At 35.3% G+C, this 62,026-nt stretch overlaps 9 protein-coding genes and 2 pseudogenes across 15 annotated transcripts; 7 read left to right on the top strand and 4 right to left on the bottom strand.

Annotated features, from left to right (window-relative positions):
* The first annotated feature begins 542 nt into the window (after window positions 1-542).
* Window positions 543-12,371, top strand: LOC148178200 (uncharacterized). Its single transcript, XM_088031521.1, has 8 exons — window positions 543-655; window positions 7,508-7,667; window positions 8,041-8,046; window positions 8,340-8,412; window positions 8,464-8,556; window positions 8,873-8,899; window positions 8,952-9,118; window positions 12,049-12,371. The coding sequence occupies exons 1-8, from the start codon at window positions 543-545 to the stop codon at window positions 12,229-12,231; spliced, it is 822 nt and encodes a 273-aa protein (XP_087887647.1). The 3' UTR covers window positions 12,232-12,371.
* A 1,679-nt stretch (window positions 12,372-14,050) lies between these two features.
* LOC148178201 (coiled-coil domain-containing protein 102A) lies at window positions 14,051-17,304 on the bottom strand. 2 transcript variants are annotated; one of them, XM_088029183.1, is made up of 7 exons: window positions 17,034-17,304; window positions 16,283-16,935; window positions 16,010-16,235; window positions 15,631-15,837; window positions 15,309-15,583; window positions 15,178-15,232; window positions 14,970-15,062 (listed from the first exon to the last, which is right to left on the bottom strand). In XM_088029183.1, the coding sequence occupies exons 1-7, from the start codon at window positions 17,148-17,150 to the stop codon at window positions 15,054-15,056; spliced, it is 1,542 nt and encodes a 513-aa protein (XP_087885309.1). In that variant the 5' UTR covers window positions 17,151-17,304; the 3' UTR covers window positions 14,970-15,053. The 2 variants fall into 2 exon arrangements, with proteins under 2 accessions (XP_087885308.1, XP_087885309.1); XM_088029182.1 differs by lacking the exon at window positions 15,178-15,232 and having other exon boundaries at window positions 14,051-15,062.
* A 2,515-nt stretch (window positions 17,305-19,819) lies between these two features.
* Window positions 19,820-25,303, bottom strand: LOC148178202 (uncharacterized). Of its 3 annotated transcripts, none has more exons than XM_088030900.1 (6): window positions 25,130-25,303; window positions 24,923-25,068; window positions 24,448-24,534; window positions 24,247-24,402; window positions 23,927-24,196; window positions 19,820-23,882 (listed from the first exon to the last, which is right to left on the bottom strand). In XM_088030900.1, exons 2-6 carry the CDS (start codon window positions 24,986-24,988, stop codon window positions 19,932-19,934), a joined length of 4,530 nt encoding a protein of 1,509 aa, XP_087887026.1. In that variant the 5' UTR covers window positions 24,989-25,068; window positions 25,130-25,303; the 3' UTR covers window positions 19,820-19,931. The 3 variants fall into 3 exon arrangements, with proteins under 3 accessions (XP_087887026.1, XP_087887025.1, XP_087887027.1); XM_088030899.1 differs by having other exon boundaries at window positions 25,124-25,303; XM_088030901.1 differs by having other exon boundaries at window positions 19,820-23,869; window positions 23,923-24,196; window positions 25,124-25,303.
* Window positions 25,304-28,219: 2,916 nt separating this feature from the next.
* Window positions 28,220-31,478, bottom strand: LOC148178203 (venom carboxylesterase-6-like; annotated as a pseudogene). The gene is made up of 9 exons (XR_015769709.1): window positions 31,419-31,478; window positions 31,237-31,371; window positions 31,057-31,188; window positions 30,853-31,006; window positions 30,405-30,802; window positions 29,026-29,206; window positions 28,805-28,977; window positions 28,487-28,758; window positions 28,220-28,436 (listed from the first exon to the last, which is right to left on the bottom strand). The product of XR_015769709.1 is annotated as a venom carboxylesterase-6-like (transcript).
* Window positions 31,479-31,908: 430 nt separating this feature from the next.
* On the top strand, window positions 31,909-34,350 carry LOC148178204 (carboxylic ester hydrolase-like). Its single transcript, XM_088029985.1, has 7 exons — window positions 31,909-32,022; window positions 32,071-32,205; window positions 32,666-33,346; window positions 33,391-33,568; window positions 33,617-33,789; window positions 33,836-34,098; window positions 34,152-34,350. Exons 1-7 carry the CDS (start codon window positions 31,969-31,971, stop codon window positions 34,342-34,344), a joined length of 1,677 nt encoding a protein of 558 aa, XP_087886111.1. The 5' UTR covers window positions 31,909-31,968; the 3' UTR covers window positions 34,345-34,350.
* Window positions 34,351-35,653: 1,303 nt separating this feature from the next.
* LOC148178205 (esterase FE4-like) lies at window positions 35,654-37,954 on the top strand. The gene is made up of 9 exons (XM_088050290.1): window positions 35,654-35,712; window positions 35,761-35,895; window positions 35,944-36,075; window positions 36,125-36,278; window positions 36,327-36,718; window positions 36,775-36,955; window positions 37,014-37,186; window positions 37,238-37,509; window positions 37,562-37,954. Exons 1-9 carry the CDS (start codon window positions 35,656-35,658, stop codon window positions 37,752-37,754), a joined length of 1,689 nt encoding a protein of 562 aa, XP_087906416.1. The 5' UTR covers window positions 35,654-35,655; the 3' UTR covers window positions 37,755-37,954.
* Window positions 37,955-41,589: 3,635 nt separating this feature from the next.
* Window positions 41,590-43,761, top strand: LOC148178206 (esterase FE4-like). Its single transcript, XM_088050289.1, has 9 exons — window positions 41,590-41,679; window positions 41,729-41,863; window positions 41,913-42,047; window positions 42,101-42,254; window positions 42,306-42,697; window positions 42,751-42,931; window positions 43,000-43,172; window positions 43,222-43,493; window positions 43,543-43,761. The coding sequence occupies exons 1-9, from the start codon at window positions 41,623-41,625 to the stop codon at window positions 43,733-43,735; spliced, it is 1,692 nt and encodes a 563-aa protein (XP_087906415.1). The 5' UTR covers window positions 41,590-41,622; the 3' UTR covers window positions 43,736-43,761.
* Window positions 43,762-43,938: 177 nt separating this feature from the next.
* On the top strand, window positions 43,939-46,950 carry LOC148178207 (venom carboxylesterase-6-like). 2 transcript variants are annotated; one of them, XM_088050288.1, is made up of 9 exons: window positions 43,939-43,991; window positions 44,038-44,172; window positions 44,220-44,351; window positions 44,399-44,552; window positions 44,605-44,996; window positions 45,049-45,229; window positions 45,275-45,447; window positions 45,508-45,779; window positions 45,831-46,948. In XM_088050288.1, exons 1-9 carry the CDS (start codon window positions 43,965-43,967, stop codon window positions 46,021-46,023), a joined length of 1,659 nt encoding a protein of 552 aa, XP_087906414.1. In that variant the 5' UTR covers window positions 43,939-43,964; the 3' UTR covers window positions 46,024-46,948. The 2 variants fall into 2 exon arrangements, with proteins under 2 accessions (XP_087906414.1, XP_087906413.1); XM_088050287.1 differs by having other exon boundaries at window positions 45,049-45,447; window positions 45,831-46,950.
* Window positions 46,951-49,387: 2,437 nt separating this feature from the next.
* On the top strand, window positions 49,388-51,636 carry LOC148178208 (esterase FE4-like; annotated as a pseudogene). The gene is made up of 9 exons (XR_015769710.1): window positions 49,388-49,444; window positions 49,491-49,625; window positions 49,675-49,806; window positions 49,858-50,011; window positions 50,061-50,456; window positions 50,518-50,698; window positions 50,751-50,923; window positions 50,970-51,241; window positions 51,298-51,636. The product of XR_015769710.1 is annotated as an esterase FE4-like (transcript).
* Window positions 51,637-53,183: 1,547 nt separating this feature from the next.
* LOC148178209 (esterase FE4-like) lies at window positions 53,184-55,436 on the top strand. Its single transcript, XM_088029173.1, has 9 exons — window positions 53,184-53,257; window positions 53,309-53,443; window positions 53,491-53,622; window positions 53,670-53,823; window positions 53,867-54,258; window positions 54,305-54,485; window positions 54,531-54,703; window positions 54,756-55,027; window positions 55,080-55,436. Exons 1-9 carry the CDS (start codon window positions 53,195-53,197, stop codon window positions 55,270-55,272), a joined length of 1,695 nt encoding a protein of 564 aa, XP_087885299.1. The 5' UTR covers window positions 53,184-53,194; the 3' UTR covers window positions 55,273-55,436.
* Window positions 55,437-57,919: 2,483 nt separating this feature from the next.
* LOC148178210 (juvenile hormone esterase-like) lies at window positions 57,920-60,397 on the bottom strand. The gene is made up of 9 exons (XM_088031522.1): window positions 60,326-60,397; window positions 60,010-60,276; window positions 59,801-59,954; window positions 59,213-59,398; window positions 58,958-59,163; window positions 58,711-58,885; window positions 58,483-58,655; window positions 58,163-58,434; window positions 57,920-58,112 (listed from the first exon to the last, which is right to left on the bottom strand). Exons 1-9 carry the CDS (start codon window positions 60,377-60,379, stop codon window positions 57,920-57,922), a joined length of 1,680 nt encoding a protein of 559 aa, XP_087887648.1. The 5' UTR covers window positions 60,380-60,397.
* Window positions 60,398-62,026: the final 1,629 nt, after the last annotated feature.

Raw genomic sequence — 62,026 nt, forward strand, 5'->3', positions numbered from 1 at the left:
AACAAAGATTGATTCACTAGTCTTGCGGAAAGATTTTTTCGTTTCACAGCTGTGAATCATGATCCGATTCGCCTCCAATTTAAATTTAATAAGATGCCCGTTCTTAATTACGTTGCACATTGCAAAACTGTTCGCTTAACGTGAACTGAAGCGGAGAAAATTATATGTTGCATTAAGCTTCTTAAAATCTCCAAGATGTGTGTCGAAGTGGAAACCAGCGCATAAAAACTCTCGTCGTCACAAAGTGAAACATTTAAATATATCATTTTTGTTCTTTATCGCGCATTCTTGCTGTACGGACATTGTCACGACAAGACCGATATGAGAAACATATTATGGCTTGTACTAAAATTATTACAAAGGCGCCAAACATCGGACTCCACATTAGCGTTCTGAAAATTTAATTTACATCTTGGAATAAAGTCGCAACGTCCTCGCTTTCTCTCCTTTCGTGTTGTCGCGTGAAAGACAAGGAGAAAGGACACGTCGACGATGATTTCGTGTGGGCTAGGCCGTTCTGCGACTGAATTGAAATTGTCATCATGTGGAGATCTGATAAGGAGAAGCTTTTAGGGGAGTTGGGGCCCCACGGGGGGGCAAGCACGCGACGGGGTGCCCTAAAACAAACAACGTGTCCTCAGCGTTATGAGGTTGGGTAAAGGATTTCCTACTGAGTAGCCACTTGCTGGACGCTTTTTTTTACAACAGATTTACGGAATGGACTTTTTAATCATTGATAATGGCATTAGGCGAATTTCTCTAGGCGATCGTGAGTTTTATCCTAATTATTTTGCATATTAAATCTCATCTGCCTCTGAAATTGTTATTAATAAATGGTAAAATATTGGATACTGTTAACTTAAAATTTCAACAATTATTAGTTCTAATTTTTCAAAATTTAGAGCATCTAGACTCCAAAAAGTCTAAATAGATAAGCTAACGGATTTTAAGAAAACGAAAAATTGAAACTAGAAAAAATATTAAAATTTTGACGAATCTACAACGAGAGTCGGAAGAAAATCGCCTAAAAATTCAAAGAATCTGAAGAATTTGGAATATCTAAAACTTTAGAAAGTATGACACTTTTTGAAAAACTCTAAAAATGCAGATAATGTGAAGAATTTGGAAAGTATAAAAAGAGAATTGAAAGAATCCGACGAAGACAAAAATTTTGAAGCATCTAAATAGAGGATTCAACCAGAGAAATTTGAAAAAATACGGAAAGTTTAAAGAATTGGCAACGAGAGTCGGTAGAAAATCTAAAGAGACGATCAAAAGAATGCGATGAAGTTGAAAAAATTAAATAATCTAAATTCAACTAGAGATACTTAAAAAAATATGGAAAGTTTAAAGAATGCACAGCGAGATTCAGAGGAAAAACTCCAAAAATTCAAAGATTCTGAAGAATTTGGAAAATCTAAAGAGAGAATCGAAAGAATCCGAAGAAGATAAAGAAGCTGAAGCATGAATTTAACGAGAGAAACTCCAAAAATGCAGACGATCTGAAGAATATAGAAAGTTTACGGAGAGAATCGAAAGAATTCGAAGAAGATAAAAATATTTAATCATCTGTCTATCTATTGACGAGAGTCAAAAGAAAATTTTCTAAAAATGCGTAGAATTTGAAGAATTTGGAAAATCTAAAGAGAGAATCGAAATAAATTGAAAAAAATTATAATTTTAAAGCACCTAAATTGAGAATTCAACAAAATGAAACTCCAGAAAATATGAAAATTTTGAAGAATCTGCAGGGAGGTACATAAGAAAAACTCTAAAAATGCAGATAATGTGAAGAATTTGGAAAGTATAAAGAGAGAATCAAAAGAATCCGAGGAAGAAAAAATGTTGAAGCATCTAAATAGAGAATTTAACCAGAGAAATTCGAAAAAATGCGGAAAGTTTAAAGAATTGGCAACGAGAGTCGGTAAAAAATCTAAAGAAAAGGTTCAAAAGAATCCGATGAAGCTGAAAAAAATAAATAATCTAAGTAATCTAAATTCAACTAGAGATACTTCAAAAAATATGGAAACTTTAAAAAATGCACAGTCTCAAAATTTATCTCAATTCTTATTGGACTTTCTCCTAAAATTTGTTTTCAGATTAACTTCAGATTCTCTATAATTTCTGTTTGCATTTTCTAGATTTTTCTTGCATTCTTTTTTTTTCTAAACTGTACATAAATTCTTTTTGAATTTTTCTTAGATTGTCTCGAGTCTGTTTAGATTTTACCTTAGAATTCGTCGTACATTTACTTTTTCCTCTCAATTTTTATTACATTTTCCATAAATTTTCAAGAATCTATATTTTCTTTGAATTTTGTAGATTAGTTTTTGAGCCTGTAGATTTTCTTTCAATTTTTATTCAAATTCTTTGTAGATTTTTCTTTTACATACATATACAAAGTTAGTTTAAAGAATTGGCAACGAGAGTCGGTAGAAAATCTAAAGATAGGATCAAAAGAATCCGATGAAGCTAAAAAAATTAAATAATCTAAATAATCTAAATTCAACTAGAGATGGTAAAAAAATATGGAAAGTTTAAAGAATGCACAGCGAGATTCAGAGGAAAAACTCCAAAAATTCAAAGATTCTGAAGAATTTGGAAAATCTGAAGAGAGAATCGAAAGAATCCGAAGAAGATAAAGAAGCTGAAGCATGAATTCAACGAGAGAAACTCCAAAAATGCAAACAATCTGAAGAATATAGAAAGTTTACGGAGAAAATCGAAAGAATTCGAAACAGATAAAAATATTTAAGCATCTATCTATCTATTGACGAGAGTCAAAAGAAAAACTTCTAAAACCGCGTAGAATTTGAATAATTTGGAAAATCTAAAGAGAGATTCGAAATAAATTGAAAAAAATGAAAATTTTAAAGCACTAAATAGAGAGTTCAACGAAAGAAACTTCAGAAAATATGAATATTTTGATGAATACATTGAGGGAATCTGAAGAGAATCTGAATAATTTGCAGAATACACGAAATTTGAAAATGTTTTATCAAGTTAACCAAAGAAGAGCGTGAAGAATTGGGAGAATCAGAAAACTTTGAAAAAACAAAAAAACTTCAAGAATTCCAAAGAATAGGAATATTATGGAGAAGGAATCTAAAGAATTTGATAGATTTAAAAAGAGAAATTGCAAGAAGAATGAGCAGCTAAACAGAAAGAACAAAAAGAGAAAATCCACATAATCCGAAGAATATGGAAAATGGTAAATTCAAAGAGAATTGCAAAATTCGTAAATGGAGAAAATCATTCAAGAATCTAGAGAAACTGACTAATATGAAAAGAGCCTTCGAGGTTTAAAAAGTTGAACACCTCGAAGAATCTAATGAGGGAATTCAAACAAAGAAACCCAAAAAGTTCCTAAAAAACTGAAGAATTTGAAATTTTTAAACAGAGAATCGAAGGACCCCATAGTATTTGAGGAATTTGGGGAATCTGGAATGTTCATCAAATTAATGAAAATTTGTTCTCTTTTTCTTATCCTTCGGAGCTCCGCCATGGACATTCCAAGCCAATTTTTCCGACTTTAGACAGGTCCTGCTATCAAAAATCCTTCTCCACGCACCTCGCCTCGTTTACTTTGTCACATCCTTCGCCACCATAATTGAGCAGTGTCTCTTCTACTATATCGTGCAAGAAGCGAGCAGGTGGTGTCAAGTTGGCCGGTGGTAAGACGACGGGGGCCCAGGTGAGTCGAGGTGACAGCCCCGGTCGCGATTCATATATATGCCCTACTAATTGAACAAAACGGCCAAGTCGTAACACAACGAAGCCGGTCACCGGCTCTTCCTATCTTAAGATCTGGAGAACGCGCGATACTAATTGCCGCCGGCCGCGCAGCTGAACCTGTTAATATGTTATCATCATTATGCAAATGATTTCGACGCACCCGTCCACCAAAAGAGTCCACGGTAGCGGCCTTCAGGCACCCTCGAAGAACCAGAAGTATTGATGCGAATTCAAAGTACTCGTTTAAATATTCAAAAATGCGGAAACTCGGGGCTGAATGTTATGTTGTTTGTTAACGAGGAAAAGGCGATGGAAATCATTTGGAATTCATATGGGAGGGTTTATGACAGTTGAATTTTCTCTGCTTGTAATGGAATTATGTATTCACGGGTAGTTAAGCAGCTGTTGAACATTTTAATACATTTGTGTTGTGATATTTCCAACAGTTTATAATAATATTAATAACTTTGTGTTTCTTCTTTTTCATGTGCGTCCTCGAACTTGCTGGCTACTTTTAGTATGTAAGTATTTTTTCACCTGTCAGTTATTCATTAAGTACATAAATGTCGGACAAGTTTATAATTATTTAATTTGCATATATATCACTCTTACATAATTTTTATGCAATATTCATAAAAGAATAATTTTTCAAACGATTTAATCAGATTTGATGACACTGTAGAAAAGAAATATGGAGTGATATTATTTTACATACAATTTTATTGCGGAGTAACACATGTTACGCAATGTCAAAACGCAATAAAAACGATGCTTTAGTAGGTAATAATTATCCTTTAATAATTCATAATTAATGTAATAAGAGTAATTTATATAAATTTTTTCCATTTGCCTTGCATACGAATAACTCAACTTCGAAACATTAAATATTTAGGGTAAGTGATAATTTGATAAAAGTTTAATTGGATTTTTTGTTTTTGCATACATTTAATGCCTGCAGTTGTTTCGATTTTTTTTGCTCTTCCCTTTTGATTCCTGTCGAGATTTTTAACATTTCGTAGTGTTCAAATTGCTTTTAGAAACCTTGGGTCCATTGCATTTGTTTAAATTTGGATCTGTTTTATTTAGCACTTAGCATTTAGCAGATCCTTAAACACTTAAAATTCTTTAGATATACAGGGTCCGGCGACACTTGTGTCCACCCCTAAAATCGTCTTTAATTTTAAAGATAAAATTTTGAAACATTGCATACGCTCGTCGCAACGCCTAAGAAGTATAATTTTTACCGATTTTTTTTCAACAGAACTGTGATACAAATATGTGAGTTTTTATTTGAAATCTAATGCAAATTGTGTTTAAAATTTGCGAAAGAAACGCTGTTTTATCAAGTTAGCTTTCAAAATTATGACAGCGCAGTGGCAAACTACGTTTACACCAAGATTTCACAAGTCACTTCATTCACTCTTATAAATGTTAAATAATCTAAATAATCTAAATTCAACTAGAGATACTTCAAAAAATATGGAAAGTTTAAAGAGTGCACAGCGAGATTCACAGGAAAAACTCCAAAAATTCAAAGATTCGGAAGAATTTGGAAAATCTAAAGAGAGAATCGAAAGAATCCAAAGAAGATGAAGAAGCTAAAGCATGAATTCAACGAGAGAAACTCCAAAAATGCAGACAATCTGAAGAATATAGAAATTTAAGCATCTGTCTATCTATTAACGAGAGTCAAAAGAAAAATGTCTAAAAATGCGTACAATTTGAAGAATTTGGAAAATCTAAAGAGATAATCGAAATAAATTGGAGAAAATGAAAATTTTAAAGCATCTAAATAGAGAATTCAACGAAAGAAACTCCAGAAAATATGAAAATTTTGAAGAATGCATTGAGGGAATCTAAGGAGAATCTGCAGAGAATCTGAATAATTTGCGGCATTCACGAAATTTGAAAATATTTTATCAAGTTAACCAGAGAGACCGTGAAGAATTAGGAGAATCTGAAAACTTTGAAAAAACAAAAAAAAATTCAAGGAATGTTAATTTTATGGAGAACTTAAGGAATTCAAAGAATTTGATGAATTTAAAAAGAGAAATTGCAAGAAGAATGAGCAGCTTAACAGAAAGAACAAAAAGAGAAAATATGGAAAATGTGAAGAATTTGAAGATTCTGAGTATAATGGTAAATGTAGAGAGAACTGCAAAAATTAGTAAATAGAGAAGTAAGTTAGTTTTCAAAATTATGACAGCGCAGCGGCAAACTACGTTTACACCAAAATTTCACAAGTCACTTCATTCACTCTTATAAAGGTTCATTTTGATTGATTCATTTTGGGCATGTTGCACTTTATGGACACCAGAAATCATTAATTAACATCGACAAAACGACAATTTCACCAAGTAAGACTTTTGTTACAATCTAAAGCGAGCCAAAGAATAGAGGTCATTTGTGACACAAGATGTTGCCAGATGGGTGTAAACGTAGTTCCCAATTTTGACGTAATAAAATTGGAAACTAACTTGATATAGTGTATCCGGTGAGAGATTGGGACATTTCGACAGTTGACATATAGGTTGGCAGCAAATTATGCTACAAAATACACTAAATTCCTACGCGAATGGGTTGACAGGGTTGTCAGTAACTAGGGTTATTTTGTTATTTTAAATTTCGCGCGTATGGTACACTTTTTATTGCGTAGATTTTGTGACTTTTCTGTCATTCAAACTGTCACTGTATGAACTATAAAACAGCATTTTTTTCTCAAATTTTGAAGACAATTTGCATTGAGTCTAAAATGACAACTGAGATATTTTTAACTCATTTATATAAAAAAAAATAATTAGAGGTTGATATCACAAACCCTCACAATTAACTAAAAGTTACATTTTTAAGGCGTCGCGACGCTAAAACCATTAGTGATAAAAAACAAATCTTTGCGTCAGTTTCTAGAGCTTTGTCAACTGTTGAACGTATGCAAATTTTCAAAGTTTTATCTTTAAAATTGAAGACGATTTTGGGGGTGGACACAAGTGTTGCCGGACCCTGTAGATTGACTTCTTAGATGTTTCAAATTGCGTAATATGCTTTAGATCCCGCAGTTCTTTCAAATGTTTAATGTGTTCCTAAGATCTTGAAAACTCTTTTCTAAACCTTTCAAAACAATCGAATTTTGATATGCTTCCATTTTGCCACATTCCATGAATTCATTTTTGGGATGTATGAAATGTTTCAAAATGTTCTAATTCTTTAACGTTTCATTCTGGGATTTTTAATTCTCAAGAACTCAATCCGCATGTTCTCAAACGTTACGTTGATATCAGGTTCTTGGAAGAGATAAATTACTTTTCAAGAGCCTCAAGATTCTAGCTTTAAAATTTGTCAGATTTTCAGATTTCTTCAATGTTCTTAGATAATTGGTTACAACTTTTAGACTATTAGATCTATTAGAATGTTTTGTAATAAATCAAAGGGCTGCAACACGAAATTCAAACTTCGATCTCGATGGAAAATTTCAAAAAACCGTCAAAATCTCCACGTCTCAATTGACCACGACTTCTCGCCCCAGCACGTCATCCACATAATTATCAATTCAAATGACTCTCCAACTCTTATCCTTTTTCAATCGACAATTTCGAGTGTCAATTCTTCTTCGTCCCACAGAGGAAGTTGTATTTCGAACGCGTTTTTTCTTATCTTGGCAATTTAGAATTATAGGTGTCGTCCTGTTGTTCGTCCTTATCTGATAGGAGACATATCTGCGGCAATCATGTAGCCCACATATTTCGAATTCTCGTTTCTTTTTAAATGTTTGCAGTGGTTTTATGTCTTGGCTTATCTGTTATTTAAATTTGCGAGGAATTACTTTGACAGCTCTTGTGTTACAGACGGTGTTACATTGGGGCGCCAAACATGGAAATGAGCAAATTATAAAGATTTTCGCCGGCAAGTACAAGGTGGACGTCAACGGGAAAACGGTAAGAGTTTTTGCAAGAATTTTCAATATTTGGCACGCTTTCTCTTTGAAAAAATTCGGAGAGATTGATGAGTGTTACTAGCTGCGGTCATAATATTATTATTAATGGCTCGCATCCTCGATAAATTTTTATACATATAAAGACGTGTTATTCGCTATTAATTTAACTAAATGTGTCACGAGGATCAGTTTATATTAATTTTTTGAGATTTCGATTAAATTTCATTTGCATAGTGAATATTTTAGCTCGATTCTACATAAATTATTATGATTAGGATTTCGTTGAATGACAAATGTGTTTTAAAAAGCGACAGGTAATTCAAAACGCATTAACATATTTTTTTCTGTTCTCGGTTTGCTCGTGTGGTTAACAGAACGGGGTAAGTCTTCTTTTTACGAGTAATTACATTTATCTCATGCAACTATCATTTTTCATTCTTATTAAACTCCTGGAATTCCATGCTTGTGGAAACATTCATGCACGTTTCGATTTTCTGGAAGTTTATTTTTATTCCAGTAGCGCTCTTCTTTCGGGTTTTTGATGTGGCTGGTGGTGGCGCATGCCGCGCATTCTTCAGATTAAATTTAATATAGCACAGATAACGTTTGTTTATGATGGTTGCCGCACAACCCTTGAAACAAGCATGGAATTCTTATAATACCGATTTTTTAGGGATACACACCAATGCATTTAGCAGCACAATTTGGCCACAGAGTTGTATACAACATGTTGATGAACGAATACAGTAAGTTGACGTGTTGATTTAACTTCCACGATTAGTTCTTGCCACTTTCAGAAGCCGACGCGAAGATCCGCGATTACAGCGGCCGGCTTCCCGCGTACTATTTTCAAGATAAGGACCAGAAAGGAAGAAAGGACAACGTTCGCAGTGAGTATAATAATGGGACTGTAAAGCATGGGAAGATTCCTTCAAGTAGACCAAGCTTTCGATTCAAACCTAAACCATCATCTGATAAAACATCACTGTATCCACCTAAGGCACTTTACAGTTCTTACAAGTACAAGTAAAAGCAGCTTCAGGATTTTTAGAAAACGATCTCATTCTCTCGTGCTTCCATCACTTTGCATGACTTTTGTATTTTGTAGATTTGTAGTTTGCGCAGCTTTTCAGTATTACTTGCATGTAGCTGTCAATAAAATCTCACGAAACTAATCTCGTTCTTTTATTTTGTACGAAATTACAGAAATTAAGGCGCGCAAAAAGCCTACAGGTACGTCGTAACAGCATCACACCTCTACAGTACTCATCTCATCTTATTTCAGATAAAGACTTGGGATTCTTGCGAATAGGATCCCTCAACGTCCGCGTGAAAAAAACAACAGAAGCTTTTAGTAACTTTTTAGGCGTCGGCAGCGGCTCTGTCACTTCGCTCGAATCCACGAATGAGAAAGTTCACAAAGGCTGGGGCTCCGCCGATAATGTTAACCAAGTAAGTATAGTCCATTTAATAAATTTGACCGCTACCTCTCACGCAGTACTCTATGGCCGAAATTGTCACTTTGACAGATTCGAGTGGTTCTAAAAAGTTCTCCTGTCTTATACATTGGTAATTTTCGGATTTTAGGATAATTGTTTTTCCTCAGCGTATCATCAATCATTGCTCCAACAAATCGTAGTTATTTCTATCGCAAAGACAATAAACCAATAATAATTTTCCACGAATACATTTCACCAAGGTCAGCCCAGGTTTACAGTCGCGGTCAAATTATTTTGTGCGCCTCCGTCATTTTTCACGAGATTTGTGATACTCATTTGCGACAAGAAATAGTACATTATTACACGTAAAGTCCGTTTTTTTTTTTTTTTAAAAACCACCAACACCGCACTCTCCCAGCACTTTACAACCGGCAACGTTGTCGATTGTGACTTTTTGGTGATAAAATCAAATAGGTTAGTTGCCTAATTGACAATTTGATTACACAAAACGGCCTTTCAGGCTGTGCCGAGCCTTTTCACTATTAAATTCTTTGGTTTGCAATCCAAGAGGCTGTAAAAGAAACGTTTTTAACGGAAATACTGCCTAATTTTCAGAAATGTCAAAAATTTGACAATTATTTTCTCACTAAAAATCTCCCTAGGCAACGTTGCCGGCTGTAATGCAGGGGAAGATTGCGGTGTTGGTGATTTTAAAAAAAAAAACGGACTTTATTTCATAAGGCGAGTATTGTACTCCTCATTTATTTTGAATACCGCATTTCAAGGTCAAAATTTGTAAAAATTGTGGAGCTCTACCGCAAATTTGAGAAGATTTATCCATTGAATTGAACATAAACGAGTACTGGAACACCCAAAGTCCTGTTCGTTATTGTTTTCAATACATAAATCCTCTTAAATTTGTCGTAGAGCACCACAACTGTCACAAATTATGACCTTGAAATGCGGTATTCAAAATAAATGAGGAGTAGCACGAATGAGTTTTGACCACGACGAGCGCAGCGAGGAGTGGTCAAATAGAATGAGTGCTACAAGTCGTCTTATGAAATGAGTGTAATATACTATTTTTGCTACTTTGCATTGTTAATAAATTTAAAAATTGCTTTTGAAAGAAATTATTTTCGATTAGGGATTTTTGACAAGTTAGGTTGGTATCAAAAGAGGTAATGACATTTGTCTAACAAAATTTCAATTCAAATAAACGCTATTTATTTTGAACGTGAGGTCCAAAGCCCAACATGTGTTCAAAATTGTGTTTTGGGTTGTACCTCCTAGTGATATTTTTTGGTTTATTAGGTCGCATGCATTGTCTTGTTGACAGTTGACAATTAACCGAAATGACAGAAACAATAGCAATGTTGAAAAATTATTCGATTTTCTTAAAATTTAGAGAAAAATCGTCAATGTTTTTGTTCGTTATGTGTAGAGCTCCTTTTAATTAAAGGATGGATCTCAAAAACTCACAATGAGAATAAACTAAATGACAATATAACCTTTGAGAATCGAAACGTTGATAACTTCATCGTTTCTTGCTCATTGAACTTCAATAGTTTCACTTGCTTTAAGACTAAACCCAGATTTGATGAAAAGAATGCAAAATGTTCGCCGAAAAGTTCAATTCGAAAAAATAGGCAATTTGTTTACAAACATGTTTAGTAGTCAAAAAACATCCACATCACGAAGTAGAAATCTTTTATTATCCACTTTTCATAAAATAAGACTTTGCATTTTCGATAAATTCCTGATTCAACCAAAAGTGTCAATCAAAATGTAAACAAACTTATTATTTTGACACACCCCACGCTAAATTAGTACCAACTTTGGTGAAAACCCCTAACTTGCTAGATACACTCGGCTCTCATATACACCTTCCGCCACTAAAATTGGGACCTTTTATCGGTAATTATAAATGATGTTTAATTACTGACGTTTTCTGTTTAATTTTGCAAAATTAGGTATTACAACATTTGCTTTTCTTCTGGTTCATTATTCCTAAATTCATATTTTCGTGATCATGATGATGATCATCATTGAGATTTTGATTCAACGTTCAAGTGTCGGCATAATAACAGCCAACATAACCAAAAAAAATTACTGTTTTGCGTGCTATAATAAAAACAATTGTTTTTATTGTATGAAAGTATTGTTAACGCAAAGTAGAAAAATCACCTTTTGAATGTCTAGGCAGTCAAACGTGACATTTCGAATAGTTGGTTTTATTTTGCAAGTTGGTAGCGCTGCATAAATGCCAATTGTGCCAATTTGGAGGCCAATGACCTTCGAAAATAATAAAGGTAAATTAATTAAGTGAAGATACCACAAAAATTTGCTGAAACACTTGAATTTAAATTAATATGCAATCGTTTCATTTGAATGGAGTGCTACCAACCTATTTCCCAGCTGATAAATTCCCCTAAATGAGAAAATGACGTTTCAAATTCAAACCAAAGTCAAAATAAATAACTATTAATAATTGTCGGCGCACAAAATTTCTTGTTTGACACGGCTAGAAAATGTTTTGGAAATGGAAATACTTTCCTTGCATTTCCAAATGACCATTTTCTAGCCTAGTGAAACAAATAACTATTGGACGTCAAAATAATTTGATTGTCGTAAAGTGTAAAGCACTCTTTATTTACTTTATTATTACTTATTATTACTGTCACTTTTAACAAAATTGCTTGAGTTTCACATGTCATATTGACAGTAATGCATAGACCACACTCAAATTTCCAAAATGTCAAAAAATGACGTCCAAAATATTTTGACCGCGACTGTACCTACTCTTTTTTTGCCACTTAAATATGTCAAACTGACAATTTTGGTCCATAGCGTACTGTGTTAAAGCTGGCGGCCAAATTTATTCAAATGGACTTTAAGTGTGAAACAACTGAAAGTTACTACGCTGTTTTGCGTTTTTTTCAGGAGAATATTAATCCAGTATCGAAACCCAACTATGTGAAGAAGAAATCAAAGAGGCCGTACTCTTCCGGACTGAACAGTACTCCAGGGACCCCGAAGCAGATGGCGAGAAATGTGAAGACAAGTTTCCAAAATGATTCCGATTCGGACTCGGCAGCTGGGTTTGATTCGCAGTGGAAGAATTGACCGATTTGAGATTAGTACCTAGTAAGCAAGCACATCACAAAAAGTATTTTAAGGTGTGGTGATTTACTCTTACGCTTCTGAATATTTAGTATGAATCTATTTTTGTAACACTTTATCACAATAAAGATTTTGAAACTTGCGCGAGAAATATGAAGAATTCTAATACAGAATTGACAAGACGCAAGTCGATTTTGATTTTAATTACATAGCTTTGAATCTTTTTATTTCGTTAATCAAGATCTCCAGGTGCTTTTGAGCTTCCACTTCCGCAATTTCTCCAAGCGGCGTTTCTTATCTTTTTTAACATGTAGTTCTTAATTATGATAATTTTTCTGGCAGATTTTTACCCGTGCGGTTCTCGTGCTTTTTCTTTTTAATAGTTATTACAAGCGAGCCGAGAATATTATTTTCCGAAAATCGTCATGAAACAAACATTTCCTTGCTGATTTACGGGCAGAGAAATGGACTTTTTCTTAATAGTCCGATAAAGACTTTACAAGACGGTTTTATTTCAATTGCATGGCAACAACTTGTTTGGAAGTAAACAGTAAACAAATTGCCAGACTTCATTTTTGACATTTTTGTCCAAATTAAAACATTGATTTTTATTTTTTATTTCGGGAAAAATCTAATACCAAACAAGTAAGAAAAATGTCTTACTTGATTCAGAGCCTCTAAATACTCGTATGTCAGTGGGGCTTCTCGTCAGTAATGTGTCATTTTCCAGACTCTTATGTAAATAACTATGATTTCAATGTTTTTGCGATAAAGTGCGGATTACAGACATTATACAAGGTGTTTATAAATGTTTCTAGCATCAAGGGTGGCTATGAAATGTCAAATAAATTTGCCGCTCGTTACTAATATGGGTTTAGATTTTTCAACTGACATTTGTAGTTAACCTTAATCATGGAGCAAAGTAACTTTTGAAAAACTGTTCTAGTTGTGGTTTGAAACCTAAAAATCATAAACTTGGATACAAAACCGCAACTGAAACGTCGTTGGCGTAAGGGACATTAAAGTCATTTTCAGGATAGTTATATTCACTATGAAAACAAAGCGGCAAAGTAATGCATGACCGGAACTCCAAGGTCATTTTTGATGCTAGAAACATTTATAAACACCTTGTAGAATCCACATTACAATACATAATGGATGTGTCCGATTGCAGAGGTTTTCCAATTATCCGAGGTGCGAATTATGTATTAAGATTTCTATTCCTGTGAATTCTTTACATTTTGAGACCTTTGAATCTGTTGAAATGTTTAATTTATTTGTTGTCGAAATATGAACAATTGGCTAAATGTCAAAGGCGCGAAATATGAAATTTGAAATTTAAATTTTGTTCTCGTTTGGAAATTTTAAAATATCAATATTGTATTAGGTTTTTCCAATTTGAAAATTTTCTTTGCATTTTTTAATTAATCTAGATTGTTTAACGATTTTGAGAAACTGGAAATTCACAGAAACTTAAAAAAAAGAATTAGAGAGCCCGAGAAGCCTGAAAAACTCACAGAATCCTAACTAGTCTGGACAACAATCTACTCAATTTGAACAGTCTAGAAATCTAAGTAAATGGAGATCCAAGACTCCAGAAACCTGGAAGAATATAGTTTGGTGCCTGAAAAGCATAAATCAGAGAAAACCTAAAGAATTTCTAGATTGTTTTCAAACTTAAAAGTCTCTGGTAATATTTGTGAACAACAATATGGAACACTCAATGGTTTTGGTTCGAATTTGATACTTTCATCCACTCGTTCTTCTGAGCTTTTCAGCGGACTCCGAACTTGGCCTCTGTTCCAAATATAAGATAAATAAATCTTACGTAAATATTTTATTGGCACGAATTACACGTGATACGCCCTGAGCGAAACAGCTAGGTACATTTTGAACAAACTCTTCAGAAGGTATTCTCTTAAAATCAACTAGGTATCTTGCACCAGTCTTACGACACAACGCTTTTCTGTGAATTTAAAGGATGAAGAGCACGCAGAGAAGACAATTGTGATCGGAGGAAAGCGATTTCCCAAGAACACATTTGAGGAAAGTAAAAAATGAACTGGTTTTCGTCAGAAAATACATCGAATTCGTCGAAAACTATTTTTTCGTAGAACTGGTACTGTCTTTTGTAACCGAAAGTTTGTAAATGGCGCATCCTGCAGCCAACTGAAAACGGAACTTATTCAATACACTAAATGCATGATTAAGGCACTAATAAGTGCAACACTGGCTGTGAATTTAACAATCTATGATTCTTATTGCTACAGTATGATTGAACGTGTCTTGTGTTATTGCAATGAACATTAAAAACGCCATTATAAAGCTTAAATTTAGTCAACACAAGACGTACATATCTGGCGCTTTTCTCACTACAAATACGTTTCAGTCGTCACCCTGTTTTCTGAGAAAAGCACCGAGACTTACAATAAAATAATCTAGTGTAACATCAACATGCAATTTTGAAATACAGTGTAAAGAATTTCAGTCTACTCCTTACATATCAGTCAGAAAACAGGACAAACCTAGTTTCTCTCACTAGGCCATTTTTCTTATCTATAAAACCGAACTGTAATAGGAAAGAATCACATTAAAATTGTGCCTGTCATACAAAAATAACTCTATTCTACGCCGGTTACTTGTAAAGTTATATACAGAGAAGCAATAAATTAAAGGCGAATGAACACAGCAGAAGTAAGTACGTCCGACTTAGAATTAAAATGAGATTAGAAGAAAGTAATTAATACTCGGCGACGTCGTCGTCGCTCCCTTCGCCTCCTGTGAGTAAAGTTCCTCGATGGGACAGCAAACTTGAAGTGCTGCAATTACGCAACCTAAACAAAACCAACTTTAAATTAATTACAAGTGATACCACATTATTAAAATTAGAGTTAGTTGGAACACCGAAATGAAGTGTTAAATTCTCAACACCGAAAGCACCGTACTTACACATTCGTTCTCGTCATAAATCGCCATCTCTTCTCCCCCATCTTCCTTTTCCAAACTAAGCACCGAAAGCACAAGAAAGTGAGAATTAAGACCTCGTACCAAAAACCCAAAGCGTGTCAAGCACTACAAACCTTGTATGAAGATGCTGCAGCTGAACCTGAAAATTATCAACTTGTTCTTGGAGTTCATCATTCGACCGTTGGAGTTTTCTTATGTTATTTGAAGCAGTGTCCAACTCGTCCTCGGCGACGGCCAAATCGCGCTTCAATTCCTCCACTCGTCCTCGCAACTTCTTCACTTCCGATTCGTACTGTTCCGCTCTTCGGACGGCGTGAGCTAATTCAGTGATTTTGTCTTGTACTATTTTCTTTAGTTTATTCTGGGAATGTCTCAATTCTGAAATTTCCTGGATACAAAGGTAGTTTAGCGCGTCGTGGAGGCTTGACGGGTTACCTTATTTTTATCACAAAGTTCCTGTTGGAGGTGTCTTACTTCGGCGTCCGAGTTCGACAAGGGTCTTCCTTTCCTCTCGATGCGTTCATGCATGTCTCGTAACTCCGATTTGAGCTTCTTGTTGTCTCTTTCGAGGGCAAGCTTCTCGGTTTCCAGGCGCTCTCTTTTGCCCCATTCCGCGGCGTTCTCGGCCTGCAGGCGCTCCAGCTAGAAAAGATGACAATTTAAATAAAAAAAACAGAAACTAGGACGAACGAATTCACATATAACTTGACCCAGTTTATGTAAATTGCAGTTATTGCTTGTTTACAAAAAATATTAAAATATCTGTTACATAAACACATTCATTTTCACAAGGTTAGCAATGTTTATATTTTACCTCTGCTCTGAGATCATTGAGTCTTTTGTCCATGCCCTCCCTTGAACTGGCCTCATCCTGCAGTTCAGATCTAATTAATCTAACCTCCTCCTGATGCTGATCCTGCAGCGACAACAAGTCCCTCGTTGCCTCCTGTCGTGCCTCCCTCAGCTCATCACATTTGTCTTTCACTTCTTGCAATTCCACAGTTAATTTGTCGATAACGCGGTGCAATTGTGATTTCTCCCTAAATAAAACAGTCAAAATTCCTGAATTTTCGCATTCCAAACTTACTCTCTCTCAATTTGCAGAGTCTTGGTTGCTTCTTCCAGTCTTAACTGCAGCATTGACAGCTTCTGGATGACAAGATCCTCGTCAAATTCTTCTCTACCTTTTCCATCCTTCTGTATACCGTTTGGCACGTCAGATCCATCTTCTTTCTCATCGTCTTTCATATCTTTAGCATGTCTGGGAACAGCTCCTTGCAGAATATAATCTTCAATACACCCATCGCGATCTAGTTCTTGTAAAGCGGTACTATCGCATTCATGGGGGCCCCCGTTTTCGCGTTCGCGTACGGGTGACCCGTTGTTCTGACTAAACACGAAATCTTTCAAAGGATCTTCACCCAGCGCTTCAAATATCTGACTGTCAAACTGTCCTGCATGTTTCAACAACAGTAGATGGATTTTCTCGATCTCCTTCTTGAGCTGATCGTTTTGAATTTCGAGTTCGTCTTTCTCGCGTTTGTAACTGGAGTTTTCCTTACTGGCAGTGTCTAGTTTTGTACGCAACTGCTTGCACTCTTCCCTCGCCTTGTTTCTTTCGTTTCTCACTTTGCTCCATTTTTCTCTCCAATTCGCCGTACAGTCGGACCACCATCGCATGGTTTTTTCCATTTGGGCGGCACGGCCCCGTGCCTCCTCCAATTCACGCTGGCGTAGCGCCTGTAAAGTTTCCAAAAATTCAGTTTCTTCCAAATCATCGTGGAACTTGGGCTTGTACATTTCTAACACAAAATGGGGTCGTAATAAATGTGGTTTACCTCATTTGCTTCCCACTCAGTGATATCTGCAATTCTAGAAGACGTAATTGAGGTTGTATCGTGATCTCGCGCATGGTGACGCCTTGAGGAAGTCCCGCTGTTCGTGCTCTGAGACATTTTGGGGAACACGTATCACATATTTTACCGTTTGGGGCTGTTTCGAGGTTTACGTAGTTAAATTGAACAGTTATAAGTTTGAAAAAGTGGAAACATTTTTATTACTGCCAAAATGACATTAGTGACAAGTGACAGATAATTAACCTCACTTTTCGAGTCCGCCGAACAAAAGAGGTTAATAACAGCATAGAGGAAACACGACACGTTGTGATGGCACGCTGAGATAGACATTAACAGCGAACTAGAACTTTAGTGCACGTGACGTCACGTGACTTAATAATAATAATAGGGTGCAATAGTGTGATGTCACAGAAAGTACTAACTTTTAAATCATTTTTCTAATGCAAGGTTCCGTGAAAAAAGTCGACCTTATTGTATCTTGTCAGAAGGATCAGAATTATAGTTTATCCGGTGAGAGATTGGGATATTTCGACAGTTGACATATAGGTTGGTAGCAAATTATGCTACAAAATACACTAAAAACACTAAATTCCTACGCGAAATGGGTTGACAGGGTTGTCAGTAACTAGGGTTATTTTGTTATTTTAAATTTCGCGCGTTTGGTCATCGCCGACTCCATCTTATACCAAGCCTGTTCAATAGCTTCCGAGATCTGTTCCCGCGAAGTAGGCCATGAGTACGTGAGGCGTGCGTACACTAGCGCCACTCTCGACAATTTCTTGAAACACAGTTCGGGCATTTTTTGATTTTTAATTATATATTTCTGATTAGTAGCCGTTTCCGCGAAGAGAATTATCTGTTTTCTTTATGGAAGTTCAGAGAAATCGCTTTCCTTGCATTCCAGGCGCCGTAATTTTTGATGAATTTACCCGACATACCTAACCTATCATCACTTCAACCTTCAAAGTGACGGAAATGTCACCAAAATGAAAGAATTATCACCAGAATTTGATACGTTTTCTCGTCGTTGGGGTCGCTGGCGTATGTACGGCGATGACCTTGAGGGAACTTTTTGCAAAGGGGAGAAATCAAAATTGAACAGGCTTGGTATAAGATGCAGTCGGCGATGGTTTGGTACACTTTTTATCGCGTAGATTTAGTGACTTTTCTGTCATTCAATCTCTCACCGTACAAACTATAGAAGGTTTCATTTTCAAGCGGCAGTGCAAGATTGCAATTTCTGAAATAAGATCCATCTGTCATTCAAGGTCCTACGGCGACCAATGAGAGCCAGCGGAGAAATTAAAGTAGCCAATAGCGTAACAAAGTTAGATACGGTACACACAATGTTCACGTTGTCTATTCAGAAACCAAATTCAAATTTTGGTTTAAAATTTCTTAAAATACCTAATGGCGGCATAAAGGACCCTAGCAGCAACCACTGAAATAATCTATACGGCCGACAAAAGCTCAAAAACTCTATTCAAAACCACCATTTGACATTTGACACATGAAAGAGTTAAGAAATATACAAAGTACGCAGACGCATTGCACTGAATTTTTTAATTTGATGTCTTTTGTAATATTTTACATTATATCCCAAGATTATATGTTTTTTAGAAAGACAATGTATGAAGGTTTAGCAGCTATAGGTCCACGTTTCTTAAATATTTCAAATAAAAGCACAATTTCTTAGCGAAAAGATGCTTGGATATTTTAATCCTAAACGACATTATACATAAGGTTCAGTGTTTTGTGATCAAAACAAAGTGCCAAACAACATCTTCACCTCAAAAACTTTGTATCACGTACTATTTTTCTGTTATTTCATTTTGAAAAATAGTTAAAAAATATAGAGAAGAGCTTGTTTTTTTAGGTTTATTTACGATACTAACGTAATTATGGTCATAAAGATTCAAAATATATCAGAAAAAAACAAGAATAAAAAAAAGATAAATATCTATGCAAATCATAACTGGTTTGGACCGGCTACTTTGATAGAAATTTTTATACTCACAAAAATTCGTGCTTTTTACACTAATTTTGAATTAATTGTACTTAATATGTGTAATGACTTTTTCCGGCGATCGTTTGTTTTTAGGTTCTATTAATGCATGATTTTTAGGCTGAAATCATGCATTAAAGTGGGTTATTAATGAATGATATTGTGTGTTTATTATAGGCAACCAATTATGATCTGAAGTCGCAGTTCTGAAGGCCCTGGATCTGTTTGTTTACTAAAACCAAATCCAAACGACGATATTTAGACTGCACATAGAGACTAACTTACTTAGAATTACACTCAAATTTGACAATTGCGGACACATCGAGCATATCCATCGTACACATAACCTTACTTTGGTTCTGTATTTTTGGTTGCATAACCACCTTTGTACCAATTTTCTTTTTTTGGTGAATTTTTCAATATTCCATCACCGGAAAAGTTTTGTAACTAAATTTATGGTTAATGGGCGATTAATAAATCACTCAATTATTAATTGCTTTCATTAACCAACTTGTTTGTTAAATAGATATTATTTTGGAAACAAAAAGTTTTAATACTTTCAATATACTTAACCTACTTGATTTAAAAATTAAATTTAAAAATTGGTATTCTTTAAAAGACATTCCCATAACTTCTAAACGCGACGTGATGGTGACTTGCGGTAAACGACATACAATGTTTTATAAAAATGTGGGCTACTTATTGCACCTAACAGTTTTGAGGGTACCAAAACCTGTCACGCAATATCATTATTCTAAAACTGTAATTTTTTATAATTTATTACTTTAATAACACAAAAGTGCATAAGTTACAAAAGATCTAGAAAAATATCTGCATTCAGCAGCGCAAACTAAAGTAATACATAAAAAAGTTCACTAACACGAAACGAAAGACCCATCAGGGTTTGTTTTTGGTTTCGGTATACAGAGTTTCTCGCCTCTGTTAAAAACGCATGTGTTCGTAAACACTCCACAACTCGAAGACTGGGTGTAATAAACTTTCGGGGTTTTCTGGCCGGTGACTGGGTTAGTAGACCCAGTTTCTGACTTTGTCGAAGATACAAAATTTGGTAGAGATCTTCCGCTTTTCAGTTGGTAGTTAACCGGTTGATATGTGTATCCAGAACCGAACCCAATGTGCCCATTTCTAAAATGGGTGTTTGAAGAAACTGCATAAAGTGGCTTTTTATAAATAATCCGACCAGTGCCTGGAGTTAAAGTCACACTCTGAGCTTGAGAATGTTTTCCTGTAGAGTAGGTGTTTTGACCATTCGCTACTGACTTCACTCTTCCTCTGAAACCGGGAGGGATTTGGTAACCGGTGGATCCAGGGACGTATTCGCCGGGTTGGTAAACCGCACCATCTGGATGACTGCCGTAGCTTTGTTGAACTGTTGCATCCAAGTCTTCAAGAGGGTCCAATATAATATGTTGTCTTTGATAGTCCGAGGACTGAGTGATTATGCTTTTGGTTCGAGGTTTGGTGGTGGTAAAGTCTGCATCGGGCGCATCGTAATCGTCATCGTAGTCTTGGTACTCATCAGTGACTGTCTCTTCCACATCTAGATCTTGCTGTGTTGTCTCATCGAATCTTGTTTGAGTGGGCTCTCTGAAATTCCTTTGGACACTTTTTCTTTTGTCGTTGCTATGAAGAGTTTGACCTTGAGTGGTACTAAGCTTGTGCTTTCCCGCTGTGAAATTAAGTGGTTTGAATTCCGGAAAACTTCCGGCAAACTTGGTGAGATTGCGAGCGGAAACTCCGTTACTTCCAGACCCCGCTTGAGCTGCCCCTGTGTATTTGATTCCGTATTGAAATTTTCCTTGAATTTGGCTCTGAGTTTGCCCCGCGTAGGTTCCACTTTGGGCACTTGCCGTTCCACCACCTCTGAATGGTGTTGTTTGATTATTTTCTTCATTCCCGTCGTAAGGAGTGAAACCGATTTGAGCTTGAGAGGAAGTGCTTCCTGGACCGTTAGCTTGCGCATCCGCCATGCCGCCTTTTCCACTCGCTTGCACTTGAGTTTGTGAGCCATGGTTAAATCCTCCAGTTTGTGCACTAGAAATTGTATCTCCACTTTCAGAAGCTAATTGAACTTGTGCTTGACTCTGCCCGACTCCTCCTCTACCTTGTGCTGAGCTCATCGCACCTTCTGCTCCGCCGGAAACTTGTGATAAAGCACCTCTTTTTCCATCATCACTGCCAGCCGAAGCACTGAAAGAGCCAGAGCCGGAATAAGTTCCAGAGACTTGTGACTGCGCCAATCCTCCACTAAAACGGCCCTGTGATGAGGCACTAGCTTGTGTTTCATTATTTGTTTGCTGGACGGAAGTTTGCACTTGGGAATCTGAATCATCTGCACCTTCTCCAGTAGAGTAACTTAACGGGCTACCAGGTGCTCCGTCTGGTCCCGGATAACCAGGATAAGTCTCTACATAGTCCGGTTGTTTTCCAGGTACTCCCGGGTAGCCCGGTTGTTGTCCAGGGATTGCCGGATAGCCTGGCTGTTGTCCCGGGACACCAGGGTAACCTGGCTGTTGACCATGGGTTCCGGGAAAACCTGGTTGTTGTCCCGGAACGCCGGGATAGCCGGGTTGTTGCCCAGGAATTCCAGGATAGCCTGGTTGTTGTCCAGGTACGGCAGGGTAACCTGGTTGTTGTCCCGGAACGCCGGCATGTTGTCCAGGAATCCCAGGATAGCCTGGTTGTTGTCCAGGAACGGCAGGATAACCTGGTTGTTGACCAGGGATGCTAGGATAACCTGGCTGCTGTCCAGGAACGCTAGGATACCCTGGTTGTTGTCCATGGGTCCCGGGAAAACTTGGTTGTTGTCCTGGAATACCAGGATAGCCTGGTTGTTGTCCAAAAACGCCGGGATAGCCGGGTTGTTGTCCAGGAACGCCCGGATAGCCGGGTTGTTGTCCAGGAACACCAGGATAGCCTGGTTGTTGTCCAGGAACGCCGGGATAGCCTGGATGTTGTCCAGGAACGCCAGGATAGCCTGGTTGTTGTCCAGGAACGCCGGGATAGCCTGGTTGTTGCCCTGGAACACTAGGATAGCCTGGATGTTGTCGATCAGGAACTCCAGGGACACCAGGATAACCTGGTTGTTGTCCCGGAACACCAGGATAACTTGGTTGTTGTCCAGGACCGCCAGGATAGCCGGGTTCTTGTTGTCCAGGGCCGCCGGGATAACCCGGTTGATGCTCAGGTCCGCCAGGATAGCCTGGATGTTGTCGCGCAGGAACACCAGGAACATGAGGATAACTTGGTTGACCTCCAGGGCCGCCAGGATAGTCTGGATGTTGTCGGCCAGGAATTTCAGGTCCACCAGGATAACTCGGTTGTTGTCCAGGCACTAATGGATAAGTCGGCTGTTGTCCAGGATGTCCCGGCTGTTTTCCGGGAATAGTTGGATAACCTGGATAGCCTGGTTGTATTCCTGGTCCAACTGGGTAACCTGGTACTGCAGGATATCCTGGTTGGAAGGGATATTTTGTACTTCCATCTGGATAACCAGGAACTCCTGGGTGGCTGGGATAATTTAGCTCATCCGGATGATGTATGCCAGGTTTTTCCGCATATTTACCATTGAGGTATGCTTCATACTCTCCCGAAAAAACACCAGAAAATTTTCCTCTATGACCAGTGTGTTGTTCGTAACTTCCTGTTACTTGGCCGTTAATCTTTCCTCTCGATGGGTATCCCACATCAGGTCCATGTGATTGTCCTGGTGCTAATGGTTGGCTAGGTCCTAATGGCTGCCCTGGTGCCAATGGATGTCCCGGCGTTAAAGGATATCCTGGTGTTAATTGTTGTCCTGGGGCCAACGGATATCCTGGTGTTAATGGTTGTCCTGGTGCTAAAGGATATCCAGGTGTTAAAGTTTCTCCTGGTCCTAAGGGATATCCAGGTGGTAAAGGCTGTCCTGGTGGTAATGGTCCTCCTGGCGTTAAACGCTGTCCTGGTGGTAATGGTCCCCCTGGCGTTAATGGCTGTCCTGGCGATAACGGATATCCAGGCTCTAATCGGCCTCCTGGAGTTAATGGCTGTCCTGGTGAAAATTGCCTTCCTGGCGTTAAGGGTCCTCCTGGGGGTAATGGTCCTCCTGGCGTTAATCGCTCTCCTGGCGCTAAAAGATATCCGGGCTGTCCTGGCAATAATGGCCCCCCTGGGGGTAAAGGTCCCCCTGGTGTTAATGGCCCGCCTGGCGGTCGGGGCTCCCCTGGTGTTAAGGGATATCCAGGTCTTAATGGATATCCTGGAGTTCCAGGCTGTCTTGGTCCTCCTGGAATTTCCGGTGGAAATGGTGACCCGGGATAGCCAGGCTGTTGTGGATATGATGGATATCTATGTTGATCTCCTCCTGGTTTTGAAGGTATGTGAGGTCCAGAGGGTTTTTCTCCAGGGAATGTGGGATAACCTGGATACTGTGAAGGTGGTCCTACTGGTAAATCAGGTTTTCTTGGGTATCCTGGATACGATGGTCCTAGAGGTCCTCCAGGAAATTGAGGTTCTGGCCTTAATGGACCTTGAGGTTTTTCTCCAGGTCGTTCTTTAGGATGTCCGGAAGGGTATTGGTCCGTTGTTCCAGGATATTCGCCAGATGGTAGCCCAGGTCTAGAGCCTGGATATTCTCCCTCCCCACCCGGTCTCTGTGATGCAGGAAGAGTGGGATGCACTAATTCTACTGGGACTCGAGGTCCACCAGGATATTGTATTCTCCCATATTGTAACTTTTGATCTTGTCCATAACATTCTTCGCATCCAACAGGAACACTCTGGCTCTGTGCTTGCCCCATCCCACTGCTACCACCTGACAAAAATAACTATTTAATCCAAGCATACAAAAAGAACCAAATTGCTTACTAACTACAGCCTTTGAACTTCCATATGTAGATTCGGCTTCTGCTTTCCCAGGGTCTTTAGAACCACCGAAATTTAGATACTGGGACTGTGTTTGACCCCGAACTCGTCCAACAAAGTAGTGACTATTTGAACGTTTCGTCCTCGAAACAGCATCATCAGAATCAATATCTTGCAAGAGATTATTCTGAGGGTCGTTCGATTGCAAATGATGAACCAGAAAAGTCGGAAAACCGCGACAAAATTCCACAATTCTCGACCCGCCAATTGTCCAAATCTAAAAACTACATTAGTGATAATTTTAGTATATAAGTGGTTCAGAATTACTTGTCGCTTTGACAACTGGTTTTCCGCCATGAAAAAGTTTTTTGTTAAGTTTTCTAGTTTTGGTTTTTCCGAGAATTGGTCGACGAAACTTTCGCCGTTTTTTAGAAACCCTAGCAAACATCGCGTCTCTATCAAATCCTTGTAGGCTACTATTCTCTGGAAGAAAAAGCTCATTTTTTGAAAGGAAATCGACATTCTTACAGTCTGATAGTCGAAAAGAATTCGCGATTTGGCGCTTCCTTTGTGGATTGAGTTCAGTTCGGACGGATCTTCAGTGGTTGCGACAACCTAGAAAGAATTGGACGTTAAAAAGTGTTTTATCTATTTTGTCCTAGAATTATTGACCCTAAATTAAATAAGAACTGCAGATAAAGTTGACACATAATTTCTTCATTGACAAAATAAACTGTGTTTCCGTAAACGAGTTCACTGTTATAATTTTCGAATTTTAAAATTACCTAAATATAATTTCGCTCGTTTTAGTTCTTTTTCGAGGCGATAACACTTTGTTTTGGCTAAAAAACGCTCACCGATAAGAAGAGTTTAATGAAACTAATTAAAATATTTCTTTCATAAAAACATGTTAATTACAACAAAACGAAAAAGTGTAAAATCTCTGAGCGATAATGAATTTTTCTCATCTTTCACGAGTGCAAAAACTGATAATGTAGCTCACCTCTTGTGATAAAACGGCGCTGATGTTAACACCCACTACGGCACAAATTAAAATTAAGCGCGCCATGGAGTTAACGTCCACGGGGCGGCCTATCAATAAATGCTGAATCTATTCCTGGTTACGAATGACCCCTGACACGGTGTCCCCTAGAAGATATCAGAATTCTAATATAGTTCATTTAAAAACAAAACAAGCAATAACTTATACAAAAATTAAATCACTCATCAAAATGTAATCTGATCTTGGCATCGTTTAAGACTTTATTAGAAATGGTTTGGTGCACTGGCCGTTGAGTAAGAGTTTGTTTACACTTGGATCGGCGAGTTTTTGTATGAATTAAGATGCGTGGTGGCAGACATGCTTCGTCTTCGAAAATATAACTCATCTGAGATCGTTTCTTCTTGATTACGTGGAGATATTTATGTAAACGCAAACGCAAGTATAAATTACGACCGGAATCCATTAATTGCCAATTATTGTCTATAATTACAGGACGGGATTTATTAAAATTGACCTGAAATAAATCATTGTTTATGATCTGTGAATAATAGCTCTTATGTAATTGTGTTCAATATACATACTTGCATATGTACAGGTGTCCGGAAAGTCGCGCAACATCTTGAACTTCAGGGTCCAGGGGTGCGATTCTCGAAATTACACTAAAAGTTAAGTGCACTAAATTTTTAGTACGAGAAAGTCAGTGTGGTATCAAGAATAGTGTATTCTCCATCATCAAACTAGAAAGTGCACTAATATTTTAGTGCGGTCTAAATATTATCTTGGCAACATCGTAAAAACAGTTTGTCAGGCTGACTGATCTCAACAAAATTAACCTTTCCAGTCAAATGTTCAACAAAAATAAATGCAGCATTTAAGTCCCCCACAAGAAATCACAGCAAAATGAACAAATTTTATAGTTTTATTTTTTTTTTGATACGATTTTTGACTCGTGAAACCATAATCTCATGAGAATATCTCATCGTGGATCCAAACTTTTAGCGCAGGGTAAAAAGTATAACTTGCGTGTTATTGAGAAGCAAAAGAAATCATCTAAACTTTCTGAACAACTTTTGGTTTTTGTACAAGACAAGTTTATGTCTATCGGTACATGAAAAAATGCCCAATAACTTTGGAGAAAAGAAAAAACATAAAAATACATCAGGCGTGGCCAAACTTAGCTCAAAATTTTAAATAAGGCATAATTAAACACCAACAGACAACAGAACGAAATGATTCAGACAAACAGAATGTGTTAATTTTTAAAGAAATAGTATTTTTCCAATCAGTTGTGCTGCAGAAGAAAAATATCATAACACTAAAACCACCGCAATTTTTAGAGTAGGATTTGCATGGTCTTGAAATTAAATGTGTCTTCAATAAATCGAAAAGTTTTACGGAGTTTTCTATCTTCCACATTTCTAAGGAATTTTCTATATATTTTGGTTTCATGTAAATTTGCTGCTACTACATTTAAGTTAAGAGCTTCGTCTAGATTCTTCTTCTAATTTCATTGTTTTATCAAAAATTTTGCCAATTTAAATAAATTAGCATGCAATTTAGTCCACTATTGACCACACTAATAATTTCATACTGAAAGTTCAGTACACTAAATGTTCACAGAACGTCGAGAATACACTTTGTCAATTTTCATACTAAATATGGATATTTAGTGCACTAAATTAAATTAGCACATTTTGAGAATCGCACTTTATCCAAATTTTCATCTTTATGAATAAACAATTTCATGTGTTTCAACTTTTTTAATGACAATTAAATTCCAGTTTAATTCAGGCTTTTCTAATTCCAATTCTGTTTAGTCTCATGCAAGTCCATTTACAGACCAAACCAAATTACTTAGTTTCTGTTTCTTGATGAATTTATTCTATCCAGTTTTTATTATCTTAATTTATTAATTTTAATATACAATGACAGCCAAAATAAAGTGGTACAGGTTTTTGAACCACTTTGTAATACAGGTAAAAATTAAACTCTTGAATTGCTTAATTGGAACGTTATTATAACTGTCTAAATATTTAATTTCAATTTCGAGTTTTTTAATGATATCTTTAAAACTATGACTGTTGGAAAGAAGCTTTTGCCCCGAAAAAAGTTCCAGTTTTTGTACAATGTTTCGTTTATTTGTGAAGCAAATTAATGCTCATTTCACGCTGAATTTCACGCTGAATCCAAAACTGTTTTTGTTTTTTTCATACGACAACAAATGACTGAGTTATGGTTGTTTTAATTTTTAGGTAGAAATTTGTGAAGGTTCGAAAATAGTGTTCCTCTACATACAGGCTGTCCCAGAACTTATGACCCAGAGAGCAAGGGAGGGTGCCGGCAGCAATACAGATGGTAAATTTTAAGTTTAATAGTATTCAAGAAAGAATAAAAAAATAACAACCAATACCAGAAGCTTATTCTAGAGATGGAGTAAAATTTCCTAGGCAACGAGAGTGTAACGTTCACCTGACCAATGGACGATAGTATATGTCTATAGTTACCGATTTTTAAATTCTGTTCAGCTTCCGGATTGGCTACCATTTTTTTGTCTTATCGATTAATTTTTGAACTAGAAAATTTTTGTTTCGAAATTTTGGTTCAGAATTTTTGCCTTCATAACCTTTTTCTTCTGGGTTACGAGTTCTGAGACACCTGTATATTTCGGAAACTACGACTTATAGAAAGATGTGTATTTTGCCATAGTTTTTTGCAATTTGGTTGCTAAGAATGCGTCCTCAGATTTTCGGAAAATCAAAAATTCGATTTTTTTGAAAAAAAGAAAAATTATTAATTTCTCGGTTATTTTTGAACCAAACTTGCACTATTGGGGCTTATTTTACGCAGAATTTCACGTACATTTTAAATCCGGTCTCAAAATCCGCGTACGGCAACAAATAATAGTTATGACCGATTAAAATTTCGGATAATAAATTTTGAATTCCGAAACTTTTAATGCTCAATAACTTCAAGACTTTGCGCCATCGTTATCACTGAAGTGGGTAAACTTCAACTTTTTAATCTATGAGTTCATGAGTGCTTAAGCCACTTTCGCGTATTATCATCAGCCAACTTCATGATAGAGTTAAGTAACTCAAGATATGAATGAGTTTACGGAAACTTTTGGTGTTATTGCTGTATTTATAGATAATTTCTTATTGTTGTTTTTTGTTTCCTAAATTCTGGTACTATTTTGAACAGCCATTTCTCTATTTTTAACATATTGTAAGTTTAAAATTATGTCTTTAGATTTTTTGGATCTAGATTTAGTATTTAGGGTTGTCTGAAGAAATGATAGTTACTAATACTGTTTATTAATTTCTAATAAGTATCAAAATTTTCATAGCCCAAGCTACCATAAAGTTTGATCCACCCATTGTACGTTTCTTGCTTTGGATGGTTCATAATTTCCAAGTCTTCATTGATGTCAAGGTACACGTAATCACCATCGTCGGTTGACACCACCGGCCAAGTAATATTTTGTAACAATTCCGAAGTCTCTGGAGTGGGATTTCTAAAATAAGACCATAAAATTGTTATTTAACATCAACAAATTCTTTTTACTTGGTTTTTGCAAAATCCGTCCAAAGTTTAATCAAACGTTTCCTCGTAATTTGGTCGCTCTTCGAGAATGAGCTGTCGTCGCAACCAGTTTCAGAACAGAAAATGTACAGAGTTTCTTCACCATGACCGACTGCTTCGGCACCATCGTAATGAACATCAACATTACCCATCTCACCATCATAAGAGAAAATGTAAAAGTAAGTCTCTGCAACTTTCGAGAAGAGTTCACCATGTTTGATTACCGATCGAGTGAATGAGGTGTCGCTGCAGTACTGAAAAAGTAAATTGGTAAAAATAGTTGGGTATATTTTTACTTACTCTCATGGCATCACCTAAATGGTCGGCTAGTGGTTCACCTCCAGTGTACAAGTCACGAATTGACTTTCCCATTTCGATTTTTGTAGTTTCATCGGTTATTCCCATATCATTTGGTACGATCCAATCTAAATGCTCATCATAAACTGACATAGTGTTATGGAGTCCGTTTGAATCTAACAAAGAAAGGATGTAAAAATCTAAATTATTGAATTAAACCCAACCTGGATTAAACACCAAATTTTCCTCAGACGTGACTCCGATCAGAATTGGTACTTTGACAACATTTCCAGCTTCAAGCAACCCGTACATTTTCCTCGTCAAAAAAGCGTCGGCATTTTTAGCTTCTACGACTGGAGAAAAATAAAATCCTTGCGATATCTCGACGTCTTGAGGTCCGGATTCCTGTCAAAATTCAAGATTTGTTTAACAATCTAAGGCTGAAATATGCATGAAATCATCAAAATTTTTAGAGAAATCCGCTTATTTCGATGCAAAACGACGATTTCTAGCTGATTCTCGCCGTTTTCTGACTTATATTTGCAAAGAAGAGCTCGAAATCTACAAAATTGCCAATTTTTATTAAGATTCAACGGCTGATTTGCAAGAAAACAATTAAAATATACACGAAATTATCAAAATTCTTAGAAAAAATCGTTTATTTTGATGCTTAACGACGATTTCTAGCTGATTCTCACCGTTTTCTGGTTTGGATTCGCAAAGAAGAGCTCAAAATCTACAAAATCACCAATTTTTATCAAGATTCAACGGCTGAATTGGAAGGAAACAGCAGAAATCTGTACGAAATCATCAACATTCTTAGAGAAATCCGCTTATTTTGATGCTAAACGGATTTCTAGCTGATTCTCGCCGTTTTCTAGCTTGGATTCGCAAAGAAGAGCTCGAAATCTACAAAACCACCAAATTTTATCAAAATTCAACGGCTGAATTGCAAGAAAACAGCAGAAATCTGCACGAAATCATCAAATTTTTTTGAGAAATTTGCTTATTTCGATGCTAAAAGACGATTTCTCGCTGATTTTTGCGGTTTTCTGGCTTGGATTTGCAAAGAAGAGCTCGAAATCTACAAAATCACCAATTTTTATCAAGATTCAACGGCTGAATTGCAAGAAAACAGCTAAAATCTGCACGAAATCATCAAAATTCTTAAAGAAATCCGCTTATTTCGATGCTATTTCCAGCTGATTCTCCCCATTTTCTAGCTTGGATTTGCAAAGAAGAGCTCAAAATCTACAAAATCACCAATTTTTATCAAGATTCAACGGCTGAATTGGAAGGAAACAGCAGAAATCTGTACGAAATCATCAACATTCTTAGAGAAATCCGCTTATTTTGATGCTAAACGGATTTCTAGCTGATTCTCGCCGTTTTCTAGCTTGGATTCGCAAAGAAGAGCTCGAAATTTACAAAACCACCAATTTTTATCAAGATTCAACGGCTGAATTGCAAGAAAACTGCAAAAATCTGCACGAAATCAACAAAATTCTTAGAGAAATCCGCTTATTTCGATGCTAAAAGACGATTTCTAGGTGATTCTCGTCGTTTTCTGGCTTGGATTCGCAAAGAAGAGCTAATGGCTTACCGCGTTGTGGTACATTTCCGCGGCACCATCAATGTCTCTCGCATCAACAGTCATTAGAAAATCTAACAAAGCTTGTGAATCATCGCTGTTTTCAAAAGTTGAATTTAAGTAAGATTAAGATCCTGTGGTGAAAGCTATTTCTCTTGCTCTTCTCTGAAACGCCCACGGACTTAAAAATGAACCACTTTCTAAAATTGCGGTTTGGATCAAACCGTCGTTTTTGTGATTCAGCATTTGGTAGGCTACAGAAGCTGATCCAGCGCTTTGACCAAAAATGGTAATTTGATCGGGATTTCCTCCAAAGAGATGGATATTGTCGTGGGTCCATTGGATAGCAAACTGTTGATCTTTAAGACCGTTATTTCCGGGAATTACTTCGTCTTGAGTCGACAGAAAACCTAAATTTTAAATGATGTAAATGCGAGATTTGTTAATTTTTCTTGTTTACCAAAAATTCCCACTCTGTAATTAATGGAAGCGAAAATCACATCGTTGTTGATGAAAAGGTCAGGACCCCAACCCATACCATCGCCGTCAACAAAACCGCCACCATGGATCCACAACATCACGGGAAAAGACACGTTCTTGCCTTCAGTTGGTAACTATAACAATCCAAATGATTTTTCAATACTTATCAATCAAATATTTTTACTTCAGGCGTGAAGACGTTAATAAACAGGCAATCTTCCGCTTCATTATCACTGTTAGATGACGTTTGGAAACAAATAGTACTCATTTGAGTAGCATCACGAGTGCCATCCCAGTCTAAAGCTGGTTGAGGTGGCTAAAATGAAATTCTAACAAATTACAAAATGCTCGAATTTTATTTCACCTGAAATCGTAATTTTTCAACAGGAGGAGCCGCATATGGTATTCCATGAAAGGCGTAGAAGATTTTATCTTCCAAAGTTTTAGCTTCTCGTCCACTGATAAGACCATTTGGGAGTTGTACAACTGGATCTGCAGCCTACATTTGTTGATCATTTTCTGATTTTAATGAAATTTTGTACTCACTGAAAATTGGATTTTTGCGAAGAACGCGAAACAAATTAGTAACTCTCTAACAAACATCATCGTTACTAACTAACTGATAAAAATTTAAACAAACACTTCAGGCTGGACAGTTTTAGCTCTTAGATGCTTCTTTAGATTAATTTTTAAGCTCCAGATATGCTTAAAGTGAGAAGATTACTCAGCAGGTTTTTTCTGTATTGGTCTCAATTTTTTTTATAGATAATATCAGTTCCAGGCATAATCATCCTAAAGTAAAAATTAAAATTTCTGGAAAAAGTTCGTGTTACTTTGACCCCTCTGTATTAATAAACATAAAATTTTCAACGCTCAGTTCGAGTGTTTTTTTATTATTAAGTATCCACTCTAGATATTACAACTGAAAGTACGAATTTTTGATTTATTTACACAATTTACAGTCGTAGCCACTCCAAAACGTCGATATAAAAACACCCGAGATTTAGCCATGTTCTCACTCTAAACTACGAGTTCTTTCTATGTAGTGACAAAATTCTTTGATATAAAACGTGCCAAATGAGAACGATTTTTTAAAATGAGGCCAAAATATATTCTTGCTTTATGCATTTTAACAGGATTTCAGTGTGTGGTAAAAATTAGAACGACGGAAGAGTTTTCTTAACTAATATTTGCACAGACAGGAGACCCAATAGTTCAACTCCCAAATGGACAAATTCGCGGTCGTGAAGGGAAAACTCCGCAAGGGAATACTTATTACGGCTTTGAAAAAGTACCTTATGCAGCACCACCTGTTGGAGATTTGCGGTTTAAGGTAAGTTCTGTAATAGATTTAGTTAACTTTGAAATATTACCATAGTTACTTTCACTTTTGTCAATAGATTTTCCAAATAAAAGCTAACGTTTTGCGCCCTTTTAAATCTTTGATTATTAAAGTACCGCTCCTTACTCTAATATACAGGATGTCCCAGAACTTATGACCCAGAGAACAAGGGGAGAAAGGATAAAAAATTATCAACCATTTCTGAAAACTTATTCTAGAGGTGGAGTAAAAGGCCATCCCAATTTCCTAGGCATGGTATGTGTCCACAGTTACCGATTTTCAAATTCTGTTCAGCTCCGAGATTGGCTACAATTTTCGTCTTAACTCGATTTTTGTTTGAGAATTTTTTTAGAATTGTTGCCTCCATAAGCCCGTTTTCTCTGGGTCACGAGTTCTGGGACACCCTGTATCTATCTTCTAAAATCTATTTCACTCTGTATACCCAATTTAGGCTCCTCAACCTCCTGTAACTTGGGATGGCATCCGAGACACAATTGGTCGCGACGTTTCTTGTTACACACAGTACCAAAACGGTGACTACGAACAAGAAGACTGTCTTTTCGCCAACATCTTCACCACAGTCCTGCCAACAGCAAACGCCACTTTCACTCCTCTCCCAGTAATGTTTTTTATCCACGGAGGCGGTTTTGTTTCAGGCTCCAGTATGTTTGCCAGTCCTGAAAATCTTTTAGACCACGACGTCCTTGTTGTCACAATCAACTACCGTCTGGCAGTTTTCGGTTTCTTATCAACTGAAGACGAAGTCCTCTCTGGTAACAACGGGTTGAAGGACCAACAACGAGCCCTCCAATGGACGTACGAAAACATTGCGTTGTTTGGTGGTGATCCCAAAATGATAACAATTTTTGGACAAAGTGCAGGAGCAGCTTCGGTCACTTATCAACTGTTGAATAGAGCAAATGATGGGATGATAAAAGGGGCGATTTGTGAAAGTGGGACTTTTCTCAGTCCGTGGGGTTACCAACGGAACTCGAGAGAAATAGCCTTCCAAACAGCTGCGGTTCTAAACGACACGTTTCTTTCAAACAGCAATTCTCAAGATTTGTTGGATTTCTTGATGACCGTTCCGGCTAGAGATCTCGATTTCGCGGGTGAAAAATTTTTTGAAAGAGTAAGTTTTGACAAAGTCTTCATATAACTAACATATTCTCGTAGGAAAATCCCCAAAACTATCAGTTGACTCAAGGATTCTTCTATGCCCCTATTGTCGAAGTGAAAAACGAAGATGCTTTTTTCACCCGGAAAATGTACGGAATGTTACAAGCCGGTAACTTTATTCAAGTGCCAACTCTAATGGGAATCAACTCTGAAGAAATGCTTTTCAACCAAGGAGGTACGTGAAATGTTCTCAAGTTTACAGTCTTTGATTGCAAGCTTTTAGACGCCGATCAACTCAAAGCTGATATGGCTACTTACGATGAGCATCCGGATTGGTTGGTACCATTCGACATGAATATAAATGATCAAGACCAACTGACCAAAATGGGACTAACAATTAAAGATTTGTATACTGGAGGAGAACCGTTGGCCGACAATTTGGGTGATGGCGTCCGAGTAAGATTTCCAACTACACCAAATTCCTTATAACTTCTTTATTTAGTATTACAGCGACACCGCATTTACTCGATCAGTCACCAAATATGCAGAACTAGCTTCACAGTTTACAAAACTCTACTTCTACCAATTTTCTTACGATGGTCAAATTGGAGGATATGATATTAGTTATCCAAACGCAGAACACGTGGCTCACAACGAAGAACTCAATTACATTTTTGGGGACACGGATTACAGTGAGTTTCCCGAACTGGATCAGATTATTCAAAAACGCATGACCAAGATTTGGACGGATTTTGCAAAATATCAGTGAGTTTCTATTATTAGTGGAATAGTTGACGAATTGTATTATTTTGTTGTAGAAATCCAACTCCTGAACCTTCCGATTTGTTGCAAAATTTAACTTGGCCTCTAGTTTCCACTGAGGGCGCTGACTTCTTTTATGTTAACATTAATGATACTTTGGAGATTAAGAGTCATCCTAAAGAAGCGACTTACGGAGGATGGGTGCAACTTTACGACAGTCTGAGTTTCGATGATTTTGATACGTATTAATCATTGGCGGCTCCTCAGATGAGGCAGTGCCTCATACACAAAACAGATATTTTTAATACAAAGTAATCTGTATTAAATAAAAATTAATTTTGTAATGAAGTGTAAAATTATGCACTTATGCACTTAAAATGGTAATTTGATTTGAATTTCCTCCAAAGAAATGGATGTTTTCGTGGGTCCATTGAATAGCAAATTGTTGGTCCTTTAGACCGCTGTTTCCAGGAATGGCTTCGTCTTGAATCGATAGAAAATCTAATGTTTAAATAAGGTAGAAAGAAGGGCTCGAAATCTACAAAACCACCAATTTTTATCAAGATTCAACGGTTGAATTGCAAGAAATTGAATTGCTAAACGACGATTTCTCGCTGATTCTCGATGTTTTCTGGCTTGAATTCGCAAAGAGCTCGAAATCTATAAAACCAACAATTTTTATCAAGATTCAACGGTTAAATTGCAAGAAAACAGCTGAAGTCTGCACGAAATCATCAAAATTTTTAGAGAAATTTGCTTATTTCGATGCTAAACGACAATTTCTCGCTGATTCTCGCTGTTTTATACAGGGTGGCCCATCTAACTAACTTGATAAAACCGCATTTTTTTCTCAAATCTTGAAGACCATTTGCATTGAATCTAAAATAACAGCTGATATATTTTTTACACATTTAAATTGAAAAAAAATTAAATTAGAGGTTGATATCACAAACCCTCACAATTAACTAAAACTTACATTTTTAAGGCGTCGCGACGCCAACATTATCAGTGATATAAAACAAATTTTTGTGTCAGATTCTAGAGCTTTGTCAATTTTGGGGGTGGACACAAGTGTTGCCGGACCCTGTATATGTTAGTTTCATAATTATTATAGTAGCAATTTGAGGTCGTAGAAAAAGTATAGTATGTAACACGTTTATAAACTACTTTAGACACTCGTTACTTTAAGCACTTGCTCCCTAAATAAACTCATGTCTAAAGGGACGTTTATAAAACTAGTTACATAATATACTATAAATGATTTAATAAATCTAAAGAATCCAAAATTTTAAGTATCTTGATAAATTCGAAGCATTTAAAGAAACCAAAATACTCAATTTAATTTAGTCATCAATCAAAGATTGAGGAAATTTGGTAAATGAAAATATCAAGTGCCACAATGCTTAAGATAAGAAATGTATTGAAATGAACCATAAGAACACATATCTTGTTGTTAAAAATAATCTTGATTATTGTTAAAACTGAACTGAAGTGTTTGTTCCAATTTATCGGTGGAGGCAATCGACCTAAGCTCGCACATTTCAATCAGTAGCGATCAAGATGTTTGTCAAAAAGGTACTAATCTTCTTTGCGATCTTCGGAAAAATTTGTTTTTCAGTAAGTACCAACTAGCAAAAAAAAACAGGAAATTAACACGAAGTTTAGGTGGCGGATCCTGTTGTACAACTTCCAAATGGTCTTATCAATGGAAAAGAAGGCAAAACTTTGGAAAATAAAACTTACTTCGCCTTTCATGGAATACCATATGCAGCTCCTCCAGTTGACAAATTACGTTTTCAGGTGAAACAGAATTAGTTCTTTTGTAGTTTGTTAGAATTTGATTTTTAGCCACCTCAACCAGCTCTAGATTGGGAAGGAACTCGTGATGGTACTAAAATGAGTACCATATGTTTCCAAACTACATCAAACAATGATAATGCAGCCGAGGATTGCTTGTTTATCAACGTGTACACCCCTCAAGTAAAAAGGTTTAGTTAGCACGAATAAAATAGTGTATACATTTTTCCAGCTACCAAGTGAAGACAACAATGTGTCTTTACCAGTAATGTTGTATATCCACGGGGGCGGTTTTATTAATGGGAACGGAATGGGTGTCGGTCCTGATCTTTACATGAACAACGATGTCATTCTTGCCTCCATTAATTATAGACTTGGAATTTTGGGTAAGAAACAAAAATACAAGTAAAACATGATTTTAATTTAAAGTCTAGGTTTTCTGTCGACTCAAGATGAAGTCATTCCTGGTAATTACGGTCTTAAAGATCAACAGTTTGCTATTCAATGGACCCACGACAACATCCATCTCTTCGGAGGAAATCCCGACCAAATCACTATTTTTGGTCAAAGCGCTGGATCAGCTTCTGTAGCTTACCAACTGCTGAGTCATAAAAACGACGGTTTGTTCCAATCCGCCATTTTGGAAAGCGGTTCATTCTTAAGCCCGTGGGCGTTTCAGAGAAAATCTAAAGAAATAGCTTTTACTACAGCGTCTTTCTTAAATTCAACCTTCGAAAACAGCGACGATTCACAGGCTTTGTTAGATTTTCTAATGACTCAATCTATGCAGGATATCAATAGTGCTGTTGCAAAATACTATAAAATGGTAAACCATCTTCTTATCTTCGTCCACCTTTTGTTAATATGTTAATATTTTGGTAGGAATCCGGCCCTCAAGACGTCGAAATTTCGCAAGGATTTTATTTCTCTCCAGTCGTGGAAGCTAAAAATGCCGATGCTTTCTTGACGAAGAAGATGTACGGATTGCTTCAAGCAGAAAATGTTGTTAAAGTGCCAATTCTCATCGGAATCATGTCTGAGGAAAATTTGGTGTTTAATTCAGGTTGGTAAATTCTTACAATGAATTTAGTTTTGCTGAGCATGGTAAAATTCCTTTGTAGATTCAAACGCATTTCATAATAAAATGTCAATCTATGACGAACACCTAGACTGGATCGTACCAAATGACATGGGCATCACCGATGAAACTAAAAGAATCGAAATGGGAAAGTCAATTCGCGACTTGTACACTGGCGGTGAACCATTAGCAGATCATTTGGGCGATGCAATGAGAGTAAGAAAAATTTCTAACTGTTTATCCCTACTAATAAACTCCGTTTTTTAGTACAGTAGTGACACCTCTTTCACTCGATCGGTAATTAAGCATGCCGAATTTTATTCAAAACTTGCCGATACGTACTTCTACATCTTCTCTTACGATGGTGAGATGGGTAATGTTAAAACTCATTACGATGGCGCCGAAGCAGTCGGTCATAGTGAAGAACTTAGGTATCTTTTCTGCAGTGGAAATGGTTGTGAAGACAGCAAATATCCAGAGAGTGACCGAGTTACAAGGAAACGTATGATCAAACTTTGGACAGATTTTGCAAAATATAAGTAATGGCGGTTTGTTGCTGAATAAATTAGCAATTTTATGCTGCCATTTTAGGAATCCTACTCCAAAGACATCAGAATTGTTGCAAAATATTACTTGGCCTGTGGTTTCAACCGACGAGGGTGATTACATGTACCTTGACATCAATGAGGACTTAGAAATTAAAAATCATCCAAAGGAAGCAACGTACGATGGTTGGAATAAACTTTACGCTAGCCTGGGTTATGATGATTTTGATACATATTAACATGCTGCTAACTCTTGACTATTGCCTGTTCTTGTTTGTTGTAAAGTATTTTACATCACTCTAAATCATTTTCTTCCAAAAATTCTTGCATTCTGTGTTAAGTCGATTTCTATTTCACCTAGTTACTAGTTTCTCCTCATTTCTACCTAGTTATAGTTTGCTAAAAAAATTTAAAAAATAATATATTGTTTAACTCCGTGTTTGTTCGAATTTATATTTTATTATGTATAAAAATACTAGAGCAGTTTTAGGTAAATTGATAGCTTTTTTTAAATTCTTTAGTATCTTTGCTACAAGAGCTGCTTTTAATTTTTTGATTGTCATTTTTGAACTAAATATTTGGCTACCATCAATTTTTCTTTATTTAGTCATAAAATGAAAGCTCGTTTTGATTCAATAACAATATGTAACTCATGAAGTAATGATTGGTACTTACGAAACACCTTCAAATGTGAAACGTGATGAACTGATGAAAATAAAAATTGGAATTCTTGCCACCGTCACTAAATCGCTTTTATTTCATTTACAATTGAATGAATGAATGAACAATGTGATGGATCCAATTTAAATTATAGGAGTATACATCATTTTAAGGAAATAAATTGAGCTTTCACTCAATACTAATTAAAAACAAATAAAAAATCCAAGCGATTTTAAATTATAAAAAGTGTAAAATGTGTGATAAAAGAACTTCTTTAACAAAATAGTTATTTGTGTACCAAGGTCAAAAAGTGCTTCTTTTTTGGCCGAGCCTTTTTTTAAGGGTGGCATTTTTCAGCACGACAGATAATATGAAATTAACGATGGAAACAATTGAAAAATCGACCAAATTATCAATTGCAAGACACTAATTATACAGGATGTTAGGTAACGTTACGGCCATAGACTAATGGGTAATTAAGGAAGGAAAACTGTCTCGGAATCCGCAATCAATTTTATTTTTTTTGTTTTAGTTAAAAAGCTACAAGGCTTTAAAGTTGACCAATAGAATGGCTTCAAATAATTTTTCAATTTTACTGAAATCCAAGTAGCTTTCGGACCAAATGAATAATTTGTCACTTTCCCGTCACATTTGAAGTTTTAAATCAGTGGCGTCAATAAAAGGGAAAAACAACGCAATTTTATTCAAAAAACGGACAATAAAGCAACATTACAATAGATGTTCAAAATGGCCACCATCTTGTTGAACACATAATTGTAAACGACGCAACAATGTTTCCTTTATTGAAGCCAACACATTTTCGTTTTGACGAACTTGATTTGTGATGTCCACAAAAATGAAACAAGTACGCCACTGATAAAAAATAAGAACTGTCAGTTAGACGTCAAACAAAAAATTTCCTTCAGTAACTCTGATTCAAATTTTTGTAACCTTATGCAAATTGTTCCCTGATTGGTCACATTCAAAGCCTTCCAGCTCTTAAACGGTTCAAGAAAACCCGAAAAAAACTTCGAAACATTACTTTCCACGGTTGCCTCCATCACCCCTTTTTCTATGGCCGTAACGTTACCTAACACCCTGTATAGAACGACAAAATAAAAGATTGAACGACGTGAAATTTTATTTTCCAGTAAAATAAAAAAATCGGGCGGCAAGTTAAATTTATCAAGACAATAAAGATATTCTTCAGGCAATTAATTGATTTCACCTGGTTGTTTAATAACTTTAACGACAGAATGCAACAATGACAGATTAAACAATTTATCTTGCATGACAGTTGGAAAACACTAGTTTGCCGCTTTTAATAGATTGCACGACTGGTAATTTATTTACTTGTTGTGAGGTGAAGTTTGTTCGTCGCCGATTTTAGCTATTCTGTCAAATAAAACATTACCAGTCGTTGAAAACATTAATAATTGTCGATCACATATTTTTTTGTCGCTAAAATTATTATTAATGTCTGACCTTCACCTCTTTTCATCGTTCATACTCTGTCGTTCAGTTATTTAAATTTGTCGTTGATTAACAACTAATCAGTCTGGGTTTTTCTATTGTTAAAATCATTATATTTGTCGTGCTCTTATACAGGGTGATTTTTTTAAAACGGCAGGCGTTGTAGAATTTTTATTTATGAACCGATTTCAAAAATTTTAAAAACAAATTAAATGGTTTTTAATTTACTATAAACTGATGATTTTAAAAATTTTCTAAATGCCTTAGTATCTTTTGGGCGATACTCAACTTTTTTATTTTAAATTGGCACTCATATTTTTTTTTATAATTTGGAAGATATTAATTTTCTTGATTCAGAAATGTGTAATATGTTCTACTTTTATCAAAAATATTTTTAAAAAAATTATCAAAATTGAAAAAAAAAAAGCAATAAAAGTTAATAAAATCTAGGTGCATGGTGTCAAATAAAAGAATGCCGTTATTGTAATGTCAATAAGCAGCAAATAACAGAAAGGATCGGCTTTTTTTTTAATTATTAATAACAAAAGACAATAACAATTACAAATCAGAAAAAACAACTACCAAATTTAATTAAAATACTGTTGAAACGCCATCCCGTTTTTTTATTGCACAATTGACAGCTACGAGAAATGCATTGTGCATTGTAAGGTGTAGCCCCATCTTGTTGAAAGAAAACTTGTTCTTTCTGTTATTTGCTGCTTTTTGACATTACAATAACGATATTGTGTTATTTGACACCACGCACCTAGATTTTATTAACTTTTATTGCCTAAATTTTTTCATTTTTGATATTTTTTTTTAAATATTTTTTGTAAAAGTAGAACATACTACACATTTCTGAATCAAGAAAATTAATATCTTCTAAATTATGAAAAAAAAAAATGGGTGACAATTTAGAATAAGAAAGTTGTGTATCGCCCAAACGATACTAAGACATTTAAAAAAATTTTAAACTCATCAGTTTATAGGAAATTAAAAACCATTTAATTTGTTTTTAAATCTACAACGCCTGCCGTTTTTAAAAAATCACCCTGTATATACCCCTTTTTTTAATGCCGAGATAGCCGAGGGCTAAATGCCAGATGGCGTAACCCTAGTACGGACAAACATAAAAGCCTTCAGAAAACGGTAATTTTTTCTCCGCATTTGAGAGTTTTTAGTTATGGTCGCCTAAAATAGTTATTTGTGTACCAAGGCCAAAAAGTGTTTTTTTTTGGCCGAGCCGTTTCTTAACGGCTGAGGCGATAGCCAAAGCCAAAGGCGAGGGCAAAATGGCAGTTTTTGGCTGTGAAACACAGAGAAGTTAATATTTTCTTTATTTACATTTGGCGTTTCGGCATGTGTAGCTTCACAATTTGTATGAATTAGGTTTGATGCGCTTTTTGATGTTGTTGCAGCAGCACTGCTACACATGTTCATTTCCAATCATTCAACACGTCTTTGTTGCACTTTACATCAGTTTGTCGATTTGATTTTACCCAAATATTTATAAAATTGGGGGTAATGTCGGTATCTTGATGTAATATGCAAAACTATGGATAGGTGGCGCCACCATAGGCGGTCAAAAATGATTGCGACCAGAAATATTAAGTAAGTGATATTTTAAAGAAAAACTCTAAATGTGGGTAAAGTAACAACAAGACTCAATGCAACAAGCAACATTTTAACCAAGTATGATTAAATATAAATATATTCTGAGAGATATAAGAATATAATTATATAAATAAATTTATCTTTATCACTATAAACATTTAAAATGGTGAAAAGGCTTGGCAACAATTTTAAAAGCTTCATGAGTAATTCTCCTACTTCAACCATATCTGGGTCTTAAAAATGAACACAAAGAATGAGTGAAACTTGCCCGCGTGATTTTTCCGCTGAAGTGTTTGTTTAAATTTTATCAGTAAAAAACTCGCCTGAAACTTATAGTTACTGCTATTAGTAACAATCAAGATGTTTCTAAGAGAGGTACTAATTTTGTTTGCAATTTTTGGAAAGCTTCATTTTTCGGTGAGTTTACAAGTTTACACTAAAACCAAAAACTTAACACTAAGTGTAGGTGGCCGATCCTGTTGTGCAACTCCCAAATGGGCTTATACGTGGTCGAGAAGCCAAAACTTTGGAAGATAAAACATTCTACGCTTTTCAAGCCATACCGTACGCAGCTCCCCCAGTTGGAAATTTACGATTTCAAGTAAAATAAGATTCGTTGTTTTTGTAGGTTGTTGAAATTTTATTTTTAGCCACCTCAACCGGCTCTAGACTGGGAAGGAACTCGTGATGGTACCACAATGGGTGGTACCACATGTTTCCAAACTAATGCTAACAATGGGAATTCAGCAGAGGATTGTCTGTTTATTAACGTGTACACCCCTGAAGTAATAATTTAATTAAACATTTAATTAATAGTTAAGTAACGAACTTATTGTAGCTACCAAGTGATGATAAAAACGTGTCTCTCCCAGTTTTCTTATGGATTCATGGTGGCGGTTTTAATAATGGTAACGGAATGAATACTGGCCCTGACCTGTTCATTAATAACGGTGTCATTGTGGCCTCCATTAATTACAGACTCGGAATCTTGGGTAAGAAGAGAAATCTGACATCAATAGAGCTCAAAGTCTTTTAAAATTTAGGTTTTCTATCGACTCAGGATGAAGTTATCCCAGGGAACAATGGGCTTAAAGATCAACAGTTTGCCATTCAATGGGCGCACGACAACATTCACCTCTTTGGAGGAAATCCCGATCAAATTACCATTGCTGGCCAAAGTGCTGGATCAGCTGCTGTCGCTTACCAAATGTTAAATCATAAGAACGATGGATTGATCCAATCCGGCATCATGGAAAGTGGTTCATTCTTGAGCTCGTTTTCATTTCAGAGAAGATCAAAAGAAATAGCATTTACAGTCGGAGCGTTGTTGAATTCTACTTTTGAAAACAGCGATGATTCACAAGCTTTGTTAGATTTTCTAATCACTTTAGATGTGAAGGATATCGATGGTGCTATAGGAAAGTTTTACAGCACGGTAAACCAACCACCTTTTTCTTGTACTGTTAAATACATTTTGTTTTTCGAAAGGAAGCCAAACCTGAGTATGTCGAAGTCATGCAAGGACATTATTTTGGTGCAGTCGTGGAAGCTAAAAATGCCGACGCTTTTTTGACGAAGAAAATGTTCGGATTGCTTGAAGCTGGAAATATTATTAAAGCGCCAATTCTTATCGGAGTTAATTCTGAGGAAAGTTTGGCGTTTAATCCAGGTAGAAAAATTGACATAGAAGCTGTTACAAATCCAAGTTCAGTTTACTTTAGATGACTTTTTTTGTAGATCCAAACGCATTTCATAATCTCATGGCACTTTACGATCAGAACCTGGCGTTGGTAGTACCAAACGATATGGAAATAACAGATGAAGCCAAAAGAACCGAAATGGGAAAATCAATTCGTGACTTGTACACTGGAGGTGAACCACTAGCAGACCATTTGGGCGATGCAATGAGAGTAAGAAGAGAATTAACTGTTTTACATCTACTAACTTCATAGTTCTTAGTACTGCAGCGACACTTCTTTCACTCGATCGGTAATCAAACATGGCGAATTTTTTTCGAAACTTGCTGAGACTTACTTCTACATTTTTTCGTACGATGGTGAGATGGGTAATTTTAACGCTCATTACGATGGAGCCGAAGCAGTCGCACATAGTGAAGAACTTAGCTATCTTTTCTGCACTGGGACGGGTTGTGACGACAGCAAATTTCCAGAAAGCGATAGACTTACAAGGAAACGTTTGATTAAGCTTTGGACCGATTTTGTCAAAACTAAGTAAAATAATTTCGTGATGTTAAACAACGATTTTGTGTTCGTATTTTAGGAATCCCACTCCCGAGACGTCGGATTTACTACAAAATCTTTCTTGGCCAGTGCTGTCGACAGATGGTGGTGATTACTTGTACGTTGACATCAATGAAAACTTGGAAATTAAGAATCATCCAAAGCAAGGAACGTACGATGAATGGAATAAACTTTATGCTAGCTTGGGCTATGAAGATTTTGATACGTATTGAAAATTAATAAATTCTGCTAATGTGTACTTGACAGTTTTGATGTATTGTTTCTCTTCATACAATTTTTCAATTTCTGTAGTCTATAAAGTTTATTTCCTGCCGAATGACACGGCAATAAAATTAATTACGTGTGATTATGTTATCAAATCTATAAACTATAAGCTGGAGTGTTTGTCAAATTTTATCAGTAGCGATCAAGATGGTTGTCAGACAGATATTAATTTTTTTCATGATCTCTGCAAAGATTCATATCTTAGTGAGTACAAGTTGATCACAAGTCAGGAAATTATCACTAAATTTAGGTGGCATATCCTATTGTGCAACTGCCAAATGGTCTTATCAGTGGTCGAAAAGGCAAAACTTTGGAAGATAAAATTTACTACGCCTTCCATGGCATTCCATATGCAGCTCCTCCACTTGGAAAATTACGCTTTCAGGTTAAATAAACTCGTTCTTTTTTAATTGGTTTAAATTTCATTTTTAGCCACCTCAACCCTCTCTGGACTGGGATGGAACACGTGATGCTACTCAAATGAGTACCACTTGTTTCCAAACCTCATCTAACAGTGAAAATGAATCAGAAGACTGTCTGTTAATTGATGTGGTTATTCCTCAGGTAAGATTATTAAATTAAAAGTAAGAAAAAATATAGAATCATTGTAGTTACCAAGTGAAGACAACAAAGTGTCTCTACCTGTAATGCTATATATCCATGGTGGTGGTTTTATTAATGGTAATGGATTGGGTTGGCCTCCTGACCTTTTCATCAACAGCGGTGTCATTTTCGCCTCCATTAATTACAGAGTGGGAATATTTGGTAATAGTCAAAAACTAACGTCAGATACATAAGTCTTCCATTTAAATTATAGGTTTTCTATCCACTCAAGACGAAGTAATTCCTGGAAATAACGGGCTTAAGGATCAACAGTTTGCTATCCAATGGACCTACAACAACATTCATCTCTTTGGCGGAAACCCCGATCAAATCACAATTTTTGGTCAAAGCGCAGGGGCAGCTTCTGTAGCTTACCAAATGCTGAATAAAAAAAATGAGGGCTTGTTTCATTCCGCAATTTTGCAAAGTGGTTCTTTTTTGAGCCCATGGTCTTTCCAAAGGAACGCAAGAGAAATAGCTTTCACTGTAGGATCTTACTTGAATTCAACTTTTAAAACCAGCGACGATTCACAAGCTTTATTAGATTTTCTAATGACTTTGGATGCGAAGGATCTCGATAGTGCTGCCGAAAAATACCAAAACACGGTAGATTATTACTTTTTTGTACTGTTAAATAATGCATGTTACATTTTGATAGGAAACCGGGCCTAAGAACACCGAGATTTTACAAGGATATCATTTTTCTCCAGTTGTAGAGGTAGAAAATCCCAATGCTTTCTTGACAGAGAAAATGTACGGTTTGCTTGAAACTGGAAATGTTATAAAAGTACCGATTCTTATAGGAATTACGTCTGAGGAAGATTTGATGTTTTATCCAGGTTGGTGTCACTTTCAGTTTTTTTTGTACCTAATTTCCTTTACAGTTCCACACGTGTTTCATAATATCTTGTCAATTTACGATAAGCACCTAGACTGGATAGTACCAAATGATATGAGAATCACCAATGCAACTAAAAGAACAGAAATGGGAGAGTCAATTCGCCAGCTGTACACTGGAGGTGAACCATTAGCAGACCATTTAGGCGCTTCAATGAGAGTAAGGAGAAAACGATTTAATTCTATATACTTACTTACTGATACATATAACTTTTTTTAGTACTGTAGTGACACCTCTTTCACTCGATCGGTAATCAAGCATGGTGAACTCTTCTCGAAAGTGGCAGATACTTATTTTTATATTTTCTCCTACGATGGTGACATTGTTGGTCTTAACATTCACTACGTTGGTGCCGAAGCAGTCAGTCATTGTGAAGAACTGAAGTACCTTTTCTGTCGAGGAAATGATTGTGATGCCAGCTCTTTTCCAGAAAGTGATGGAGTTACGAGGAAACGTTTAATCAAACTGTGGACGGATTTTGCTAAATACAAGTAACAAAAATTTCATGGTGGATAAAACTGCAATCTTGTCTTGATTTTTAGGAATCCTACTCCAGAGACATCTGAATTGTTACAAAATATTACCTGGCCTATAGTGTCGACTGACAATGGTGATTATTTTTACCTTGACATCAACGAGGATTTGAAAATTAAAAATCATCCTAAGCAAGAAACGTACGATGAGTGGAATAAACTGTATGCTAGCTTGGATCACAAAGATTTTGATACGTATTAGAAGATAAATTAATAGGTGGCACTCGTTTTTTCGAGGCTTACAGTGATGAAAAACCGAGAACCACCGATTTCCAAGGGTCACCTAGTTAACTGCTGCAAAAAATCTGTAAACTTTTTTGGATAGGGGCGCACTTCCATAAAGGGTCTTCGATTCCGTTTGTTCATTAGAATATTTAGTTTTGTATAAAAAACATTTCTATATTAATTCAACGATTGATCAATGAAGTATGTGGATGATAAAATTTCAAAAAGTTTCGCTACATCTTTTTTTGAAATTTTATTCTCCACTGTTTTGATCAATTGAAAGAAACTTGTTCTTTTTAGAGCTTCTGACTCATGACACAAATATGAATAACAGAACAAATTTACAAAAACAGACTAATTTAGGCTGAATGAGATTGTCTACAAAGGCAAAGAGACAATTGTCAAAATAAACAAACCAATCAAAGAAGAGAGGGTGAAATCTACTAACTCCACTTTTAGAAAACATCGTTAATTTGTTTTGAAGGCTATTAATAATTCTTCCTATGAATAAAATAGATCGCGAATCTTTCAAGAATCCTTTATTAAATGACAGAAATTAAGAAATGTAAAATCTAATTTTAAAGCTACAATGGAATCTATAAGAACAACTTCAGAAGTTATTTGTTTTTTTTTTGTACGCCCACTAGTTCGGGAGAGAAAAATTCAAATTATAGATAGTTGCCGGAAAAAAGTTTTCGATTCCACTTCAAATTACCGAGGGACTAAAATACATACAATAAAAAATTTCTGTTTATCGAGAGAAATAGAGAGGACCGCGAAAAAACTTCAAATTATCGAGAATACGACAATACGATACGACAATCGACTCAGATTTTGATGGAGAATTGCCATTAAAAGGAAGTGCAATTTTGCGATTTTTAAATTCTAGAAAAAAAAAATTTTTATGACATAACTGGATAAAAATATCTGTTTTTATTTTAAATCTTATGCAAATCAAGTTTAAAATTTAAGAAAAAAAACGCTGTTTTATCAAGGTAGTTTCTAAAATCATGTCGGAACAGTAAATTTTTTGTAGAGTAAAAGTTTTTATACATTTACATTATTTTATACATTATACATCCATATTGAACTTTATTGATCTCATGCAATTCCAAGCGTTTTCAAATTTACCGTAAATTATGTACTTACCATAAAATTTCTCTACTTAACAAATAATACAAGTGAAGTATATTGTTTTTTATCTTTACAGCTCTCTACTTTGACGTGTTAAATGCATTCTCTGTCAATTTCGCTCAGCAATGAACTGAAAAAAAAGTGCTGAAACCGCACGAAATCTTTCTTTTTATGTAGCAAACTTTATTTGAGAGTATTTTGGTTATGTTTTCTTGAGATTTGTATATCAAAATATATCAAAATTTCAAAAATTGTTTAAAAATTTGCGTTTTTGAGTGAACATACTCACGCATCCTCACTTCAACTGACCGCATACCTTTTTTTCTTGTAAATATATTTTCTCCAAGATGCCACGTTTGCCAGAGCAAAAGAATTCGACGTTGGAAATCACACCTCATACTAGGTTTGTATATTTTTATGTTACTTTTTTAGTTTCTTTTAATTCACCTCGGATTTCTCAAATGTGCTTGTATGTACATCTTTTCGTACATTGTTTTGAGTTATTAAAAAATATACACGGCATTCCAAAAAGAAAAAGCGAAACAAATGTTGAATTAAGTGTCATAATGGATTATCCAATATTTGAATTTTACGTTCTGGAAAACCAACTATGTGGTCGTTTTAAACTTTACCTTCTGTTAAACTTGATTTTTCAATTCTCACTTCAATTTATATGAAATGGTAAAAATTCTACAAAACTTCCTTAGCTGTCTCCTGCTGAGCAACAAGATAACACAATGAAATTTATCTTTATCAATCCATAAGCCATGAGTTTATATTGGATTAAAAGGTTTTAATTTTAAGAACTGAATGAGTAATCTACCCACTTCACGCACACCTATTCTGGTTCCAAATGAATTTAGAAAAAAATCTTAAGAGGAAACTTCTCCAAGCTGAAGTGTTTGTAAAATTTTATTTACTTAGTACTGACCAAGATGTTCATAAGTACTTATTTCTTTTGCGATTTTCATTTCATAGTGAGTAATCTCTACCGTTATAAGTCAAATTATCTTCGCATTTAGGTTGCAGATCCCGTTTTGCAACTTCCGAACGGTCTAGAAGATAAAACTTACTTTTTTTGTAAAATCGAAAAGTTTTTCTGATTTAAGAAGTTTTTAATTTTGCCAAGCAGAAATTGCAAGTGATTATATTTTTCTCTTCGTCTACTCTTGCACATTGATCACGAGCCATTTTTGGCACCCACTGCATCGAATCCAGTCCTCTTTTTTTTGAAGAGTGAATGATTTTCAACAAAAATATATTTCAAAAAAATTCTTTCTATCGCTTTTGTTTTTGATCACTGTCTTTTGTTAAATATCATTCAATTATTCATAAGAGGTAAAATGATTTCGGGATCGTTTTACCCCAAGAGCAATAAGAACAGAACATTTTAAAGTAATTCAATAAAACAGCACAGGGATAATTTTGAAATTTTAATTCGAAATTAAAATACACTTGATTAAAAATGCTTTACTTTAGGTCAAACCAAGGAAAAACACAAATATCGCTATAATTTTGAATATCCACCGAACTGCTTGTCTGCATTATCCGCAGGTTCAGCAACATATTTAATTATTTCATTGATAGATGGAACTAAGGGCAGTTTGGGAATCAAAGGAAATCATTTGACCTCAAAGGATCATTTTACCCCAGTCTCCTCTACCTCTGGAAATATGTCAGCAACTTTCACATCTAGTTGTAAGAATTGAATGAAATGAAGAAGTTGTCTAAAAATTAAACAAAAATTAGAAAATTAGACTATAAGGGCGGTTTACACAACAATTTAATTATGTTAATGTAGCAACTGATTTGACGATTGGCGAAAAAATGATCACATGTCACTTTAACATGATGTCAAGTATTTAATCGAAATTAAAGATTTACCTCAACTTTTGTAAACCGGCCCTGTTTTGTTAGCAGAAAGTCTAGGAATTTTAACACGATAACTTCCTTTTGAGTCAGTTTTTATCAATCTAGAAACTAAAAGTTTACATTCTATTCTGAGATTAAAAAGTTTCTTTTTGACAATTTTGAGATATTTCTGAGTAGTCTATCCACTTTAAGCATATCTTGGTCCTAAAATGAATCCATAAAAGCATCTTAAGAGGAGAACTTTTCGTCCGATATTTTAGCTGAAGTGTTTGTTCAAATTTTATCTCTAAAAACAAGCTAAAATTACCGGTACCATCCGATTAGTCGAGATCATGATGTTTGTCAAAAAAGTACTAATTTCTCTAGCGATTTTCGCTCAGATTTATTTCTTAGTGAGTTTTCTGTCTTTGCACAAGTTAAATGTATAATCAAATTTAGGCAGCAGATCCCGTTGTTCAACTTCCAAACGGTCTCATCAGTGGTCGTGAAGACAAAACTCTGGAAGACAAAACCTTTTACGCCTTTCATGGTATACCATATGCAGCTCCTCCAGTAGAAAACTTACGGTTTCAGGTGAAATAGGATTCGTACATTTTGAAGTTTGTTAGAATTTCGTTTTTAGCCACCTCAACCAGCTCTAGACTGGGATGGCACTCGTGATGCTACTCAAATGAGTACTACGTGTTTCCAAACGTCATCTAATAATGATAATGCTGCAGAAGATTGCTTGTTTATTAACGTGTTCACGCCACAAGTAATAAATATTTTATTAAAAAGTGTTAAAAAATGTATGGAATTATTGTAGCTGCCAAGCGAAGACGAGAATTTGTCTTTACCTGTGATGCTATGGATCCATGGGGGCGGTTTTGTTGATGGAAGTGGAATGGGTTGGGGTCCTGATCTATTCATCAATAACGATGTCATTTTTGCCTCCATTAATTACAGAGTGGGAATTTTTGGTAATAAACACGAACTACCATCAAGTAATTCTCTAATTTTATATTTTAGGTTTTCTGTCAACTCAAGATGAAGTTATTCCTGGAAATAACGGTCTTAAGGATCAACAATTTGCCATCCAATGGACCCACGACAACATCCATCTCTTTGGAGGAAATCCAGATCAAATTACCATTTTTGGCGAAAGTGCAGGATCAGCCTCTGTTGCTTATCAATTGCTAAATCATAAAAATGACGGTTTGTTTCAATCCGCCATTTTGGAAAGTGGTTCATTTTTGAGTTTTTGAGTGGGCGTTCCAGAGAAATGCAAGAGAAATAGCTTTTACCACAGCATCTTTCTTAAATTCAACTTTCGAGAACAGCGACGATTCACAAGCTTTGTTAGATTTTTTGATTTCTCAAGATGCGACGGATATCGATGGTGCTGTAAAAAAGTACTATAGCATGGTAAAAAATCACGTTCTTATCTTTGGATTTTTAAACATCTCTTGGTACCTAATTTGATTAGGAATCCGGACCCCAGGACGTTGAGATTTCACAAGGATTTTATTTTTCTCCAGTTGTGGAAGCTAAAAATGCCGATGCTTTTTTAACGAAAAAAATGTTTGGATTGGTACAAGCTGGAAACGTTGTAAAAGTACCAATTCTTATCGGACTCATGTCTGAGGAAAATTTGGTGTTTAATTCGGGTTGGTAAACTATTTTCATAAGACTGAAAAAAATTCTCTCATTCTTTTTTAGATCCGAACGGATTTCATGATCTCATGTCAATTTACGATGAGCACCTAGACTGGATAGTACCAAATGACATGGGAATAACAGATGATACCAAAAGAATTGAAATGGGAGAATCAATTCGCGAGTTGTACACTCGAGGTGAACCTCTAGCTGACCATTTGGGCGACGCAATGAGAGTAAAACTTCCAACTTTTTATTCCAAAATATGTTAGGTTTTTTCAGTACTGCAGCGACACCTCTTTCACTCGATCCGTAATCAAACATGCTGAATTTTTCTCTACAGTTGCAGAGACTTATTTCTTCATTTTTTCCTACGATGGTGAGATGGGTAATGTTAACATTCATTACGATGGCGCCGAATCAGTGGGTCATGGTGAAGAACTTGGCTACCTTTTCTGCGGCGGTAATGGTTGCGATGACAGCGGATTTCCAGAAAGCGATAGACTTACAAGGAAACGTATGATCAAACATTGGACAGATTTTGCAAAAACCAAGTTTGTAGCAACAATTTTATGGTAAACAAAAAATGCAATTAATCTTATTATTTTAGAAATCCCACTCCGAAGACCTCGGATTTGTTACAAAATATTACTTGGCCACTGTTTGACGGCGTCGATTATTTGTACCTTAATATTAATGAGGACTTGGAAATTAAAAATCATCCAAAGCAAGAAACCTACGATGGATGGAATAAACTTTATGCCAGCTTGGACAACGACGATTTTGATACATATTAAAGATTAACAAAAATATTGACTAGTCAGGATAACGATTAAAAAATAAAGCATGAAAAAATTGCTTTCCTTATTGTAATTAAAAAAATGTTTATACAATTATGCAAGTATATTCTGGAAAATTAATAACAGTTTTGAAAGAAGTTTTTTCGTGATCCAGGAGATATGTACGCTAGTTTTCCTACGACCCTCCATTATTTAGATAAATCTATAAGTTCCAACAATTCTACAATTTATAATTTGATTCCAAATCCTTTTTCTTTATTTTGGAGCAAAACACAACGTAGCAATTAAGTTTTTTTTATTATCAATCTATGCAAGGATAATGAGTTCAAGAAGCATTAAAAATCTATCAAGTTCAAGGATTTCGAATAGTTTTATTGGTGTCCTGACCAGGATTTCAAATAATCAAACTTTGGCATCGTCAAAAGAAAGATTCTTAGATTTTTACAGTTCCTACTTAATAATAATAATAATAATAATTAAACATATGCACTTTTTTGTTGCGATTTACGATAAACGTACTGCATCATTACTCCATCATTAGAGAAATAAAATTGTAAATATATAGGTAATATGCAGCTTCCGTAGAAAAAAAACCGTAATTTCAGAATATTTTAAAAATTGACCTCTAAATATTGCTATAAATTAGCTATATTTCTTTTGATTTTGTCTCGTCCGTTCTCATAGTTTCATATTTTTTAAAATCTCTTCAGTTTAAGAGTTTTTTATGATCCTTTTTTATTTATGTTATCTAGGGATGTAAAAGGTAAAAAAAAATCGCGATGCAAAGCGTCGTTGTCGCCAACGTATTAAAATAAAAAAAGGCTGCGAAAAGAAGCTCAAAGAATAAAAAAGTACCTAATATTTGCTTCTAAATGTCTCCAGTCTTTGGGCAAAGCTGTGAAATATGTTTTTGAAGTGGGCGCAGAAAAAAATTGGAACGACTGGAAATAATATTTATCAATAAGTACAATGATCTGAAAAATAGGTAGAAATAGGTTGAATTAATTAAAAATTCAGGAAAACTTTAACTTGTAAAAACCAAACAAATTTTGTACAGAATCTGTTAAGTTTAATAATTGTTCTGGTTTTGAAAAAGTTTGTTGAAGAAAATAAGTTTTTTTTTGTTCCATCCGTTATGCAAAGTAATAATTATAAGACTTATAAGACCAAAAGTTTTAAAACGATTTTTCAGTAGCATATTAACAAATATTAAATAAAACATTGTGTCAAATAATTGCTGAATTCTAGTCTTCATTTTTATAAATAATTCTTAAAAGTCTTTGCAGAAAATAAAAGATATGAATGGAAGAGTAGGCGACGAAACTGAAAGATTGATTGAGCACTCTTTAAGACACTTGTTTTATTTGATACGTTACAGGTTTCTTTACATCTCTTTAGTGATTAAGCAATTGAAACTCAAAGAGCAACTGTGACGGAACTAACCCATCCGTGTTAAAAATTAGCGGATGTAACAATTAAATGTGTGTACCTATAATTTTAGTTGTAATTCATGCAACATATTATTACTGGTACCATTAGTGAAAGTAGATGGTAAAATTTCCATGACACTTCCTAAATCCAAATCGTAACAGCACCAACTAAAATGCTCTAATTAGGTGAATTGTAAAAAAGTGACCTCTAAATATTTAGGTACGTACTTATATAAACTGTTTTTTCCTAGTACCATCATTGTAGTTTTACACAAAAATGTTGTTTTTCCATCTTACTGTTTTCCTTTTTACTTCATTGTTTAGTGATGGTAAAACAGAAGTAAGTTTTTTTACTTATTAAAACATTTCAAATTACAATGGCAAAAAATAGGTGGAAGATCCTGTTGTTCATCTTCCAAATGGAATTATCCGCGGCCGCAAAGCCACAACTTTAGAAGATAAAAGTTTTTATGCTTTTTATGGTATACCGTACGCTGCTCCTCCTCTTGGAAACTTACGATTCCAGGTCAAATAAAATTTGTTTTTTGCAATTAGTTAAATTTAAATTTTTAGGCACCTCAACCGGCTCTAGACTGGGATGGAATTCGTGATGGTACACAAATAAAAACCACATGTTTCCAGATTCTTATCAATGATGATACTGAATCAGAGGATTGTCTTTTTATTAACGTGTTTACACCTCAAGTAAAAAATGTTTAATTAAAAATAAGAAATTTCCAGAATTTTTGTAGTTACCAAGTGAAGATAAGAATGTGTCTCTTCCTGTAATGCTGTATATCCACGGTGGTGGTTTTATCTTCGGTAATGGAATGTTGTGGCCTCCTGATCTTTTCATAAACAACGATGTTGTTTTTGCCTCCATTAATTACAGAGTTGGAATATTTGGTAATGAAAACTGAGGTGAATTACGTCTATATTGTAAATGTAGGTTTTCTGTCAACTCAAGACGAAGTCATTCCTGGAAATAACGGTCTTAAAGATCAACAGTTTGCTATACAATGGGCGCACAACCACATTCATCTTTTTGGAGGAAACCCAGATCAAATTACCATTTTTGGTAACAGTGCTGGATCAGCGTCTGTGGCTTATCAAATGCTAAATCATAAAAATGACGGTTTGTTTCAATCCGCAATTTTACAAAGTGGTTCATTTTTGAGTCCGTGGGCGTTCCAGAGAAGAGCAAGAGAAATAGCCTTTTCAACAGGATCTTTGTTGAATTCAACTTTTCAAAACAGTGACGATTCTCAAGCTTTATTGGACTTTCTAATGACTTTAGATGCGAGGGATATTGACGTTACTACAGATAAATTTCACGCCATGGTACATATTTATCTCATATTGGGTAAAATATTTCACTTTTTGATAGGCGACAGCACCTCAAAACGTCGAGGTTTTACAAGGATATTATTTTTCCCCAGTTGTGGAGGTTGAGAATCCAAATGCTTTTATGACCAAGAAAATGTACGATTTGCTTGAAACTGGAGATGTCATAAAAGTACCAATTCTCATCGGAATCACGTCTGAAGAAGATTTGATGTTTAATCCAGGTTGCTAACTAATTTAAATTTTGTTTTATTTGTACTTTTTTTTAGATCCAAACGCTTTTCATAAGATCTTGTCAATATATGATGAGCACCTAGACTATTTAGTACCAAATGACATGGGAATTACAGATGAAACTGAAAGAACTGCAATGGGAGAGTCAATTCGTGACTTGTACACTGGAGGTGAACCACTGGCGGATCATTTAGGCGATGCAATAAGAGTAATAATAGACCCAACCAACCATTGAATCAATAAATGTGATTGTTTTTCAGTACTGCAGCGACACCTCTTTCACCAGATCGGTAATCAAACACGCCGAAATATTTTCGAAATTTGCTGATACATATTTCTACATGTTCTCTTACGATGGTGAGATTGTTGGTTTTAATATTCACTACGATGGTGCCGAAGCAGTCACCCATTGTGAAGAACTTAAGTACCTTTTCTGTAGTGGTGCAAGGTGTGATGACAGCTCATTTCCAGAGAACGATGGAGTTACGAGGAAACGTTTGATCAAACTTTGGACGGATTTTGCCAAATTCAAGTAAATGCTAGTGCTTGGTGTTCAAAATAGAAATCTGGTGCTGTTGTTTTAGGAATCCCACTCCAGAGACATCGGAGTTGTTACAAAATGTTACTTGGCCAGTGGTGTCAACGGACGATGGTGATTTTTTGTACCTTGACATCAACGAGAATTTGGAAATTAGAAATCATCCAAAACAAGAAACGTACGAAGGATGGAATAGACTTTATGATAGCTTAGGTCACAAAAATTTTGATACTTATTAGAAATTGATGCATATGACTGTCACACTGCCACAAAATCAAAATCCTAAAATTCAAGAAATCTACTGAATTCAAATTCAATTTTATTCGATTTTTGGATTTTTAGATCCATTATATTTTTCAAAATGTTTTATTTGCACGTGGGAAATGTGAAGTCTTTACATTATTAGGGGGTTAAAATAAAATAAAAAACGAAAAATGTTGACGGTTTTTTATTTTAGAACTTAAAATACCTAATGAAAAAATTCTTATAAAGGGTAATGATTAAAAGGCGCCCATGTCTTTTCTGTGAAACCTTTTTAGAAATCAAAACAAAATTATCTGAATCTACTCCTTTTTAAATTACGGATTTTTTTTTCAAAGAAAAAATTGACAATGTTGTTCAATACTTTCTAATAAAATTTTACATTCGGCAACTAAGCAACTAATACTAATTGTAAGAGCTTTACAATGTTACAACACTGAAATTTTTTTTACAAAGCCAAGAAATGGTACATTTAAAAGTTTAACCTAGCTACCTACGCTAGCGGTATAAAAATTTTAATCCACAAGCTAAATAAAAATTTTATTTTGCTGTTTTGAAACCATGGTTATGATAACGCCTTGCTGCTTTTTCCATCCAAGAAACTTTTGATACGCTTTTTAAAAGCATCTCGACTCTTTAATGGAAGCAAGTTTTCCATTATTTCTTCGGAATCTTGCATGATTTTTGAACTTTTTGATGAATTTTTGACAATTTTTAGCTTCTTTAAAACAAACAAACATCATCGCCAGAGTCACTCCACATGCACACCTGATATTGTAGACGAATTTTTTCGTTCATAAAATTTTTATTTGGTAGCGGTCAAAATTGAATAAAAGTTTGTATTACACGCGCGCCTAAAATGCGTTTTAAAGTGACTGCTTGTTAAACATTCATTTTAGACGCTTGTATAATAAATAACTATTAATAATTTAAACTTGAGTCGGCTATTCAGAACACGAATTATAATAAAGTGTTTATTATCATGTTAAAATTCGCTTTGTTCATGCCACGTGACCAACAAAAGTTGGAATGCTTCAAGATTTTCAGTAAAAATGGGCATAAAGTTACACTTTCTCTAGTCATCTAGATAAATTTTCTCAGAATCTAGGATTCTAAAAGTGAGGAAAGAATGGTATCAGGGTAGATGGGATCGTCACTTAATGGCAGATTACTGCTGATCTTTGAAAACACATTGATTCCAAAAAAATATTATAGACGCGCTTATTAAATGCGTTTTAATAAAGTTTAACCTAAAGTTTTATATATTTTTTTTTCTTTTTCAACTTCTATGTACATGAATTAACCACTCAAACGAAACAATTTGTAATAATTTCCAAAAAAAAAGATATTTAAGAATATACTTGTTATTTCTTTCTCAATTTTAGCATTTTTTAGTAAAATATAAAAATCAAGATTGAAAAAAATCAGAGCCAATCTTCCAAACCATTCATAGTTTCGTCAATTGTTGGCATAGAAATATTCGAAACCACTCTTACATCAAGGCAACAAAATTGTTGACTAGTGTAATCCATGTTTTCAATTTTTCGAGATATTATGGACTGAAATTAACGATTTTTGTGCAATTATATTACGTTCAAATGAACTAGTAACCTATAAAAAAACATTTTACGCAAAGGCATAGTGCAAAAAAATCGGGGAAATTTTGTGAAAAATGGCTGAAAACTGTAAACAAAATTTTGTAATTTACAATGTCGATCAATGTGGCATCGTTCACATGAAACCATAGTTGCATTTCTCGTTGACTAACGCCAACAGCAGCAACGTTACTACGGCTTTCAATACTGGAAATTTTATTTATTGGTTCAGCAATTTTTTTGGTTCTACTGCGAAAACAGAGAGTGTAGATTTTTTTTAACAATTTTTTGGTATTCTGGGAACCACCCAATTACTCACTTTGAAGGTGATGCCCCACTTTCCGGACAGCCTGTATGTATAGTATTTATTTAAATTGAAAGTGTTAATAATTAGAAATGTTTTAACATCTAGATAATAAAATAATACTTACAAAATTATAATATTTGTCGGGAACTTCACATAGATCCCTCGTCGCTGCATTTATTAAAAATTCCTACAAAGCTTGGGAGTCATCACTGTCTTCAAAAGTTGAAATTAAATAAGACGCTGTCTTGAAAGCTACTTCTCCTGGTCGTCTCTGAAAAGTCCATGGACTCAAGAAAGAACCACTTTCTAAAATAGCAGCTTGGAATAATTCTGAAATAGTAAGTTAGATCAAATTTTACTAATTAGGCAAAACCAACCGTTGTTCTTCTGATTGAGCAGTTGATAAACACAAGAAGCCGATCCTGCACTATCAAATTTACGTTTTTTCGCCAATTTTTTATTACTTGAGGAGGAGTAAAGACTTTGACGAAGAGGCAATCTTCAAATTTACTCTCGTTGTGATTTGATTTTTGAAAACAAATATTGTAAAATGTGTATAAGCGTAAAATGTCTTGTTTTCTAAAGTTATCTCTTTGCGTCCACGGATGAGGCCGTTTGGTAGTTGAATAATTGGATCTGCTAACTAAATTTAAGGAATTACTAGAATCGTTACAAGAATCACAAGATGTACTTTTTTATTAAATTTTTGTACAATTTTTTGTTTTAATAGGTATCCAAATATATAGGCCCAAATTCGTCATAAATATTAACCCACTCAGCATAAGTGTTGTCTTTGGGATGATTTCTAATCTCCAAATCTTCATCAATGTTGAGATAAAAGTAATCACCATCATCTGTCGATACTACCGGCCACGTGACATTCTGAAGTAACTCTGAAGGTTCAGGTGTTGGGTTCCTAAGTCCACATCACAATAACCAATTTCAAATAAACATTTTGATACTTACTGATACTTGGCAAAATTCGTCCACAGCTTGATCATTCGTTGACTTGTAACCGCATCACTTTCTGGATATTGGCTGAAATCACATCCGTTTCCAGAACAGAACAGATAAGCAAGCTCTTCAGTGTGTGAAACCTTTTCTGCACCTTCGTAAGTAATGTTGCAATTGCCAAGTAAACCATCGTAGGAAAAAATGTAAAAATAGGTGTCTGCAATTTTGGAGAAGAATTCACCGTGTTTGATTACGGATCTCGTCAAAGAAGTGTCACTGAAGTACTTGAACAAAAATTATATAATTTATAAGGACAGTTTTAAATCACTCACTCTGATAGCGTCGCCTAAATGTTCAATAAATAATTCGCCTCCAGTGTACAAATTTCGAATTAAACGTCCTACTATGATAAGATCCTGCATTGCCGAAAGTTGCAGGTCTTTTGGTGCGAACCAGTCTAAGTGCGAATCATATAAAAGCATGGTCTCGTTTAGCTTATCTGGGTCTAAAATAATACATTATTAGTCTACAAAACTGTTTTCGAAAATGTCCTGTTAAACCTTGATTAACAGCTTCTTCAGAGGTTACCCCAATAAGAATTGGTACTTTAACCACATTCTCGGCTTCTAGAAGACCATACATCCTTTTGGTGATGAAAGCGTCCGGATTTTTTTCCTCTATCACCGGTGAAAAGAAATATCCTTCGGTCGCTTCAGTAGGAGTAGGATCATTGTTCTATAGATAATTGAAATTTGATACTATTAATTTTTGAAAACTATACTAAAATGACTAGATATAGGTACTTACAATTTGATAATATTTATCGGCGGCTACAGATAAATCTTCCGCATCTACAGTTAGTAAATACTCCAACAAGGCCTGGGAATCATTATTGTGCTCAAAAGTAGAATTTATGTAAGATGTGGTCGTGAAGGCTATTGTTCTGGCGTTCCTCTGGAAAGCCCATGGACTCAGAAAAGAACCACTTTCTAAGATCGCTCCTTGAAACAGACCTGACACGAATTTTAGTTAAATGAAAATAGCTTATTCAAGTAAGCAAACCAGTGTTCTTTTGATTGAGCAATTGATAAGCACAAGAAGCCGATCCTGCACTTTGACCAAAAATTGTGATTTTGTCCGGATCTCCTCCAAAAAGATGAATGTTGGTGTGTATCCATTGAATTGCAAGCTGTTGATCTTTAAGACCGTTATTTCCAGGAATTACCGCATCCTGAGTAGAAAGAAAACCTGCAATTTTGTTGGTTATTTGAGCAGTCTGAAAACAACACTAACGTTTTTTTCACCCCACATTTAAATATTCTAATTCGACAACATTAAATTACGTGTTGTTTGGTTTTAAATCAGGCAAAAACTTTGAGTCATAAACTGTACTGATAAGATTTTACACAAAATTGTAAAAATCAGTAATTTTCTTGTCTTTGTAAATTATGTTCGGTTCAGCAAAATGCGTTTAAAATGCTTTCACAATATTATAAGGCGAAAAAACTACTCTTTTTGAAGAATTATTAACATATATTTTATTTTGACCTATTGTTAGTTTTGTGCAATTAAGCATAAACAGGAATCTGAATGTTTATTTTAGTTTTATAGGAAATGAAAACATTTTGAACGTTAGTGTATTTCTCTTACCGAATATTCCCAATCTGTAATTAACCGAGGCTAAAATAACATCATTGTTGATAAAAAGATCAGGACCAGCATCCATTCCTGACCCCCCAACAAAGCCACCGCCATGAATCCATAACATTACAGGTAAAGAAACATTGTTATCTTCACTCGGCAACTAAAAGAAATCTCTTAATTGTTTCACTCTTTCTGACATATTGATGGTTTTATACTTGTGGAGTTGCTACGTTAATGAAGAGACAGTCTTCAGATTCGTTTTTATTGTGAGGTGTTCTCTGATAACACATCGTATCCATTTTGGTACCATCGCGAGTTCCATCCCAATCCAATGCTGGTTGAGGTGCCTTAAATCGTAATTTTCCAACTGGAGGAGCTGCGTATGGTATGCCATGAAAAGCGTAAAACGTCTTGTTTTCTAACGTTACATCTTTACGTCCACTGATTAAACCAGTTGGTAGTTGGACAATTGGGTCGGCTGACTAAATTTATCAAATTGAAAAAAATATTATGTAACTATTTAAAATCTACCAATGTGTGGATTTGGGCTAAAAGCGCAGCACATTGAAGCAACTTTAAAAACATTTTGAGTACTTATCGAACAGATACTAAATGGTTTGATTTTAAGACCTACGAGTTATCATTCAAGTGTCTCATTGTATGTAAAATTATTTTGACACCGTAAACGGTAAATTTGATAACACATACTCCTATGGTAACTAAAAGACGAATGTTTAAAAGATATAAACAACTTTGTAAAAACTTTTTCATATTTTGTTCAACTATAATGTTCCATGGAAAGGAAGCTAACATCCATGAAAGCACCGGACGATAGAAAAAAAAAAGTAAGAAAACAATATAGAAAGACTGAAGGGTTTAAAGCACATAAGGAAAGAAGAATAAAAATCGAAAAAAACTGAAAATTCTGGATGTGGAAAATTGGAAGAATTTCAAAATTTTGTTTTTTGCTATAATAATTATAAAAAAATTAGAACAATTAAAGCATCTATTTGATTAATTAACATTAATTTAAAAAACTAGAGAATCTAAAGGACTAAAAAAAAATCTACAGCATCCAGAAACTCTAAGAAATATCCTTTTTTTGGACAGCTATTGTTTTATGTTATCTTAGAAAGTATCCAGTTCCTCGTGCACAAATTCGTCATCAAGTTGAATCCACTCAGCACAAGTGTTTTTTTTTTGGATGATTTTTAATCTCCAAATCTTCATCAATGTTGAGATAAAAGTAATCTCCATCATCTATCGATACGGTCGGCCAAGTAATATTCTAAAGTAACTCCGATGGTTGAGTGAGGTGTTGGATTCCTAAATCGGCATCGAAATAACTCATTTCAGACAAATGTTGTAACTTTCAGTTCTATAATGCAATTTCCTAGGTGAACCAATTTTGTCAATTTTGATCTTATATGCATAATATAGCAATGAGTCACTCCGTATATTTATTTATATTTATAATCTATTCTGAGAAGGCTGGCGGTGGGCATAGGCGTCGCTGGTAGAAAATACCTCCGGCTTAAGAGGAGTCTTCACCCATTTTTCTTATGGGAGATCCAATGTGAATTGACGTGTAAATAACTTCTTTAGTAAAAAAGATATCAACTTATGTTTTCGAGTATAGATTTGTTACTCTTATTACTAAAAGACTGTTTTTTTCATTTTTTAAAAAGACTTTGGAATTTTCTTTAAATTGAAATTATTTGATGGACAATTAAACAGTTTTCCATTTCACACTATGTTTGTCGTTATTTTATTATTTTGAAAAAAAGCTAATGCTATATTATACTCTTATTGGCATTAAAGTAATAATTATAAGTTTTGATTGCACTTTTACCACTATATCATAAGTAAAAGAGAGTAAACTGTAAATAAAACATCAAACTTGTGTTAATTGTTTAGACTTCACTTAATACGGCGCCACTGCCACAGCTAAAAGCGAGAAACAGGTGATTTGTGCGTCTGCGCTTTATGAAATTTGTTGGTGCGCATCCGTTTGTTTAGCTACATTGATGTAGATGGCAATACTGACTAAAAATTATACTCCTACTCACAATCTCAAGGTATTTATCGGAGACTGCAGATAAATCTTTCGCGTCTACCGTCAGTAAAAGTCTAACAAGGCCTGGGCACAGCATAGGAATACAATCAGTAGGGAAAGCTTACCGACATTCGGCAGCCGTTTTCATGAGTAGCATGGGTGATCCTTCAGCTTGG

The sequence above is a fragment of the Gnatocerus cornutus genome, chromosome 2 (genome assembly GCF_029298725.1).
Source record: "Gnatocerus cornutus isolate USDA-ARS CGAHR chromosome 2, icGnaCorn1.1, whole genome shotgun sequence".
Taxonomy (NCBI): domain Eukaryota; kingdom Metazoa; phylum Arthropoda; class Insecta; order Coleoptera; family Tenebrionidae; genus Gnatocerus; species Gnatocerus cornutus.

Coding starts and splice junctions, on each gene's coding strand:
- LOC148178201 (XM_088029182.1), bottom strand. CDS start 17,150: ATGTCTCAGAGCACGAACAGCGGGACTTCCTCAAGGCGTCACCATGCG. Junction 16,236..16,282: donor ACTCTGCAAATTGAGAGAGA/GTAAGTTTGGAA, acceptor TGTTTTATTTAG/GGAGAAATCACAATTGCACC. Junction 15,063..15,308: donor CTGCAGCATCTTCATACAAG/GTTTGTAGTGCT, acceptor GGTTTTGTTTAG/GTTGCGTAATTGCAGCACTT.
- LOC148178206 (XM_088050289.1), top strand. CDS start 41,623: ATGTTTCTAAGAGAGGTACTAATTTTGTTTGCAATTTTTGGAAAGCTT. Junction 42,048..42,100: donor TTAACGTGTACACCCCTGAA/GTAATAATTTAA, acceptor AACTTATTGTAG/CTACCAAGTGATGATAAAAA. Junction 42,698..42,750: donor TAGGAAAGTTTTACAGCACG/GTAAACCAACCA, acceptor GTTTTTCGAAAG/GAAGCCAAACCTGAGTATGT.
- LOC148178205 (XM_088050290.1), top strand. CDS start 35,656: ATGTTTGTCAAAAAGGTACTAATCTTCTTTGCGATCTTCGGAAAAATT. Junction 35,896..35,943: donor TTGACAAATTACGTTTTCAG/GTGAAACAGAAT, acceptor TTTGATTTTTAG/CCACCTCAACCAGCTCTAGA. Junction 37,187..37,237: donor ATTTGGGCGATGCAATGAGA/GTAAGAAAAATT, acceptor TCCGTTTTTTAG/TACAGTAGTGACACCTCTTT.
- LOC148178204 (XM_088029985.1), top strand. CDS start 31,969: ATGAGGCCAAAATATATTCTTGCTTTATGCATTTTAACAGGATTTCAG. Junction 32,023..32,070: donor TAACAGGATTTCAGTGTGTG/GTAAAAATTAGA, acceptor ATATTTGCACAG/ACAGGAGACCCAATAGTTCA. Junction 33,790..33,835: donor ATTTGGGTGATGGCGTCCGA/GTAAGATTTCCA, acceptor TTCTTTATTTAG/TATTACAGCGACACCGCATT.
- LOC148178209 (XM_088029173.1), top strand. CDS start 53,195: ATGTTGTTTTTCCATCTTACTGTTTTCCTTTTTACTTCATTGTTTAGT. Junction 53,444..53,490: donor TTGGAAACTTACGATTCCAG/GTCAAATAAAAT, acceptor TTAAATTTTTAG/GCACCTCAACCGGCTCTAGA. Junction 54,486..54,530: donor AGATTTGATGTTTAATCCAG/GTTGCTAACTAA, acceptor ACTTTTTTTTAG/ATCCAAACGCTTTTCATAAG.
- LOC148178200 (XM_088031521.1), top strand. CDS start 543: ATGTGGAGATCTGATAAGGAGAAGCTTTTAGGGGAGTTGGGGCCCCAC. Junction 656..7,507: donor CCTCAGCGTTATGAGGTTGG/GTAAAGGATTTC, acceptor AAATGTTTGCAG/TGGTTTTATGTCTTGGCTTA. Junction 8,413..8,463: donor CATGTTGATGAACGAATACA/GTAAGTTGACGT, acceptor TGCCACTTTCAG/AAGCCGACGCGAAGATCCGC.
- LOC148178207 (XM_088050287.1), top strand. CDS start 43,965: ATGATCTCTGCAAAGATTCATATCTTA. Junction 43,992..44,037: donor CTGCAAAGATTCATATCTTA/GTGAGTACAAGT, acceptor CACTAAATTTAG/GTGGCATATCCTATTGTGCA. Junction 44,173..44,219: donor TTGGAAAATTACGCTTTCAG/GTTAAATAAACT, acceptor TTTCATTTTTAG/CCACCTCAACCCTCTCTGGA.
- LOC148178210 (XM_088031522.1), bottom strand. CDS start 60,379: ATGTTTTTAAAGTTGCTTCAATGTGCTGCGCTTTTAGCCCAAATCCAC. Junction 58,656..58,710: donor TGAAGAAGCTGTTAATCAAG/GTTTAACAGGAC, acceptor GTATTATTTTAG/ACCCAGATAAGCTAAACGAG. Junction 58,113..58,162: donor ACGAATTTTGCCAAGTATCA/GTAAGTATCAAA, acceptor ATGTGGACTTAG/GAACCCAACACCTGAACCTT.
- LOC148178202 (XM_088030900.1), bottom strand. CDS start 24,988: ATGGCGCGCTTAATTTTAATTTGTGCCGTAGTGGGTGTTAACATCAGC. Junction 24,535..24,922: donor GCGCCGTTTTATCACAAGAG/GTGAGCTACATT, acceptor AATTCTTTCTAG/GTTGTCGCAACCACTGAAGA. Junction 23,883..23,926: donor ATGGAAGTTCAAAGGCTGTA/GTTAGTAAGCAA, acceptor TGGATTAAATAG/TTATTTTTGTCAGGTGGTAG.